The following is a 72,089-nucleotide window of genomic DNA, read 5'->3' as shown; positions in this document are numbered from 1 at the left end:
CTTGTACGACCTCTTTTAACTTATGCAGCGCCAGTGTGGGGGACAGCAAATAAGACACACATGCATCGCCTACACGTTCTCCAGAACAAGTTCCTGCGTACTGCAACAAATGCCCCCTGGTTTGTAAGAAATCAACAACTGCATCAAGAATTGGGAATTCTTCCACTAGAACAGTACATCCATTCAATGTCAAAATCTTTCTTCAACAAACTTCCTGGTGTTCCTGGAGCTGTGACATATAACATTGGAGCAAGATCTTGTCAGCCATCTCGACTTAAAAGGAAACTCCCTCAAGACATCCTTCTTAGTGATACTGACGACTCCCCATAAATTTAACATAGAAAATCATCATATTTTTGTTCACATAATTCACAAAAATGTTTAATTAATTAATTTAAATTAATTAGAGGAGCCTTTAGAGCCAACCTCAGCATGATATTCTGCATGTTATATTCCATCATTTAACAGTGGTCTGTATAGCAAGTTTGCTGGTCGACCAATATTAAACATTAAAAAAACAACATTGAGTCTAGTTGGAAACCGCTGATATTATCAATTATGAGAATAATTTATGCTTGACCTACATCATCATTTTCCCCGACATTTTTAACGGCCCCAATAATGGTGCCACCTATTGAGAACTAGCGGAACTCTTTCAATATTAGTCAATATTTTATATCTTTGATTCTGACTTATCCCGTGGTTGGAAAGTTCTCTTACACGATCATAAAATCGTAAGTCGAATATCTTTGAACGTCAGACTACAAATGTACGAGTATATAGGAACTTTATCTATAGTCTTATTTCCTTTTTTTAATATTTCAAGAAATTTCTACTTAGTTGTACGAAAATGTGTACGACTCAACGTTGAGCCGTACAATCATACAAAAATAGTCGCATTTGACTCCATAAATATCCTTCCCAATGTTCAATACTCGAGCTGCCATCTGTGATATATTCGTAACACTTAATAGAGATACTGCACGACTAGTGTTTCAAGGGTATACCTTCGGTGGCGCTTTTCATCGAGAAGCGTACTTATTCAACTTATTTACATCGTTTAAATTAAAAAAGAACAATGCCTGAAATATCTGAGGAAAATGGGAAAAGTGTAAAACATTCATACATTTTTTTATCTTCCTTTCTGATTTTCAGTTTATATACAGTAATAACATGGATTGCACGGGCGAAAGGATATAAATATTTAATTTCCTCCGTGATGCTACTTTCATCGGAAATAAACGTGTTGTTTCCTTTAATTTAAGTTATTTTATACACGCTTCTAAAAATTGGTTATATCGTGTGTATAGAATCTTTGGATAAGAGTTATCAGTAGGCCGTGGATTATTAATAAGATTCTGCTTCTATTGAACGTTACGATAATGATAATTAAGGTGGTGATGAATCATGCATTATATGTAAATTTGCAATACAGCATTTGCCTTTCTGGCTGAGAGAAACCATGAGAAATCCTAGTCAGATTGCCACGGAGTTTGAACCTGGGATCTCCCGAATGCGAGTCTAATGCTACCGTACTTAAAAATTACAATAAAACATCCACCACAATGTCAACATAAATATGCGGATTGATTAATCAGGATCATCATCCTTCACAAATTAGGCCTCTGTAGACCTGTTTCGGCCCCATCTAGCAGTCTTCTTAAAGGTCTTCCTGGTCGACGATGTCCTCTAGGTTTACTCGTATATTGCATCATAATTTTTGGGATTCTTGAATTTTCCATTCTTCTTACATGATCTAGTCAATTGAATTTGTATCTGCTGATTTTTTCTTCTACTGACTCTACTTCTAATTGTTCTAAAATTTCTTCATTCCTTTTTCGGTCTAAAAGAGTATATCCTGCTGTCCTCCTGAAAAATTTCATTTCCGTTGCTTTGATTCTGTCCATGTCTTTTTTCTTTAATGTCGAAATCTCGCTTCCGTATAAAAGGGAGGGTAATGCTAGTGTATTATATATTTTTGTTCTTGTAGACTTTTGTACTAATTTAGCTTTTAATGTATTGTTTATTATTCCTAGAATTTGTGTAAATTTGGTAATTTTCTTGTTCACATCTTTTTCATTTTGATAAGATATTTCACAACCCAGATAATTGAAATTTTGCACTTGTTCGAGGCATTGGTTATTGTGTATTATCTTACTTCTGACTGGGTCTTGTCCTAAAAATGCCATTACTTTTGATTTTTGTGCTGAAATTTCCATCTCAAAATCTTTTAATATTTTATTTAATGTATACAATCCTCTTTGTATATTATCCTCTGAATTGGAAATTATGACTTGATCATCGGCATAGAGTAAGATATTTAATGTTAGAGTACTGGTTATTTTGATTCCTGATGTGTAGATTTGGTTCCATTTTAAAATAATTTCATTTATATAAATATGATTTATATAAATATATATAATTTCATTTATTTAAATTAATCAGGATAATAATAATATATGTTATAAGTAGGGAGCGGATTTTTATGTGCTAAAAATTTAAATATATTTATTTTTTATGTGCTAAAAAGTACGAAAATATTTGGTAAAAACAAAAAAAAATATTTGTTTTAAATATGAAAAAATACCTTACTTAGCTTGGAAAAAAAAAGTTACTAGGTTCTCACCAACCACACTTGAGTGCTAGTAGATAGTCGAGAATTGCAGTAAACAACAAAGGTCATTTCCAAATTCTCCATCACAAATGCATGCCGATTATCTCTGAACAACGACTTATACTGTGAAAACGATCTTCCCACATCACAGGACGTCAGACGTGCATATTTAAAGAGAGGAATGTCACAAATACATACACCGTCAATTTCACCTACAGGCACACCCTCCAATACTTGAGCAACTTTACACATTTTTTTATATATCCACTGTTTTTCCCAAACACGTTCTGGAATTTGTCCCTTAGTAATTGTGCTTCTGAACCTGGTAGCGAGTCTAGTTTAATTTCCACGGCACGTACCTCTCTGTTTCAGACAACAGGTTTTTGGATGTTTCGAGTTTTTTTTATGGTGTCACACAAAAAGCTTAGATTTGCTAATAGGAAAGCCAAATCGTTTTTTAAACAACCATCTTTCAGTATATCTTGAAAGATATCGATTGACGAAGCCTGATAACAGGGAATCACAACAAGATATATTGCCTTACTTGATGGACATGAGCGAGAGGCGAGAGATTTGTTTAAATTAAAATGTTCATACCCGAGCTCTTATCTGTTGTGTTCCACAAACGAAGCGTGGAATGAAATCATCTCCAGCAACAATAAACATTCCTAATTATATGTTGCAAGATCTCTCCTCCTTGTCCATGTTAATTTATTCTGTAATAATAACACTGATATGCTGCCTAGCAGTTCTCAGAACTTAAGGTGATACTATTACAAAACTGGATCATGGATACACCACACAGCGCTTAGAAACACGAAGCAACCAAGAATTCTTAAAAACATAATGTACTTCTGAGTGACATAATTGATTTAGTTTTAAAATGTTTAAAAGTTCTTGTAAAAAATTATTTAAGTAAAAAAACTCCTAGATTTATGTGTTTATAATAGATTTCCTGAAAATATGTATTTACATAATTTTTTGTGAAAATATGTGTTTTTATGTGAAATAAAATTCGGGTTTTAAACTTGAAACTTCATGTTCGGAATTTTTAACTTTGTTAATTGTGTTTTATCACACGCAAAAATAATATTTAATTACATAAGAATCCGCTCCTTAGTTATAAGCCCAATGCTATGTTTTTCTTTTTTGTATTTTTTGCTTGTTTCAGCTGTTTATAGTCCTTATTGCCGGCCTATTTTAAAGCTGTATAATGCCTGAACTTACGGTCTTTCGATGTTACACTCCGTGGCCAAAGCCCTCTGCATTGTCAACACAAATGTTCTTGCATTTGATGTCCGTCTGTCAGAAAATCTTTCTTAGTGTAAACGAGCAGCTGCACGGCATTTTGACCAATTTCGCCATAAATTAATAACATGTATAAATAGTGGCTATTATAAAACTAAGGCATCTTGTACAATTAAATTACTTACAACTACACTTGCAGTGACTATTCTGCTTCCAGCTGAATGTAAACTTGACGTCGGCAAGGTTAGTACTGAACTACCTGGACAAGCGAAGCGTAACGGACAGATTGTGAGATTAGAGGCGGTGTTGCCAGCTTTCGCAGCTACGGACGTATTTAACTTTTCAATATTCTTCACGCTATTATTCGAAATGTGTACTTGTTTTTATGGAGGTAATACTGTAACACTTTCACAAATTGCGTACTTTATCAATTCTGGCATGAAATCAAAACGTATTTTAAATTTTTCAATGAAATCCAGAGTCAAAAAATTTGTACGTATAAAAATTTCGTATTTTTTTTCTCTAAAACTATTCTCGAACCAATAAAATTTTGTTCGACTTTTTTATTTGTTATACTTATAGGAATCGTATCCTAGAAGGTATATAATACTTACCCTTCAATCCTGTATTAGTACATTATGCAACGAGCCTATAATGGTAGTAATATTAAGACACGAGTATGTTTATGAAACGAGCGCAAGCGAGTTTCATAATTTCCATACGAGCGTCTTAATTACCATTATAGGCAAGTTTCATACGACTTTTTATGCTCGACCATATTTCTAACTTGAAATTATTCAGAAGTATTCATGTTATTCTTATCTGATTGGGGAGCGGAACTGACCTTGTGCAATATCTCGTAAATTGTGAGATGTGCGCAGACGCGAAAGTATTGATTTTTTCCTAGAAACAAATGTCATAGACCTTGATATAATCTAGAAAGTAAAATAAACATTAACCTTGATACAACCTGGAAATTGATTTAGACGTTGAAAAACGAGATGACAAATTGAATTTATTTGAATATTATTTACAATTAACGCTAATTATTATAGTAACAGAACATAACCTTCTGCTACAGTATTGGATTTCCAGCCTCCGTGACGTTTCGCTAGTTGTCTTTCGATTGCATATCCGAGAGTAATCGATACTTGCGCTTTCATATTGCTACAATTTTGTTTTCTGATTGGTGGAACACCTGAACTTTAATGAATAGGTGTACTTTAATGAGGTCCATTAAAGGGCTGCTACCAGTGTATAATTACTACATCTCGGCATGGTCGAGCATAAACTCGTTTATTATGTACATGAAAATTCGTTTATTATGTACGTGAAAACTCGTTTATTATGTACGTGAAAACCCGTTTATTATGTACGTGAAAACTCGTTTATTATATACGTGAAAACTCGTTTATTATGTACCTGTGAGCAACATCTTTCTACATTATGGGTCCGACCTTTGTCTCTTCATGAGTACAGGATCAAAAACCACATAGGGCTCTCACCCTCCGAATTATCCGGATTTTTACTTATCCGGATTTTACAGATCTATGAATCTTCTAGAATCCATCACCACTGCCATCTGCCAATCTATGGACAAACCGAGAGAAACACACATCTTGACGGACTATAGATTCAGCGTCGCACAAACACAGCTGGTATCCTATTTTTCTAGATGGAAAATTGTAGAGAGTGTTGATAGAATGGCAAGGAAAAACGGGAGAACCTGGAAAGAAATTTTTACACAATTGGCTCTGTCTACCACAAATACAACTTCGGCATCACCAAGATTTGAACTCGGGTCAGCGCTCTAACTGAGCTGCCGAAACGGCTAATAGTTATAAAATTCTACTCTTTATTGGTTTACCACGAGTTGAAAGTCGTCTTAAAAAAAAAAAAAGCTTTGCCTCTTGTTTTAAAAGTTTCTTTCAATATTTTCTTGGCGGAAATAATATTTTGTCATGCACATTAAGGCCATGGATCTGTGAAATTTCTAACTTCTACATTTTTACACCAATTAATCTGAAACTTTTAGCACATCTTTCTGACAATGTGAACATGCAATAAACAAATTTTCACATTGATATTCCAAATAGTTTACTTAAACTAATTTTTGTTGCTTTTCCTTTTAATACTGGATTATAATTATCCCAATTTTCAAAGTTTATATCATTTTTCTTTAAATTTATTTTTAATTTATTACTGATAGATGTACGTAAAATATGACACATGCTTTTCATATTTTTCCCATTACTTTTTGACAATAAAAGTATTTACCTTTTAGTTGTTAATTTTTCAATTTTTTAAAACTTATCACATCCTCAACACATGGTAATTGGAATACTTTCAGTACCAGATGAAAACACATGTGTCAGTTTACTTCACATGCTTTTATGGACTTCTGTGCAAAATTTCACTGGGATTGGAGGAAAGCTGCATTCATTAGAGCAAAATGTTACAAAATGTTGAAAATTGGAAAATCCAGAAAACGAGTATCAAAGTACAGCATGTATATGATATATACTATCGATATTCTTCCTTCCTAAACAGGTCTACCCTACACATTTTTATCTTATATAACAGCGGGAATTATGAATTGAATGAAAAGTAATATTAGTTAGAATGTAGAACGAAGTCTGTCAGAATGACAGCTGAGTGTCAGTTTAAAGGGCTGCAGCTCCACACATGCGCTGGTCCTTTTAAATTCGTCCTGAGAAGCTTTAAGTTTTCATAGGGCCAAAATAAGCACAGATTTAGAAAACTGAAACATTATTTTATTTTTTAGAGTTAAAAACAAGATTTCCATTTTTTAAATGGTTTTTCCGTTTTTTTTTCACAGATCTATAGCCTTATATATTTCTGTAGCTACTTTTTTTACAATTAGAAAAATAAAATAAAGTAAAAAATACAATATTTAAATTTTATGAAGCGGTATTAGTGTCAAAATTGTTATATGTAACGAAACATTGGCAATGACAAGGATAAAAATAGGATTGAGGTGAATGATGTTTTCAAGAGGAGTTGCAGGATAGAGGAAAACTGAAAAAAAGATATCAGGGAAGAATTTGAAATATATAATTTGAATGCCAAAATAAAATAAAATGAATATCCCATATTCAAAAAATGAAACCAGACAGGTTGTAATTTTTATTTTTAATTATAAACCAGTAGGTAGAAGAGATATTGGTCGATCCAGAAAAGCTGGCATGAACAAGATACATTATGTAGATTGCTACAGACAGTGATATCTAATGCATGAAAGATGATGATGATGATGATGATGACAAAAGCAATCTTCGATAAAAAAAGAATAAGATAACAATCTTTATCTTCATTACACGCCTATACAATATTTTCCAACTAAAACAAAAAGCCTCATCTTTAGATGTATCATAATCTAACCAGCATATTTTATTAGCCAGGAATAAAGAAACTTACGACCTTTGTTGTTGGCGAGCACTAGAGAATGTGGTGAACTTCGGTTAAGGTTTATTTTTCTCCTTAAATTTTTTTATATTTTTTAGTGTTATTACATATTGTTACAAAGCGCCGTATGATTGACGGCAGAGCGTGTCTATCACTAATGTAAAGGAACAATATGCTAGGTCAAGTCATTAAAAGAAGTTTCGCACTATATCCAATATTTCAATTGTAGCTAAGCAACGAACTGCTATAATAGAACTGCACACGAGCACCATCTTTGCTCCTTCGGTTGTACTAATTTTATAAATCGTCGTCATAATCGAAAGAAAATAAATTATTATTATTATTATTATTATTATTATTATTATTATTATTATTATTATTATTATTATCTTACGACGAACAAGAATTCCGTACATGATTGAAGTGGCAAGAACGCCATTCACTTGATTACAGTAGACATTCTAATAAAAACAACCGATCGAGTGTCATGCTAGTATGCGCGGTCGGTCGCTGAATACTACACGTTGAAGTCTGTCTTATGTCCAATCACCTGATTAGTGAACCCAGTAGGTTACAAGCTATCAGATGTTAGTTTTTATCCCCTATTTAAATGTAACACGTCTAATATTTTGTAACAGCGTTATATTCACAGTATCACAAGACAAAAGTAAATACAGTAAAGAAACCAAAGAAGGAATTTCTAGATAAGGTTTCACAAAAATGATTAATTCTAAAACCAAATTGTGATTTTTCCATTAATTCTTTTATTTTTGGAATAACTTCAGAATGAATTTTGTTTGCTCTGTCCTTGATATTACGTGATATGGACGTGGATGCGGAATGATAGAATCTGCTTCCACCTTACCATATGTAACTCCAATGTCAATCATTGCCTGCAATTAATCATATCTTACGAGTATTATACACTACTGTAAAACATTTTAAGTAAAGTGAACCTGTAGACTTGGTTTGTTGTTATCAAATACTGTGACTGTGATAGATTTCGTCTGCTTTTGAAGAAATTTGGGACGCATCACAAAATCTCTCTTCTTATTATGCACTCACATATTTACCAAGCTCCAGTAAACATTTTCATTACTGATACATTTGACAGGAATGATGATGAATAACATTATTGATAATATATAAAGCATTATTTCGTTTAACGAATTGTGTTATTTAAAGATTATGCTTCCTTATTTAAATGTTCAAATACTTCCTGCTTTTCGTGCTATCCGAAATAAAAACGAAATGATAACTTTCTTAGCTAGGTTGTTTTGACTGTCAGGCATTAAAAGATGATATCAGTGTAGTGCAACAACTTCGAACGCTCACGACCGAACGAATAAACACTTCAACCGATCGGTTATAAGCAAAGCTCGGAACTTGGGGACTTGTGGCTTTGCACGTGGCTAAGCGACCGGACTTCAATGTCAACAAACTCCCGCTTCCAGCTCGGAGGTACTGTCAGGTCTGCTACAAAAGTGGTTTCTGGCTCCGACAACATACTGATAATATTATGATAGGTTGAAACACGTAATTTCATAGCATATATATAATAAAAATAAACATGAAAAATATATCAAATTTACACGTAATTTCATAGCATATATAATAAAAATAAACATGAAAAATATATCAAATTTACACGTAATTTCATAGCATATATAATAAAAATAAACATGAAAAATATATCAAATTTACACGTAATTTCATAGCATATATAATAAAAATAAACATGAAAAATATATCAAATTTACACGTAATTTCATAGCATATATAATAAAAATAAACATGAAAAATATATCAAATTTACACGTAATTTCATAGCATATATATAATAAAAATAAACATGAAAAATATATCAAATTTACACGTAATTTCATAGCATATATAATAAAAATAAACATGAAAAATATATCAAATTTACACGTAATTTCATAGCATATATAATAAAAATAAACATGAAAAATATATCAAATTTACACGTAATTTCATAGCATATATAATAAAAATAAACATGAAAAATATATCAAATTTACACGTAATTTCATAGCATATATAATAAAAATAAATATGAAAAATATATCAAATTTACACGTAATTTCATAGCATATATAATAAAAATAAACATGAAAAATATATCAAATTTACACGTAATTTCATAGCATATATAATAAAAATAAACATGAAAAATATATCAAATTTACACGTAATTTCATAGCATATATATAATAAAAATAAACATGAAAAATATATCAAATTTACACGTAATTTCATAGCATATATAATAAAAATAAACATGAAAAATATATCAAATTTACACGTAATTTCATAGCATATATAATAAAAATAAACACGAAAAATATATCAAATTTACTGTTCTGCTGTGTACATTTTATTACAGTATATGACTATCTACATTCGAAGATTTTTCGATATTAGACTTACAATACTGAACTTTTTCACTGTTACTGTTTTCTGTTCGATTTTCAGCAGTTGCTAGCTGATCTCGTATCTGAGAAAGATAAGTATATCCTAAATTTCTCTCGAAAATAGTTTTCAATTAGTGTGTCACTACTAGGGCAAGCCCCTCTACGTCTCGATCCATGGCTATGAACAGATTTTTCTCCAATTTGAGGGACTGCAATGCCTTTCAATGAATTCCGTTTCCATCCTCTAGTTTGTGTGTGGCACAACTTACAAAATATAAACTCTCCATTCGAAAAAAAAAAATAATGTATCTCCTCCGAATTCTCCACGAAATTCTGTATCTTAAATTTAAAACAAATGTATTTTCAAACTTCTATAATACCCATTCGAAATAACACGTATTTTTTATTTCCTCAAACGCACCGTTTACCTATAATTCTCTGAATGTCACTGGCTTCGACATGACACAGTTTCTTCGTCCGTTTTCCTGTCATTAGTTGTGGCCACTTTTTTAGTACACACGACTGTCCCTGAGCACCTGCAGCGTGAGCTTTGTGTACGTGGTACCTGTAACCTTACTCATGCACACGACACAAGTCCCAAAGTTCCGAGCTTTGGTTATAAGTACTCGACTCCATGTGCTGGAGCGAATCTTTATCCGACTGCTTTCACAACCGAAGGCTGATACGTGAGCTTCGGTCGGTTGTTTTCATGAGAATGCAGAGGTCTAGATTACAGAAATGTCACAGCAAAGTATAAATAATGTCTATAAGGCTTAAGTTTGCATTTTATAATCTACTATGTATAGTTTTTTTTAAAGAATAGGCTTGTAATACTACACAATACTAGTACACAGCAATAGTTTTATTACTACCGAAAATAAACTGTAATCAACAATTTGAATGTCTATGTCGTTTTAAAAGTGCACGTAACACAAATGTTTCTTCTGGAGAAATAGAAATTATTTAGTTGATTCTTTCTTTCTTTCATTCTTTTCTCTACACTTTCTGTTTTTGTTCATGTAGCAAGAAAAATATAGAGTGGAAATAACCTTGCACTTTGAAAGAGACGATAGGGTACAAGTAAATGAATAGAAAAACCTATATCACATTTTGTGAGTAAATGCACAGTTAATCAGAAAATTAAGTTTTAAGTTTCAGCAGTACGGCAACATCGTCGCTAAACACTCTACTCATATACAGATGTACTTGTATGAGGTCAACAAACTCGGTGAGTCTCCGTACGTAAGCTGCCAAGACGTCACGCGTTCCCTTCGTGCAATGGTTTGAATTTACGGTTTTTTTTCTAATTAAATTTACACGAAAACCGTGGACGCTATTGAAATACACCAGAGGGATAAATTATTCTTTATTAAATTTCTTAACAATATGGACAAAAATCACGATCCTACTCGTAATAGTTATCGAATAAGAGATTGTTAAACGTTTGGAAAAAACATTTTTTCTGAAAAAAAAAACTATGAACTTTCCACCAATATGATATTACACTTTTTTGTTACATAGCTACAACATAAGCTATTCGCTCTGGAAATCTGCAAGGCTATTTCACTTCCACCCTGTGTTTGCCTCGTGCATAGATGTGCCACCGTGGTGTCGACGTTAGTGATTGAAATTGTTAGGAAATATTAAACTGTTCAGTTACATTATGTAATCATATAGATAACATTGTTCACATATTTTTAAATTATAATTTATAGGTTATAGCATCCAATCGTGATCGCCTATTTAAATCTGATAATTCCGTAACTTAAATGTGTTTAAACTAACTTGTTTAATATTATACATTTATAATTCACTTTCCGCTTGATATGACTTAGAAAAACATAGAAAAGCCCGTTCAAATACTAGACTATGAAATTTGTCATTTTTTCCCATTGCATAAAATGCAGGATTCTTTCGCTCAGATGAAAGTTTCAAATACTTTCTATGGCCTCGCCTAAGAGATATACCTGTCTTCGGGCAGATCACCGACATCGTCATCTATGGTTCGTTTATAATCTTTGAAATTCCTTCCGAAACAAACATTGTCAAAAAATTGTATTAAAGTCTTTTACTTTAGGTGAGATCAGAGGCTCTATATTACCAATTAAAATTAAATTATCATCTTTAAATACCTTCATCAACCTCTGGTATGTACATCTACTATCAGACAGTACATCTCACTTGACGATATGTGTCAGAGGAAGAACAATATTGTTTGTATACATCTGAAGTCTGATTAATGTAATATGTAGCTAATCAGCGATGTATACAATGGAGGGAGAAAGGAACTGGCCACTCTATCCCATTACCTCCTGGCTTAGTTGCTTCATAAGTGATGCAATGTTAGTATCCGTTAGTATCACTTGTGAGGTTCAGACTTATCTTCGGACAGTTGACTAAACAACAACAACAAATACCTTCATCTCAGAAAGTATTATAGATATATCTATGAAAATTTTACTGCTTATTCTTTATTAACTTAAAATTGCTTAACTTTTGCTCAGAAAATGTACTCTGTGAAAATGATAAGTTTTCATTTTCTTTTTAACCAAATCTTTTTTAATAAAAATTAAATTACTTCAAAATTCCTGCACAGTGAAGTTTTCATCCCAATACCTGCCTTAGTTTCTGAGCAAAATGTACGTAAGTTGTGAATTTGTAACTTCCGAGAAAATGAGGGACAAAGTAAACATTAGAAAATCTTACATGTTCAAAACCACCGACTACTAAACTTGCTTTGAAAGTTCACAACAAAGTGAGTTTCCATTACAGTCTTCAACAATGCCTCCAGCTTATGAAACAAACATTTAGCTGCAAAGCACGCCAAATCACAACCTTTTTCACCAAATAGAGTGCATACAGTTTATCTTTCGACGCTCGCATGTTTGCAGCTCCGCTCTGCACTGCCGCGTCCGCTCTACATGCGCAAGCATGGAAAGATAAAATGTATGCGCTATAGTTTCAGAGATACTTATATTTATGCAATTGTGCTGGTTGTGAAACAAAAGTAGTTTTACACATAAAATGTACTGTGCTCCAACCACGAGAAAGTCTCCGCCGGATGAGACGAAGGGGGGTAATGCTGTGAATGAATGTTGATGTCATAAGATGTCATAAGGTCACACACGTGGCTACTCTTATCTCTATTGGCTAGCTCTCACAGCACAAACCATAACATTGATACAGACATATTGATACTACCCTAGTTACAAAATTAGATCACAGTTAATCTCCTGGTCTTTTAATCTCTTCATACAGGAAATAACATATGCAGGAGAGCGCATGATTTTTAAACTGGCGTTATAACGGTAATATTATTTATCTACTTCGTTCCAATAGATGAGCCAATAGTAAGCACATTCCTTTCACGGTTGAACTCCTGGTTGGAGAACAGTACCGGCATTATGTAATTAAAATCACTTGAAATTATAACTTCGGAATATGTATTATATGACTTTCTTGTGCTAGAAGTTGTGTAATAAAAATTTACATGAAATTATAATTTTTCGATGAATTATGTAAGTACCAAATTACGCAGAAAATTTCAAATTTGGAACAAAAAATCAAATTTTGACACTTTTTTTTTATCAAAATTGACCTCTGATCTCACCTTGGTGGAAAAATTATTTGCCTCTATATGAAAATAATTATTGAGTCTTTTGTAAGTGATATGTCTTCAGTTTTTACTTCGATATTCAACTGTCAGTTTGTTGATAGACTCGACTTCGTCACTGAAGTTAAACGCAGTGTTTTGTAAAAAATTTCTGCTTGTTCTGTTCGCCACTGAACGAGAAGCTCGCGGTATGATATTCTGTTTATTGCAGCCATAAAAGAAAACGCATTTATGTATTGCTGTCCATAAAGCGTCTTTCCTACGTTGCCATAGCAACTGACGAGTTTTTTGCCGCATGCGCTGTAACTCTTCGTCCAACTGTTGAGCTTGCATTTCCATAGCAACCACTGCTTGAGTCACATTGGCGATGAGGTCCAGCAGTCCTCCATGGATCCTGTTGCCGGAAGAGGACTGTTGGTCGTCGCTGCCGGATGTATGACGTCTCAGCAGTAGTGTCGCGTGGTGACTGCTCGTCATCAGCTCGTGTGTCACCAGGCAGACGGTGGCCGTCGCTATCAGCACGCAAGTCGTGAATATGATCTTCGAGATCAGATTGGCACGACTGGCACTCAGCATTGTTGCTAGCGCCCCGTCATTATCGATAGCTGGTCATTGCTAACCTGAAAACACATTAACATGTTCTATTTCATTTATTTTAAGACTATAATAAAAATTCATCGAAAGTATCACCAATTAACTAGACTTGCTGAATAGGGTTCCCAGACGTCCCTTAAAGGGAGTTGGTCGTTATCACATGCAAAATAATGGTAAAAATAGCCTATCTTCAAGGAGTCAGAGCTCTTTTAATCTTTTTAATGATATTTGTGTACACATTAAGCTTTAAAGAAAAAATAATGGTTACTCTAGAGTAAATATTTACCCTTAAAACAATTTTTGAATTTAAACATTTTCTTTTTTATAAATTGAGTACATGCCTGAGATCAGATGCACTCTTATCACTTATTATAGCACACATTGAATTGAAATTTTAATCACTTGCTGTTAATAGATACTAAAACACATCCTACTAAAATTATTAATATATCTGCAATAATATGGTCATAGGGCTTATACCAATCTTCATTGTCTTTTTCTTTTTTTTTTAATTTATTGACGGTGATGATTGGTATAAGCCCAATATCCATAATATTCCAGATATATTAATAATTTTAGTAGGATATGCTTTAGTATCTATTAACAGTAAGTGGCTAAAATGTGTGCTATGATAAAGTGAACAGAGTGTACCTAATCACAGGCATGGAGTGAATTTATAAAATAAAAATGCTTAAATTCAAAAATTAATTTAAGGGTAAATATTTACACTAGAGTAGCCTTCCTTTTTTAATTTTAAAGCTTAATATGTATACACACAACACTAAAAAATGAATGAGCTCTGATAAATAGTATTATATATATGACTGCTTGAAAGATAGGCTAGTTTTACCATTAGTTTGCTTGCGATAACGACCAATTCCCCTTAAAATACGGGATCGTCCCGTTTTTCGCTAGCGCGTCCCGTTGTTCCGAGAAAAGTCTTCGGGACAGCTTTCCGTCCTGTATTTTAGAGTTTTAAACTGAGAAAAAATGGAAAATTTACAATGTCTATTCTACATTACAAATTACAAACATCGCCCTTCATCATTGCATTGTAGATGGACTATTATGAAACAATTATTATGAGTTATTGACAGAGACCGGAACTTTGGCAGAATGTGTTAAATCTATCTTCATTTTGAAAGTAAATCTGTACGAATTATACCTTTGTGATTGAAACGTCACAGTTTTATATTAACCTTTTCTGCCTTTTTTTAAATATAAATGCCTAATTTACAAAATAAATGCTTTTTTTGCCTTTATTTGATTATTTATCTATTATTTTTAATTTATTATTAAAAATTGCCCACAGGTATATTTTAATTTATTTCCATAACCGCTACATTGAAAGTGACTTCACCGAATGTATATTATTGTCTTTCAGTCAGTGCATATTCTCTTTGCAACAATGAGTGCTGCCGTGCAGTTTATAAAGCGTCGTAAAATAACCAGTTTAAAAAGAGGCGTTTTATTCGTAATTTTTAGCTATTTTTAGGTCATCAACAGGCTTCGAGACTTTGGACCCGATACAATAAGTTTACTGTGCATGCACTATAGGTTGTTGACTCGCTGCAGGTAGATAGAGATATGTTGAGGTAACAACGTTGCTATTTAGAGTAGAGTACGGTAGTATGGGGAAACACACATATGTACATTCTGAAAGTAAATATGCATTACACAATGACAACGTCAAAAGAATATGAAAAGCATTTATTCTCTTTCTTTTATAAGCATTTGTGTTTAATTATACACAGTGATAATGGTGGAAATAAGCATGTAGCAATTTTAATTTTTTTCATTTATCCTATTGGTCATCTTTAAGAAGTGCAGTTACAGTACCTAATTGCAATGTACTACAAGATACATTTTCAGTGTCTCAAACGTAAATCTTTTTCGGCTATCTGCCAAAGTTTGTACTGTAGAAAGCTGCGCTCTACGTCGCATGATGTAATAGGAACAAAACAAAAAAACCTAACATCATTGCAGTCTCTAAGACACAGTCCTTTATTCTCGGGTGATTCTATGCCCACTAATTTGCTGTTTATGTTACACAATGTTCCATATCCATTATTTTTAGATAAAATTGGTTTCCACTTCTGTTTTACACGTTCAGTAACCGATGTACTTGGTGTCTCATTAATTCTCTGTGTTATTTTCTAAATTAATTTGAGGGCTTCCGGCATCTCTTGCTCTGACTTTTCTAACCGTGTAATACTGTAGTTCCAGACACAGTTTGAAAATAGGTTTGTATGAAAACCAAATTATTCGTCAGAACCTTCAAATCCAGAGCGTTTTTCTTTGCGTATTTGTTGGTATTCATTCTACAGTACCTCCACCCACTGTACGCTTTACCACTATACTCAGTACGCCGTTATGAGGATTTCCCACTGAACTACTCTATCGGGTCCGAAGTCTCGAAGCGTGGTCATCAACATCTGCCCCCTAGTGATAAGTATTTTAAATTTACAATGCGAAACACATGGAACGAACTTACAACACATCAGTTCAATTTTAAAATTGGCCAATCGTGCAAAGTAATTGTCGTGTCAGTGGAGCCCCGCAGTACAGGAAGTGGCTTGTCGTTCATCTCATTGAACCCAGACTGGCACTGCTCCAGCCAGCGGTGTTGACTTGTCTCCCACAGAATCACATGAGGGAACTGCAATAACGAATCTGGGCAATGTATCGAAATGACTGCGATTTTGTATGGAAATGCATTAGCCGCGGAATAGCGTGCTTGTTTTAAAATCGGCAAGACTGAAATTTGACCGTCTAGTTTGGCTATTTTCATTGAAATGTTCGTGGTTGTCCTCAGTTACAAGAAAAATTCTAGGATAATAGTTAAATGCATGTCACGACCGCATCCTTTCTAATTATATCGTGTTTCCATGAAAATTAAGTACCATAATTCAATAAACATATAAATAAAATTGCACGTAGCACTTAGCCCTAAAATATCATACAACAAAATTTTCATTTGTTCAGAATCATAAAACCAATAGACCAAAGGCGATTAAATTTTATGAAGAGGCTCCGTAATAGTTCCCCCTATTAGTTGAAACAGGTCGGAGTTCGTTGGCCTAATGTGATATTATTCATTAGAGATTTAGGAGCAACTCGGCTAATTCCGCAGTACGGGTAATTCCGCAGTAGTACACATATGATTTTACTGCGGCTTTACAATAGCGAGAACGTAAGTTTTGAGAGGTTGTCAACAGGAGGCATGTCCTCTGCAGTGCTATAGAGAAAAAAAATCAACGATATTGGTCGACACCTTTGTCAGCAATACAGTGAAACATGGAAAGTTAGCTGTTTTGCGTGTTTTGTTGCACAACTATGAAGAAAGTGAGCATTGTTACATATAAATTGTTCATTTTATGTTACTTTCATAATGTATTTCATAATTATTTACTGCTGCAAATTAGCCAAGTCCTATTGCGGATTTATCCGCACTGTTGCAGAATTGTCCGAGTTGTACTTTTTCAACTGTAATGTATGTACATCTAAATATATCTGCATTTTAATAGGTCTCTTTATTTCATTTGGTAATGAAAGGTTTCGTCCATGTCTACATACCTTGATAATATTTTTCAATGAACATTTTGATAAAAAATATGATAGATTTACTTCTTAATATTGCGGAATTAGCCGAGTCTCCCCTATATAACCACGTAAAGTAATTTAAGAATGGATATCAGGCAAGGGTAAACATGATCAAAGAATAGAATGGTGACTTGCTTACAGATTCTCATTTCATCCTGAACAGATGGAAAAACTATTTTCGAAAACTATTAAATGTACAGAGGCGAAATTACTTAATTTTTAAGGAAAGGAGTTCGGGTACTGAATACAGTAATGAAGCTGAGTTGCTGACAAGAAAGAATTCAAATATTCACTAATCCAAGACAATAATTGCATTTTCACTAATTTAGTAACCCTGTGTTTTATTAGTTATTTATGCAACGGTCATAGCTGTTGTACTCGGGAAAAGTGACACAAGTCAGTTTCCACAAGACTTTTTTTATCATTTATTGCCCACTTACGGAACATCTGTTCGCTTGGAAAAAAAAAATACATAGGTATTCCTCCCATTACAATAATTTATACAGAAAAAAATCAAATCGACATAAACCAGTGTGAGTTATCAATAAAGGTTTGTGAAAACTGACTTATGTCACTTTTCCCAAGCACTGCAGATATAATGATAACTATTTGAGACACGATATTATGAGAGTTACATACAACTGTTTTTCTACGACCTGTCGTAAGGTTAGACAAAAATTAATTAGTTCATTAAAAATTAAAATTAATGTTTATATACACTGCTTTATATTGACAATATGGAAGTATAAATGAATATGGTTTTAGACAGTGAGAAACAAAACAGTGATGTTTGAGACAATGGGAAACAAAAGAATTTAAGTGGTTCTTGTTTGCAGTTCCTATAGATACGAAAATAAATAAATGAAGTCACAGTTCCTTTTTGTAAGTTTTAACGTAAACCGAAATATAATAGTAATATGCGTTACAAGAGCGGTATGTTGAAGTTTTCATGTTCGAGGAAAAGTTTGAAAAAGCGAAGATCGTTTATTACATACCTGAAAGAGGAATTTCTAATTAGTTGCAATGAAATCTCCATCTTGGTTTCTGTTCAATGACGGCAAATTTTCAAAACAAAAATATCTATCTTCAACATTGTTGCTTTAAAATGTTTTCTGTGTTTACTATATTCCAGCAGGCCGTGATATACGTCTGTCTTTTTTTCCCCCCAGTCTATGATGAGTCTGGAATCTTGTTGATTTTTTCACGGCTTCCTTAATGTTACTTACATCACGAATGCAGTAACTTTAGTGGAGTTGTAGAGTTTACTTAATTTTTGCAAATATTTAAAAACAATAATTAACAGTGCAATTTAGGTGAAATTGCAGTGGTAAGTTTCCAATTTATAATTATTACTATGTTAAACGTCTCTAAAAATAATATGTTAAAAGCCTAAAGCAGTAAAATCAATATGTCACTTAAGCGGTAAGAAGAGGGAAATTGTTATGTGTGTTAGGTTGGGAATACTGAATGTAGAATTTTAGACTTTCCGCGGATTGGTTTTGTGTGGAAACCAAGCAAATACGCACGATCTCGCACAAAAATTATTGAATAATGTCTGATTCAAGCAATTTTTATGAAATGGAAATAGTGGAGGAAGCTGTAGAAGTGAGCAATTCTTTATCACCTGCAAAATCAAAGAACTTACATGAAAAGGCATAAGTTTGATTAAAGCTTTTAACATCTCGAAATAAATGGTATTTATGCAAATCTGGCTTTCAGGTAAAAGGACCGTGTGAAGTAGGCTCAGTCGGTAGAACATTCGTGCGCTAAGCGAAAGGTCCTGGGATCGATACCCACTCCTAGAACAATTTTTCCCTTGAAATTATCGAATGGTATTTATTAAAATAAAATGTATCGAAATGGCTGTAATTTCGATGCAGATGATCATTGCATAATAACTTCATTTCAGTATGGTCGAAAAAAAAAAAAGTTCATTTTCTACACACGTATCCACACAAACACATTCAACTATTATACATTTCGTGTAGCTTACCTGCACACAAGAACTACGTTTTGATTAGGGGTTATTTAACGAGCTTCGTCACCAAATTGGGAAGAGAACTTCACAAGTCAACGACTGAACATTTGACTAAAAGTGATCATGGATGATACCGGAAATGAAAAAGTACATACCTGTGCAATTGTGTGTCATCTGTGTGTGACTTCCATCACGTGCTGTACTCACTACACTGGTCCATACAGCATCCCGCTCAATGGTTGACCTTGGAGGCGCATGCGTGGAGGCAAAGATCAATACTGTCACACCTACCCATTCATGATCCATGAAATATTGATCTAAGCCAGGGCTGTGATCCTCACCCGTCTTTAATTTATTGTTATTACTTGTTAAAATCAACCAACATTATTAATGGTGTTTGCATTATAATGAGGAATAAATCATATATGCAATGATCCATCTTCACAAGTGGCACTCTTCAAATTAAGGGCTGACATACAAACGGACAAATTTAACTCTACGTAATTTAACATGGTCAAAATGTCTTATATTCTGTTGTGTTCAAGAAGCAATCTACACTAATAACGACCATGCATTATAATTACTGCATTTATGAACAAAATTCTTATATAGTACGCTCAAAACAGATGTTGAAGGGCGGTTTATCTTGGGTTAGTGTAATCCTGTTTCCTCTTTAATTTTATCAACACTCGCCACTTGCCCCTTATTTCATCTGTCATCAGTAGAGACCGGATTTTTAGGTTTTTAAAATGACAATTTTAAGTTTTTAGAATAGGTGAAATAGGTTTTTTTAGGTTTTATGTCCAACTATGAAAGGAGTCGCAAAAACTGCCCATCGTTAAAAATATCGGTATGTCATAGTTGCGCCCCGCGGTCAATTGGAAGGCCTAGGCATGGCACAGTTGCGCCCCGAAGAAATCAGGTAGCAGAAAGGACATGGCATAGTTGCGCCCCGAAGAAATCAGATAGCAGAATGGACATGGCATAGTTGCGCCCCGAATAAATCAGGTAGCAGAAAGGACATGGCATAGTTGTGCCCCGAAAAAATCAGGTAGCAGAAAGGACATGGCATAGTTGCGCCCCGGAGAAATCAGGTAGCAGAAAGGACATGGCATAGTTGCGCCCCGGAGAAATCAGGTAGCAGAAAGGACATGGCATAGTTGCGTCCCGAAGAAATCAGGTAGCAGAAAGGACATGGCATAGTTGTGCTCCAATGGGTATAGTACACACAAAAGTGATTGTCATAAAATAAATAAATTACTTAAAAATATTATAGTGTTATCTCCATTGAAATCAGGTAGCATAATGGAAAGGGCATAGTACACACGGAAGTGACTATCATAAAATAAATAAATTACTGAAAATATTATAGTGGTATCGGTGTACAAACAAAAAATGCAGTTCATTTATTGTGTGTGATAGACAAGTGTTATTTTAAATAGCAAAATTGATCATAACCACGCTGCGGACTTACACATTGATAGACAAAGCGTATTGAACAGTGTTAAAAGAAAAGCTACGGAAGACATTTCTGAGAGACCCATGAAATTCATTTGAATATGTCAGTTAATAAAGTACTGCCAACTTTCAACTTCATGGTGTTCATTTTTATGGTAGGCTATCGATAATCACTGCATAAACAGTAGAAAAACGGTTAATAAAGTACTGCCAACTTCATGGTGTTCATTTTAACGGTATCGATAATGAATATTAAATAGAATAAGAAATCAATATGGTTGGTTGATTACGGGGCTCGAGTTCCTGTAATGTCCTTTTCTCTACCTATTTCGTCCGGGCGCAACTATGCCATGCCCCCTTTCTCTACCTGATGGGAACGGGCGCAACTATGCCCACAAAACATGGACCCTTTTTTATCTGCTGCATTTTACCTGACCGTGGGGCGCAACCATGCAGTTATTCTTAAAAAATAAACTATATTTATTAACGCAACATGGACCGCGTTCTGACCTTTTCAAGAACCAAACTATTTATCAAAATTTATAAGATTCGAAATTTTTCTCCTTCTCCTTTAACATTATTTGTAGTTTGAATAAATTATTGTAACAATTAACATTTTATCTAATATAATTTGCCTCGATATAACTACATAAATTTTCATTTTCAACAGATAAATGTACAGTACACACACAACTTTTCAAATTTGTTCAAACTTGACCAAGAATTATTTTAAAAAGTATTGATTTTATTTTTACATTTATTCATATTCTAGTAGCCATGTATTATATATATATATATATATATATATATATATATATATATATCTACTCTGACGTTGTCTATGGCTGTAAATCGCTAAATGACATTAAATTCATCTATCTATCTATCTATCTATCTATCTATCTATCTATCTATCTATCTATCTATCTATCTATCTATCTATCTATCTATCTATCTATATATCTATCTATCTATCTATCTGTCTGTCTGTCTGTCTGTCTGTCTGTCTGTCTGTCTGTCTGTCTGTCTGTCTGTCTGTCTGTCTGTCTGTCTGTCTGTCTGTCTGTCTATCTGTCTGTCTATCTATCTATCTATCTATCTATCTATCTATCTATCTATCTATCTATCTATCTATCTATCTATCTATCTATCTATCTATCTATCTATCTATCTATCTATCTATCTATCTATCTATCTATCTATCTATCTATCTATCTATCTATCTATCTATCTATCTATCTATCTATCTATCTATCTATCTATCTATCTATCTATCTATCTATCTAACAAACAAAACAACATTATTTACTGGTACTGTTCCTGGTTGCAATATATGACCAAATTCTTTTCAAAATTCTCGACTAAGAAGTTTATTCTGTTGTCTCTCAAAATACATTTGAAAGACGAAAAGGTTCTTTTGATAGCACATGACCTAATAGGTGCAAATTTCATCGGTGTCACTGCAGCAGGTACCCATGATAACTGATAATTGAAGCTTTCCCTCTGGAGAATGAAGCACACATTTTTTTTCAAACCCACGCTTCCTCTGCAATAATTTCTTCAGTCCTGGTACTTGTTTCTGTAGAAGCGAGTCAATGATACCAGTTGCATTTTTCAGTTGTAGCGACGAAGATTCCAAGTACAGTACTCAATATATTTTGGAAGGTCACTGTAACGTGCCTTGAGGAAAGCAAGGGAGCCATTTAAATTTAAGTTATGGTTTATTTAACGACACTCGCAACTGCAGAGGTTATATCAGCGTCGCCGGTGTGCCGGAACTTTGTCCCGCAGGAGTTCTTTTACATGGCAGTAAATCTATTGGCATGAGCCTGTCGCATTTAAACACACTTAGAGTGTTAGTTGGGAGACCGGAGGGTAAAAGACCTTTGGGGAGGCCGAGACGTATATGGGAGGATAATATTGAAATGGATTTGAGGGAGGTGGGATATGATGATAGAGACTGGATTAATCTTGCACAGGATAGGGACCGATGGAGGGCGGCAATGAACCTCCGGGTTCCTTAAAAGCCATAAGTAAGTAAGCAAGCAAGTAGAGTAAGTATGCGATATAATTCTCCGTGACGTCTCCAGTGGATACTCTCAAGGTATTCTCAAATTCGTAAACCAATCGGCAATAGCATAAGATCCACTGAGTCAATCAGTAATAATAATAATAATAATAATAATAATAATAATATTGTTTATTGCCAGAAAAATACAATACAAAGAAATAGTAAATTAACAAAATTCTAGCACTCCCCTGAAAGAGAGTGTTCAGGGGTGAAAGTCATTTTCCCTCGTAGTCATAGTTCGACGAATATTTATTTTCTCAAGTCGTTTCCAGTCTAGCTGTCAGCTATTTTGCCTAAGTTGCTTCCTTAAGATACGTTTTCGTCTCCAAAGGCACTGCTATCGCATCCCAAATATGTATTAGTTTTACAAAGCGAACGTAGGCTATTTCTCTTGTTCCTTCAAAATATGACAATTCGGACTCAAAACGTATTTTTATTCCTTGACAGAGATACTGTTAATATTCTAGAGTCGTCACTCCTACTAGATCATCTTGTGGCATCATAAGGTTACACTCCCCAGCATCCTTTGTGTTAGAAAATTCTATTATTTATTTATTTACTTATTTATTTATTTATTTATGTATTTATTTACCTACTTATTTACTTATTTATTTATTTAGTTATTCATTCATTCATTCAATTATTTATTTATTTATTTAATTATTTACTTATTTATTTATTTATCTATTTCTTCACTTACTTATTTAGTTATTCATTCATTCATTCATTCAATTATTAATTCATTTATTTACTTATGTATTTATTTATTTACTTATTTATTTACTTACTTATCTATTTATTTATTTATTACTTACTTACTCATTTATTTATTTATTTATGTATTTATTTATTTATTTATGAATTTATTTATATATTTATGTATTTATTTATTTATTTATTTACTTACTTACTTATTTATTTGTTTATTTATTTATTTACTTATTTGTTTATTCAGTTATTCATTCAAATTATTTATTTATTTATTTATTTACTTATTTATTTTTATTTAATTATTTACTTATTTATTTATTTACTTACTTATGTATTTATTTACTTATTTATTTATTTACTTACTTATGTATTTATTTACTTACTTACTTATATATTTATTTATTTATTTATTTATTTATTTATTTATCTATCTATTTCTTTACTTACTTATTTAGTTATTCATTCATTCATTCAATTATTAATTCATTTATTTACTTATGTATTTATTTATTTACTTATTTATTTACTTACTTATCTATTTATTTATTTATTACTTACTTACTCATTTAGTTATTTATTTATTTATTTATTTATGTATTTATTTATTTATTTATGAATTTATTTATATATTTATGTATTTATTTATTTATTTACTTACTTACTTATTTATTTGTTTATTTATTTATTTACTTATTTGTTTATTCAGTTATTCATTCAAATTATTTATTTATTTATTTATTTACTTATTTATTTTTATTTAATTATTTACTTATTTATTTATTTACTTATGTATTTATTTATGTATTTATTTACTTATTTATTTATTTACTTACTTATGTATTTATTTATGTATTTATTTACTTACTTACTTATATATTTATTTATTTATTTATTTATTTATTTATTTATTTATTTATTTATTTATTTATTTATTTATTTATTCTGGTGTAGCCTTCTCTTCCATACCACCAGAAATACAAATACAAATAGAATTAAAAAGAAGGGGAATAATATTCGTAAAGGTTCGTGTGGAGTCGCTCTCAGTATTAACGGAAACGATTATCTTTTAGCACATTTCACTACCCAATAGAAAGAATTTTTGCACCGATATGAATTTCTTCGCGTCATTCTCATTCCAATCTTATAGCGACATTCCCAACGTGATATAAATTGACTTTCAATCGTTTCCATTGTTAGGAACATATTTTACTTCTGAAAAAACTTTAATGTTCATGACAACTCCACATATTGCCAATATGCGTTGTAGATGTTAACGATCTTCTTCTGATGCTCCCGAAGTCTTAGCAAATAAGAAAGATGCAATGGCATATATTTTCGGTCACTCCTAACATACCAAGACAACTGCGAATAATATAAAATTATACGCGTAAGTGTTGAAGTTTTAATAACAATTATTTCTTCAGTAATGTACGTAGGCAGAAAATTAATATGTCGAATGTCCATGTGCACAATTCTGAGCGCAAATATTTTTCATTATTATCAATGAGCCTTAACCACAATCAAACCACTTTCAAGCATCAGACATAGCCTGATTGTACACTTAGTCACTTGACGCCTTCGCAATTCCTCTCTTCACAATGTATGCTTCTAAGGCCCAATTGTATAAAACTCCCTGACTAAAGATCAACTTTGATCGAAGATCGAAAAGTAAACAGAGTTCAGACACTTCTTCTATTGTATAAAACTTTTCTGCGATCAAATTACCTTGGTTCAAATGCAATCTAAGTTCACGTGAAAAGGATTTGGCAACATCGCATAAACAGGTGAAATACGTGATGCGCGGACCACGTTATACAGGTTTGTTCAGTGTTGCCAATCTAGCGATTTTAACTCTTTTTCAACAACAATTTCTTTTAACTTTTATATTGCTTAAATAGGGATTTAGTGACCTTTTTAGCACCCCATAGTGACAAAATTTAATCTTTCTTTGTTGATAATGAGAAATCTAGCGACTTTACAACTACTTTTCCGCGACTTTCCGTATTACGCTCTATTGGAGACACTGTTTTTTTTTTGCAATGTAAATAATGGCGGACAATAAGAAGAAGTTTGACTGTTCTCCAAGTTGTTATCATGTTATGGTGTTTGATACTGCTAAACATAATAAAGCTTTATAAAACGACAATTTTCGTTTAGTAATACAGTTAATTGAACATTTATGAATGTACCTATCATATCCATTAATAATTAATGGTTGTTATAGACATAATATAATTATAGGTTATGTTATTTGATACTGCTGAACACGATACAGCCTTATAAAATATAAGAATGTTTGTGTATTAAGGCAAGAAATTGAAATAAATATATATAAATGTACCTAACATATCTATTAATATTAATAATAATGGATATTTTAGTTGCACAATCTGTCACTCGTATATTTCAAACAGAAAAGAAATAACTGAACTTGGATCATCTAACTTAATCGGAGAAATTTCTTCAGTCAAAGTTGACTTTAGTTTGAGACAAATTAATCTCAGATTAGACTTTATACAACACAAAATTCCAAGTTCAGCTGAAACAAGGATCGATTTAACCTCTGATCTAAGATTAAATGATTTATACAATCGGGCCTAAGTTTTTCAGTTCTCCAACACCACTAGGACTACGCAAGAAATGGTTCAGCGCTCAGGTTTGGCCGAGTCAAGTACCGGCTTCACCGGTTCGTACTGGTCCTTCTTGTCTTTAGGCAGCATCCAATGAATGACGGGACTCAAGAGATCGGGATGCATCTTACTAGGGTCGTTGGCACCTGTGAGGAAGCTCACCGGAAGTCCCACAACAATGACGGTGAAACATCCCACCACGATGAGATACAAGTAAGAAAGACGGAAGAGCACAAAGGGCTCTTCAATCTCCAGGTCATTTTCAACACTGAAAGTTAATAAAGATATACATTTGCATGCATTTAAGTATAAGGATACAGTACATCAGGTAGGTACAGACCTGTCTTCGGACAGTTGACTAAACAACAACAGTGTCAACTAATACTTACTTACTTATGGCTTTTAAGGAACCCGGAGGTTCATTGCCGCCCTCACATAAGCCCGCCATTGGTCCCTATCCTCAGCAAGATTAATCCAGTCTCTATCATCATATCCCACCTCCCTCAAATCCATTTTAATATTATCTTCCCATCTATATCTCGGCCTCCCAAAGGTCTTTTTTCCCTCCGGCCTCCCAACTAACACTCTATATGCATTTCTAGATTCGCCCATACGTGCTACATGCCCTGCCCATCTCAAACGTCTGGATTTAATGTTCCTAATTATGACAATGTCAACTACAAAATGAAATCTAGCTTGAAAAACTTTTTCGATTAGCTAATTTTACAATTTAATGAGAATAAAGAAGAAGAGTTATTCACTCTTGTTATAGCACGAGTGATCGAGGGCGGTAGAAAATATTTCATTTAATCGGAGGAGAAATATGATAGTTCTCGTCGCCACATTTTAAATAGCTACAGTCAGTTATTTAATACCTCCCCTAAGCGATAAAATATACAATCGATCTTCTTCTCTTTGGAATACCGTCAAATATGTGCTAAAATCTGCAACAAAATTACATTCTATACTCATTGTTACGTCGTTTGGACAATGGACAAGCCGAGAGAAGTAGATTTCGTAAAATGATTCAGCTCTTCAAGTTATTGACATTAAGCGGCAAATTAACATAAGGTTACGTTAATTCCAAAACCTCGTAACTGGCTCGGATGTCGATTTTCACTTTTTGTGCGTTTTTGATAGTATGTCCACAGATAAAGAAGTTAATAATAGCCCAATATTAGCGCTAATATCGCAGTTTAGTATATACAGTCACGAAGCTCAATACGTAGGAAATATGCATCCATAGATAGTTGCTAACCACTAGGATTGCTACTATCGCCTCATCACAGACAATGCGAAATAGTATCTGCACAATCTATTGTTCCTAGTACCTTCACCAACTCATGCTTCGTGACTGTATATTAGACTGTGCTAATATTTTAAATTAAACTTCCCTGTTTTGTCAGTAGATGGCTTTGTGGGTATAGCCTACTTTCAAAAACGCGCAAAAAATGAAAATCGACATCCGAGCGAATTACGAGGTTTTGGAATTAAGGTAACGATAAGGATTTAATTTCTTCCAGTTATACCCAAAAACAAAACACATAGGCTACGTAAAGGAGAAGTTTAATAAGAAAACTTGACAAGATGTAAAATTTTGTTTTTAGAGAAGTGCAGCATAGCTAATATTGCCTAATGTTAATAAAGTGTGGAATAGTACTTGTAGCTTTATAAATTTTAAGTATTCCATAGATATTATGACAATCAAAATAAAAAATGAAGCTGTGCTAGCTTGCAGGTAGTTTTTCTCGATGCCTTCAAATGAACAACAGTATTCAGCGACATGATACTCGTGCGCGTTTTGAGAGAGGAATAACAGATTTCCTTAACAAAATGTTCCCTGGTAAATGGATTGGAAAAGAGGACACTTTGAACGACCGGCTAGGTCACCTGACCTCAATGCTTTGAGTTTCTTGCTCTGGGACCACATGAAGTCCAGGTTGTAGTAGGATGGACCAAAAAATGCCGAAGAACTGAAGAAAGGGATTAGAGATAAGATGCAACAGAGAAATTTTGTGACTGTAGGGAAGACAATCGAGAGGTTTCATAATAGGCTGGAACGTTGGTTGTCTGTGATTGGTTCTTTTTTCGAGAATCTTATATAAAGATTGTAAAGGATGCTTCTGTTTAATATTTTCCAATTTTATTAGTGATTGTCAGGCAAATACTTCAAAATGTGTGTGTAAAACTCAAAACTTTTTTTTCGGCCTATAATTAAGATAACCTGAAAAATATTTATTTGCATACTTAAAATGTAATGCAGATTACAAATATGTTGTTGTTTTCTAATGCCAGGCGTTTGACAATAAAGTCATTTGACCTCTTGCACTCCAATATTTTTCAAAGATATTACCATGGCCAGCCACTGAAGCACAGATTTTGAGGTGTTCCGAATCCATTTCTTGGTTTGAGTTGCACAATGGGCAGTGAGGGGACTGATTTATTCCAATTCTATGCAGGTAATTTTTACAAATATGTAAAAATTAATCTATTACGTCATTTGTTGCCTCTGAGCACGATACTCTTTCTGGGAGTGCTAGAGTGATTTTTATATTAAAAAATATCTAACTTATTTTTGTTCTAGCAATAAATTATTATTATTATTATTATTATTATTATTATTATTATTATTATTATTATTATTATTATTATTTAAAATATATTTTTGTCACACCTGTAGACCTGTATTACATAATATCACTTAATTTATTTCCAATAACTTTAGCATACAACATTTTTGTGATAAAACTGAAAAAAATAAAGCTATAAAAATGAGCCACCGGCGTGGCTCAGTCGGTTATGGCGCTTGCCTGCCGATCTGAAGTTGCGTTTGGGCGCGGGTTCGATCCCCCCTTGGGCTGATTACCTGGTGGGGTTTTTTCCGAGGTTTTCCCCAACCAAAATGTGAATGCAAGGTAATCTATGGCGAATCCTCGGCCTCATCTCGCCAAATATCATCTCGCTATCACCAATCCCATCAACGCTAAATAACCTAATAGTTGGTACAGCGTCGTTAAATAACCAACTAAAATAAAAATAAAAGATAAAAATGATATTTCATACTTGCTTTGCACTCTGTACAATGATGACCAAACTTACCTGTTAATTGGCATGGAAAGACTGAGTGCCTCAGTCAGATTAACCATTGTTGTAGTGGCAGCACTGTACAGTACTGAATCTGTCGTGTTAAAGTCTTTGCAGCCCTCTGTGGACATGGGTTTGTAGGGAAATTTGATGGCGCCTCGGCTAATGGATTTCTGAGTGCCAATCACGAGCCATCCAACCACCAAAAGACTCGACATTCCACCAACTAAAGCTCCCTAAAACAGAAGATAGGATAGCAATGTATTTATAGGGCTATCGGCATCACGGTGCTTTTCTATGCGGATGACGTGAATATGTTAGGAGAAAATCCACAAACGATTAGTGAAAACACGGGAATTTTACTGGAAGCAAGTAAAGCGATAGGTTTGGAAGTAAATCCCGAAAACAGAAAATATATGATTATGTCTCGTCACGAGAATATAGTACGAAATGAAAATATAAAAATTTGAAATTTATCTTTTGAAGAGGTGGAGAAGTTCAAATATCTTGGAGCAACAGTAACAAATATAAATGATACTCGGTAGGAAATTAAACATAGAATAAATATGGGAAATGCCTGTTATTATTCGGTTGAGAAACTTTTATCATCCAGTCTGCTGTCAAAAAAGCTGAAAGTTTGAATTTATAAAACAGTTATATTACCGGTTGTTTTGTATGGATGTGAAACTTGGACTCTCACTTTGAGAGAGGAACATAGGTTGAGGGTGTTTGAGAATAAGGTGCTTAGGAAAATATTTGGGGCTAAGAGGGATGAAGTTACAGGAGAATGGAGAAAGTTACACAACACAGAACTGCACGAATTGTATTCTTCACCTAACATAATTAGGAACATTAAATCCAGACGTTTGAGATGGGCAGGGCATGTAGCACGTATGGGCGAATCCAGAAATTCATATAGAGTGTTAGTTGGGAGGCCGGAGAGAAAAAGACCTTTAGGGAGGCCGAGACGTAGATGGGAAGATAATATTAAAATGGATTTAAGGGAGGTGGGATATGATGATATAGAATGGATTAATCTTGCTCAGGATAGGGACCAATGGCGGGCTTATGTGAGGGCGGCAATGAACCTCCGGGTTCCTTGAAAGCCAGTAAGTAAGTAAGTTAGTATCGACAGCATGGTTTTTTGTACTCTTTGATTACAGATACTTTGGAATGGCATGGAATGGAATTTAACTGAGGGGGACACGGATGGCCCAGCACTGCGACCTATTGACATCTATTGCGTTAACCCTCGATATGGAATGATTTGCATGCCACAGATCCCCTACGCGCACCGGTCCCTACAGCCGACAGAATCCATATTCCATTTCTGCTTCGGCAAGTTTCCCCAAAGCCCCCTGGCGGTCCGAGGCGAAACTCCTCCCACGAGTAGGTCCGCCTCGGGTGCCATTGCAGAAGCCATCCAACATCATTGAACTACATTCCACGGAGGCTGGTCGAGAGAGTCAGCAGTTTCGGGAGGCCGCCTGTAGAGTGATCTGAAAAACCAGAAACGGGATGAAGAGGAAAGGATGATGGGGGAGGAAAGGAAGTAGCGAAGATGAGTGGGGTTCCAATCGCCTGTTAATGTTACTGATATTCATCCATAGGAGTGAGGGAAAAACCCCGAAAAACCTTACTCAGGCAACTCGTCCTAATCGGGAATCGAACCCGGAACCGCTGAATTCGGAGTTACACTCGCTAACCCCTCAGCCACAACGGTGGATATACAGATAACATACATGGAGGAATGAAGATAAATAGCCTACTTGAAATCAAATGTATTACTTGAAAACAAGTACCTACCTTCGTGTTAGCCCAAGGAAAAAACATTCCCAGTGAGAAGAGTCCCAGCATGGCTCCGTTTGTAATTCCGCTCAAAGTTACACTGGCCTGCAAAAGAACGCAGTGTCTCAATTTCATTAGTCTGATTCGAACCTAATATGTGGGGTTCAGAAGCAAAGGGGTGCAAGTGCGTTAAACTTAGTTTTGAGAAAACGTACTTCAAAGTTAAGAAGTTATGAGAAATTCCACATAAAGTCTAAGTTTATTTTATTTTCTATCATGGTTAAAGAAGATATCAAAATGTTTTTGAGTCCATGTAAGACAATCTGAAGCATAAAGAAATCATGTTAATAATAATCAACAAATTACTTCGAATTATGATATGAACTTATGGTTATTTATAACAATCTAATTTTAGTAAAACACAATAACGGAAACAATCTGGAATTAGAAAGTTTTTGCGTTTTTACTGTTCATCATAATCTGATTCCACTATTCGATCTTTATTTTCCCCATTTTTGTCTCCTTCATCAAAGTCCAGGGGTGCCATTTCCTTGTGTGGAAGAGATTGATAGAAGGGATGATGCATAGGTGAAATAAATGAAAGTAAATCTATGAGATTTCTATATTTTGCGATTATGATCTTCAGTGGATCTTTGTAAAACTTTAGGTGAACTTTACGAAGAATTCTACCACGCTGCCCACGATTTTTGAGGTCAAGTGCACGAAATCCCATGTCTTCATTGAGTGTTGTCTTGTAGGAGAACTCATATAGCGAATTCTTCTCGAAATGAAACCAAACCGTCTGGCGAATTTCTTTCACCAATTCCTTGATGTATTTGTTCATTTCTTTATTAGAGAAAAGTCTTTCTTTGTCATTTTTACAACCGAAAATCGCTTGCTTGCCTTACAAATCATTTCAATCCAGTCACTGGGGACAAAAATGTATGGTGTCCAATGTCAGCCACTGAGATACAAGTGCACTTGTACATAAACATTATGTCAGCCACTGAGATACAAGTGCACTTGTACATAAACACTTCCCTTGTTGTTGGTAACTTAAGTTTTCTTGACACCAGCAGAGATCAGCACTGGTTCGATATTTATTTATTCCTGAACATACAACAGGCATTCGACACAGTGTGACATGACGGTCTTCTTTACAAACTATAGAAAATTTCAATTCCTGATGCATACATACATTTTATTGCAGACTACCGGAAAAACAGATCATTCAGAGTGCGATAAGGTAATTGCCTTTCCAGTTCAAGACAAATTGAAGCAGGAGTTGCTCAAGGCTCTGTTCTGAGTCCAATTCTCTACGCTACATATGTTCATGACATTCCCAAGCACACCAACTGCCGACACGCCTTATATGCGGATGATACAGTCCTTTATACAAAACTTCACATCAAATGTACTTTACAACAGATGCAAGAAGCCTTGGACTTACTCACCCAATGGTCTACAAGATGGCGACTAAAAATTAACGGTGAAGAAAGTACAGCAGTGGTTTTTACAAGGAGATTTCCACGATTATTACAACCGCTCTCTGTTCAGAATCAACACATCCCCCTCAAAACAACGGTCAGATATCTTGGTCTAGTACTGGATAGTCGTTTGACATACAGACAACATATACGGTTAATACGAATCAGAGCTTTGCAAAGATTCTTAGCATTATATCCAATACTTAAAAGCTTCATTCCCCTCAAAACCAAACTATTGCTGTACACACCACTTATACGATCATACATGTCCTACGCGTCAGAAATTTGGGCTCAAACCCATCCCCGCCACATCAAGAAACTCGATGCCATCCAAAGAGCTGTGTGCAGAACCATCACAGGAGCTGATTTTTACATTACTAACGCACAACTGTACAGTGACCTGGAAACTGAGAGGATAAAAAGAAAGGAGGGAGTACTTCAAGCAAAATATGCTTGAAATCGGTGTGACGGATATGACGTCAAACTATACCTTTTACGCCCCATAATCCACCGCGAAATACCGCCAACTGCCAAATATTAAATTGCTACTACCGGTTTTGGTCATACGTAAACGAATTAGAATAGATCTGGAGGTAACAAGACTACTATCAGATTATTATATCAATGTATGTTTCACTATTTTTTTTTATCCAATGCCACCAGGTTGTCTTTTCGACAGTATGTTTCACTATATATTTATTAAAAGTGTTATGGTTGTGAAATGGACTGAATACTTCATTTCCGCATTATTTCTGTTATCACGAAGGATGTTGGCATTCCTTCATATGTTAAAGCATAGGGGGACACATCAACGGACATATTCTACAGTTGAGCCGAACAGAATATTAGCGTATTTATAAAAAAAAATAACTCCTGCTGAATTTGACTACACTTTTGAAATATTCACAACACGAAACAATTTGTAATCGTAATAATATGAACAAAACAGCTGATAAACACACCGGGAAAAGAGATGAACTATGGGTAATTTGACGGCCATACTAGTACACCTTTTTGGTTCCACCGTTTCAAGCTTATGGCCCGGGGTTGCCTGGAAATTATTTATTCAGTGACTTACGTAAAAATTATCTTCAGAAACTACAAACACATCCTAATCCACCTATTAAACCATAATTACACATAGCATTCAGTGAACAATCAAATAATGTTAACTTTCCTGCAAAAATCATTGACTCTGAAAGTTTACCTACATGTCCAGCTTACCAGTCTCCGTTTCTGATGGAGAAGATGGTCACACTTCATTTACGTACTCATGTTATAAGCAATATTCTTGTTAAGGGAAGGGTCCACGTGACCTGGAACTTGTAATATGTGTCTTTATTGATACCACCAAAAATAAATCTATACTAATAATAAATCTGTAGCCGAAATTTTTCTGGTAATTTTCGATTTTCCAAAAATAATTGGTCCTAACATATATAATTAACCACCCTGAAACCGAAAATCGCTTTTTTGAAATTTTTGTTTGTATGTCTGTCTGTCTCTGTCTGTCTGTAAGTTTGTTACCTTTTCACACGATAATGGCTGAACGGATTTCGATGAAAATTGGAATATAAATTAAGTTCGTTGTAACTTAGATTTTAGGCTATATGGCATTCAAAATACATTATTTAAAAGGGGGGTTTAAAGGGGGCCTCAATTAAATAAATCGAAATATCTTGCTTATTATTGATTTTTGTGAAAACTGTTACATAACAAAAGTTTCTTTAAAAATAATTTGCGATAAGTTTTATTCCTTGAAAAATTTTGATAGAACTGATATTTAATGAGATAAATGAGTTTTAAAATTAAAATAACTGCCATCTAAGGCCGTGTAATGAATTAAAAAACAAATGACTTCGTCTATAAGGGGCCTTGGACAGCAACAATCGAAAGTTATGAAAGATAGCCTACAGAGAATGTTTGTGTGTTTGTATGAAGTAATATCGGAAGTTAAATTAACCGATTTGTATAATTAATTATTATATCATCATTGGAAAGTGTAGTTCCTCTAGATGGACATAATGCTATAATGTTATTACAGTAACTTCTGGTTGCATGTAATAAAAATTAAGAAACAGGTTAAAGGAATTGTCATTGCACCAAATGAGTGTCTCTGGACCAAAATGATCGCATTTTAATTATTTGGATGCAATTTAAATTAAGTAACATATTAAACGATTTATCCTTCTATCAAACACGAATGTTCCCTGGATAAAACGTCCTATTTTAATTATGTAATTACTTTATATTTATTTCTAAGGGTGCAGCGGAGCGCACGGGTACGGCTAGTAAATAAATAAAATAAATCCCTTTACTAGAACATTTTCAGACGCTTTAATTAACCCAAAGGTGCACTTAAATCATTTTTCACAAATTTGTCACTTGTACCCCTTTGCTTCTGACCCCCTCATATGTAAATTTATTGCTTCTCTTGGTTTTATACGAAGCTGGCAATGGACTAATCTATATTTTAGCAGTGTGTGGCGACGTTTATGTTAATGCTTTCAGTACAGCCTCTAGTAACTGTACCTGTATAACGTTTCCCATTCTCTCAATCATGAAGACGAGAAAGATGCAGATGAAGCCGACAATGCACACGGTAAGTTTCATGATGACATTGACGCAAGCCTCGCTTTTTTTGTCGGTCGGAATCCAGCGCGACAGGAAGTCCTCGTATATCGTGCCGGAGAGCGTGTTCAGACCTGTGGACATAGAGCTGAGACACAACGCTCATTTCAGATTAGGCTTACTCTCAAAATAAAAGTGTCTAGTATCTACGCCAGCGGTGGCAAAAATGTAATCGTGCGCCGAGCCACTGTGTAATCTGCAACGTGCATAGCACCTATAGAGGGAGGCGGACACCCGAAGGGGAAGTGAAGCAACTGTCTGACTTATTAACCCTTTGAAGCATAGTGGTTATTCAGAAGAACCACCGTTTTCTTTCTTTCTAAATTTTATGGCACAGATATTCCACCAAAGAACCACCTCTTGAGTATACCTAGAGGTTCCATCTGTGTTTTGAAATTGTGTGCAGAGTTAAAATGTTGAAAAAAATTGACTGAAACTTTGGTATGATCCATGATATGAAAAACATAAACAATTAATTTGTGCTTCAAAGGTTAAAGAATTTTCATTTTCCTTACGTCAAGCACTTAAATATAATTTTATACAGTACAAGGCTACAAACTAATGTTTAGTACGTGTAACGAAGAAAGAAATGAACAATAAATGAACAATATCACAACCTATAGTCCCGTCGCTCTAATTTCCGGCAGCCAATCATGTTGCAAGTCGGCTACATTTAAACGTGTGCGTCTTGTGATTCGCTGATGAAGATGTAAAGCATTTTCTAAGGCTGGATAAATACTTAATATATAATCGCCCGCCATTTTAGCTCTTTCGTTGGCGTTCGCAGAAAGCACACGAAGACGTTATTTTCCGCTGAATTATTTGCTGAATTACAGTGCGTTTGATTTATTATCATAGGAGCTACGACATGATAATGTTTAACGGTGTGGCAAATAGATCCCTCGTCTGGTAGCTCGGCAACGAAAGAACAAAAATGGCAAACGATACTACCTACCTAGACTTTATAGAGCCTTGACTTCCTAAGACGTAAGCAAAGAGGAGGAGTCACGCCGGAAATAACAGCGTCGCGACTATAAAATTAATTGTCTTCAGAATGTCTCTGCGACAAAGTTTCAAAATCAGGAATTATGTCACTTACTGCCAGTCGTAGTTGATCACGAAGGTATTTGTCTGTCAGTCGTGATCTAAATTTGGTTTTTACTATTTTAATTGTTGAAAATAATTTTTCACAGACATAAGTTGTAGCGAAGATGGCTTCAAGAGAACAGGGGAAAGAACGAAGCTTCGGATATTTATTTTCTGGCGAAGATTTGAAAGTTCAACATTTGTCAAGTCCTTACATCTAGCTTTCATTTGACATCACATAGTAAATCAGTGAGTTCAAATTGAGGAGCTAAACGCATTATTCGTACATCTGCTGAAAAAGGGTCGACGTACAGAGATGATGGTGATGATGATGATGATGATGATGATGATGATGATGATGATGATAACAACCTTTTACTGTTTCATCAGTAACATGTAGTATAATGCCGTTTTATGTTATACAGCCGTTTTCCTGGTAATACTTGTGAACAAATCATACATTTAATATTCTCATCATATTGACAGCAAAAAAATGCGTCCTCCCATCCTACTTGGAACTTTCGTACATTGTTTCGAGAGAGGCATAATATGCCACTCGCAGGTCAGAGACAAATACAAATGGAACGGAGTTTGACTCCAGTGAGTAAGAGGGTGGGGGTTGGCGGAGGTTACAAGCAAGCGAAATGCACAGCTATCACTGCGAGCCCACAATGACTCGCGAGTCATGTTCTCGCCACGGCTGATTCTACGCATACAAGAAATTGAAATAATATTACCATATCTTTTTCATAGGGTATTTTTAACTGGTCAAAATGTGTTTCGAACAAACTGGTCAAGGTGACAACATATTCAGCGACAAAGCGAAATAATTGAATACTAATCTAATTCAATAAAAATCATACAAGGTACAGATAAATTGCACATTTATTGATGCAACAATCTATGTATTACCGAATGTAATACAGAAACAAGTCATGTAACAGAATAACTGTAGCTAGTCGGCGATGTATGCAATGGAGAGGGAAGGAACTGGCCACTCTACCCCATTATCTTATGCTTAGTTGCCTCATTAAGTGGTGCCTGTTGGTATCACTTGTGAGGTTCTCACCTGTCTTCGGACAGTTCACTAAACAACAACAACATACCTTAATGCTGCGCAGAAGACACCTGCGACAAAGAGACCCGGAAGACCTGGTATGTGAGAAGCGACGTCCATCACGTAGTATGGTAACAGCTGATCTGCACGGTTGATAGTCTGTTTGGACAACAAAGAAAAACACAGGTATAAGATAATAATAAGACTGAGTAAAAGGATAGTCTTGCTTGAGGATCGTGTTCAAGGAAATTTCTCTAATTAGCTCTAACTAATAACTAACGTAAGTATAATAATAATAATAATAATAATAATAATAATAATAATAATAATAATAATAATAATACTTACTTTTCTGAAGTATCTTAGCAAAGTGCATGGAAATTATCTTCAGTACTACTAAATCTGCATGGTTTGCATGATGATGATGATGATGATGATGATGATGATGATGATGATGATGATGATGTACACATTTTCTTGTAGTTGTATTACATTTCTTGTCATATGGAAGAGAAGGCCTGATGGCCTTAATAAATAGAAATCAATCTGGATCTTTATGTCGCTGCTCAGTAAAATTACAAACTCTTCTTGATCTTGGAAAGACTGAAGAAAGAATATTTATTTATTTATTTATTTATTTATTTATTTATTTATTTATTTATTTATTTATTTATTTATTTATTTATTTACTTATTTATTTATTTCATTCATTCATTCATTCATGCATTCATTCATTTATTTATTTATTTATTTATTTAGTTAATTATTCATTTATTTACTCATTTAGTTATTTATTCATTTATTTATTTATTTAGTTAATTATTCATTTATTTACTCATTTAGTTATTTATTCATTTATTTACTCATTTAGTTAATTATTCATTTATTTACTCATTTAGTTATTTATTCATTTATTTACTAATTTAGTTAATTATTCATTCATTTACTCATTTAGTTAATTATTCATTTATTTACTCATTTAGTTAATTATTCATTTATTTACTCATTTAGTTAATTATTCATTTATTTACTTATTTAGTTAATTATTCATTTATTTACTCATTTAGTTTTTTTATTTATTTATTTACTCATTTAGTTATTTATTTACTCACTTAGTTCTTTATTTATTTATTTACTCATTTAGTTATTTATTTACTCATTTATTTATTTATTTACTCATTTAGTTATTTATTTATTTATTTATCTGTTTATTTATTTATTCATTTATTTATTCATTTATTTACTCATTTACTTGTGTATTTATTTATTCATTTATGTATTTATTTATTTATTTATTCATTCATTCATTTATGTATTTATTTATTCATTGATTTATTTATTTATTCATTTATGTATTTATTTATTCATTCATTTATGTATTTATTTATTCATTGATTGATTGATTTATTTATTTATTTATTTATTCATTCATTCATTTATTCATTCATTCACTCATTCACTCATTCATTCATTCACTCACTTACTCACTCACTTATTTACTCATTTATTTATTTATTTATTTATTTATTTATTTATTTATTTATTTATTTATTTATTTATTTATTTATTTATTTCGTCATTGTAATCTGATAGGGAGATACAGAATGTCTTGATTGAGCTGTAACCTGACATATATATAGAGTGTCCCGACAAGAACGCCGGGTTTAATAATATAAATAAATTCAACAAAACAGATACAGTTCCACGAACTCAACAAGGCATTTTTATTTATTGGATTGGCGACACTATTATCTGTTCTGTTACTGTTTCTTTGGATTTATTCACACTATTAAATCCGGCATTCATGTTGGGATACTCTTTGTAATGAGTTGGATAAGGACATTACCTTGGTGGTGAGCGGGTCGCAATCGTGGTATTGTGCATGGATAAGCAGACCTGTTAGGCAGCTTACGGATTTACACCAACAGATTCCAACGCAGAAGATCAACAGAGCCCTGCAGTGCCAAAGTAAGTCCTTATTAAATTCCATTTTGTAAAAGGCCTTCCCACTACAGATATACTATTGCATCTCATTTTTTACTTACTTACAGGCCCAATTAACATATGGATATTCGTTTAAAACTACTACAAAATGAACGAAGTAAAATTTATAGCCCAAGGTTATAATACATGTAGACCTATACACGGTGAACCATAAGTAATGTCATTAATTTCAGGGGGTTATTCTTTGAGATATTTCAAACAAAAAAGTACATTATGCAACGAGCCTATAATGGTAGTAATTAAGACGCGAGTATGTTTATGAAACGAGTTTCATAATTTTCATACGAGCGTCTTAATTACTACCATTATAGTCAAGTTTCATACGACTTTTTATGCTCGACCATATTTCTAACTTGAAATTATTGAGAAGTATTCATGTTATTATCTGACTGAGAAGCGGAACTGACCTTGTGCAATAGCTCGTAAATTGTGAGATGTGCGCAGACGCGAAAGTATTGATTTTTTCCGAGGAACAAATGTCCACATTGACCTTGATATAATCTAGAGAGTAAAATAAACATTAACCTTGATATAACCTTGAAATTGGTTTAGACATTGAAAAACGAGATGACAAATTTAATTTATTTGAATATTATTTACAATTGACGCTAATTATTATAGTAACAGAACACAACCTTCTGCGACAGTATTGGATTTCCAGCCTCCGTGACGTTTCGCTAGTTGTCTTTCGATTGCATATCCGAGAATAATCGATACTTGCGCTTTCATATTGCTACAATGGTGTTTTCTGATTAGTGGAACACCTGAACTTTAATGAATAGGTGTACTTTAATGAGGTCCATTAAAGGGCTGCTACCAGGTGTATAATTACTACATTTCGGCATGGTTGAGCACAAAAATTTGAATACAATTTTGCTCGTTTTTGCTTCCTTTTCGAGAGAAAAAATTGTTTTATATGCAACATTTAATGGCGTGTTTTGGGAAAGCCATTGATTTAATTCCAAATATGCTCAGTCAATTTAAGAAAGCAGTGTATTATGACAATAAGTGATTGAAAGAGATTGTAGTTTTGTCCTTTAAATGTGTAGAAATTTTATCCCAACAAATGTAACTTTTAAAAATTCCGGCACACCGGCGACGCTGATATAACCTCGGCAGTTGCGAACGTCGTTAAATAAAACATAACATTTTTTACTAACTTACCATCTCGCGTGAGAGAGATTAGGAAGTGCCAAGAATCGCTGCATCATGCCCTGATTCACCCCACAGTGAGTCAACCACGTGAAAGTCATTCCAATGGTCACAGTCCAGAATGTGTTCCTAACAAAAGGATTTGGATCCATACTGGAACAATAATGAAACACCAATGGATTGTCTTTATTAATGTTTTATATTATAACGTACACAAAATCTCTAGCATCCAATGAAATTCACTTTCTCATAATAATAATAATAATAATAATAATAATAATAATAATAATAATAATAATAATAATATAATACTAATGTCTTATTATACCTGTACTCTTTTTAATTAATTTACTAGAGTGGAGATTTGTAAGAACACAGGAATTAATGTAGATAAGACATAAGCGTGAAAACCATTTCTGACGACTTCCGATTGTTGCTCTGAGCGCCACTCTTGGGGCAAATACCTTACTATAATAATACCGGACAGCTGTATACTAGTAGCATTGGCGTGAGTGCGAAATATCGCGGACCTAACATCTAGCGGAGGGGGGTGGAATTACGTCCACATATACAAATATTAACATAGCGGGATTCGGACTATTGTTTAAAACGTGAGTTACTAATGTGGAATAATATATGAAACACTTAAGAAATGTTGAATAGTATTTAATCTAAAATTATGACCTTATATCAGAGCTGCATATTATGAGAATATTGCATACTTCATATTACTTTCTGTAATTATTAATTGTTACATATTTTTTCTTTGCTTTAGTGAGACAAAATTAGTTCTGACATTAGGAGTGAATTTACAATAATGCTTTATATACCCATTGCTGACAACTGCAAAAATAAAAATGGTAATATTCTGATGCTTGTAATAATTATTAGTAAAGGCATGTAGACAACAATAAAACTTAAAATTTCCAATATATTTTAACTTCTATTCATTTATTAGGCCTAAATAAAAAAGCTAATTTGTATTGTTCTATCAACACAGAGACAAAGGCATTAGGCCTAATAACGAATTTTGTTGACTCACGTTTTATGAACTGTCGGAAATCGAAAGTACGATTTGGAGCAATTTGTAATGCTGCAATTGTCACAATTATAAACAGCACACATACACCCTGACATTTTAACACAGCACTAATTAATAAAACTATTAACTAGCCCAGCAACAATATACATTGCAGTTGATTACAGCTTATTTCGCGAGTATCTCCACACCGGCAGGTAGGTAGCAGCACCAGCGTCGTTCGCTCGCAAAACTGCTATACTAAAAGCCAGGTTATGACCCGACTAAACCGGAAGCAACGTTCTGTTGGTCTCTTTCTGAGCTCTGTTGCCACAGAGAGCGAGATTCAAAGCGTGTTCAGCGTTTGTCACCGATATGTTTAAAATAACTACTGTGTATAGTTCTCGATAACACTATCTACAATATTAGTAATTAAAATTACTGTTTTTAAGAAAGCACGAGCTAATGACGCTGGTACGAAATGCGACTCGTAATGCACGTGGTACTGCAAATGAACTGGCTACACTGTCTCCGTGATTCCGTTGCCAGATTTTCGTTAGCAGACGACATTTTCATGCGAGGTCCAATGAAAAGCTCCGTTCTCGTTCTCTCCTCCATCCCCCACACTCAACGTGTCATCACTGCACAGGCTACCCCTCTAACCCGCACTTTCCTCTCGCCCATCCAACTACTTCCTGTTTCGTCGGTTCATAACCTGGCTTTTAGTATAGCTGTACGGTATTATTATAGTAAGGTATTTGCTTGGGGTCGTGGCTGAACGCGAAAACATCCATGGAGTAAAATGTGTATTCAGACATTAACCTATACTAGAATGTAATTTATTTACACTGATGTATAATTAATGAATCACCCACAAACATTTTCTATATGCTATTTATTTATATTGATATATAATTAATGTGTCACCTACCTACTTCTTTGAAGACAAAACAACTTTCTATAATCTATTTTATTACAACATTTTCACAATCGCCGCCGAATAATAACAAATAACACCTATCGACAAATACGAATAATATCAAATGAATGACACCTATCGACAAATAACAAACGGCGATCATACATGAAAATATTAGTGTCCAAAAACCACTGCGTGCTGGATCGCATCTTATAGCTGCGTAAACTGCCTGCCCAATCAACGATTATGCGCGAACAGCCACTAGGTGGCAGGTAATGACATTTGCATATACTGATAATGTTAATAGCGGTGGGCACTGCCTGCCACCTAGCGGTAAAATAACTTTGATTGAGCAAGCAGTATAACAGCCATAGGATGTGATCCAGCAGGCAGTGCCAAAAACAAACTATTTATTTAAATTAAAATTATTAATAATAATATATTTTTTATTAAGATTAGCCAAAAAATAGTATGCAATACATGTGTTATGTGCATAACAGACTAACTTTTCCACGATTCTATTATAATGCACTTACCGCGCTTACATCGCAATATACTATATCAAATTTATCATTCTCCTTGCATTATTTCTTGTTTCAATCTAGGCTTACTTGAATCAACGAATACTTTGCGCTTTCTGTGACGTACTTAAAAAATTCTATCCTGTCGCCTTCCAGATTCCTTTGCCACATAACATCCAATCCTCCGACTGCAATGATTCCGAGAATCACCACAACTACTGAGGAACCCATCATTATGATTTGTTGCAACGTGTCTGTCCATACGACAGCCTTAAGACCGCCCTGTAAATACAAGAAAATAATTTTAACATGTCATTCTTAATACAGTATAATCACAGTCTAGCATATACAGTCACGAAGCTCAATACGTAGTAAATATGCATCCATAGATAGTTGCTAACCACTAGGATCGCTAATATCGCCTCATTACAGACAATGCGAAATAATACCGGCACCCTCACAACTCAAGCTTCGTGACTGTATATACTAGACTGTGGTATAATGCTGAAATCACAAATTCATACAATTTTACGCTCACCAGTGTAGTGTAGAAGATACATATAGCACACACAACTGGAGTAATCATATGAAGATCGACCCCAGACACTGAAAATAAAACAACGAACTGTAAAAGCGCATTTTTTTTATAAATGGATCAAGTTCTATTTACAGTTAATACTTATTTTAATAGAAGATTTACCTCTACTCTGGGTACAAGACACTACGTCATGTTCCTTACCTTGACTAAAGGCCAGAGCAGGTACATAGAGCACTACTGGTGTGTGGAGAACCTAGAAGAAGTAAAAGATATTATGCATAGCTGGAGTATGGAATAAATTCTTGTTCCATTTTTTCCTCACACAGTCCGTTGAAATCAGACTTTATGAGTTAATAACAATGTGGTGCTGCTTATGCTTCGTACTACTAATCGTCAATTATGGTCTTTGAAACAAAATAATAATAATAATAATAATAATAATAATAATAATAATAATAATAATAATAATATTAATAATAATAACAATAATAATAATAATACTTACTTACTTACTTACTTACTTACTTACTTACTTACTTACTTACTTACTTACTTACTTACTTACTTACTTACTGGCTTTTAAGGAACCCGGAGGTTCATTGCCGCCCTCACATAAGCCCGCCAGCGGTCCCTATCCTGAGCAAGATTAATCCATTCTCTATCATCATATCCCACCTCCCTCAAATCCATTTTAATATTATCTTCCCATCTACGTCTCGGCCTCCCTAAAGGTCTTTTTCCTTCCGGGCTCCCAACTAACACTCTATATGCATTTTTGGATTCGCCCATACGTGTTACATGCCCTGCCCATCTCGAACGTCCGGATTTAATGTTCCTAATTATGTCAGGTGAAGAATACAATGCGTGCAGTTCTGTGTTGTGTAACTTTCTCCATTCTCCTGTAACGTCATCCCTCTTATCCCCAAATATCTTCCTAAGCACCTTATTCTCAAACACCCTTAACCTATGTTCCTCTCTCAAAGTGAAAGTCCAAGTTTCACAACCATACAGAAGAAGCGGTAATATAACTGTTTTATAAATTCTAACTTTCAGATTTTTCGACAGCAGACTGGATGATAAAAGTTTCTCAACCGAATAATAACAGGCATTTCCCATATTTATTCTGTGTTTAATTTCCTCCCGAGTACCGTATCATTTATATTTGTTACTGTTGCTCCAAGATATTTGAACTTCTCCACCTTTTCAAAAGATAAATTTCCAATTTTTATATTTCCATTTCGTACAAAATTCTCGTCACGAGACATAATCATATACTTTGTCTTTTCGGGATTTACTTCCAAACCTATCTCTTTACTTGCTTCCAGTAAAATTCCCGTGTTTTCCCTAATCGTTTGTGGAAATAATAATAATAATAATAATAATAATAATAATAATAATAATAATAATACTTTATTGCTAGAACAAAAATACATATTGTTTTTATATAATAATCACTCTAGCACCCCCAGAAAGAGTAAGTTACATACTTGTGCTCGGGGGCATTCCACATAATTTTAAATTAAATAGCAGAATAAAAAGTAAAAAAAGAAAAAAACACAGATGTCACAATAATTATAACTTTAAATTTGTTTCTCTAAACAGTAATTTTTAATTGATTTTGTAAAATAAGGAGCATTAGCAAATTGTATATTTGATAATTTAGCTTTTATCTTGTTACGGAGCGTTGGACCGAAGTTGCTACTGTGATTATAAGCTACAGTTGTGTTACATTTAGGTTCTGTCAAGCATATGTTGTCTGATCTTTTAGTTTTATATTTATGTGAATACAAATTAAATATATTACAGTTTTATGCACGAAATTCAGTACGACATTGTGATAAATTTGATGGATATCAAATACTTTAAATTCAGAATACAACAGTTCTGAAGGATAATCAAGAGGTTTATTAAGACATATTTGTATTATTCTTTTCTGTAGCAGTATTACTGGCATGAGGGAGGTACTATAAGCGCTACCTCATCCTATAATGCCGTATTGTAATATAGCTTGTACTAATGCGAGGTAAATCAGTCGTAAAGTATGGACAGTCAAATAATTTCGTAGGACAACAAAATAGTGAATAATTTTTCTTAATTTATTGCACAGAAAACGAACATGTTTATCTCAACGTAAATGTTGGTCGATTATTATTCCGAGATACTTAATTTGAGGATATTCATTTAGAATAGGACAGCTGTATGAATTTTTAAATACAAGAGCGAATCAAATTTCATAACAACAGATGTTAACGAAAACGGTACAACCGTAGTTTTCGAATGATTTAAGACAAGTAGGTTAGAACCAAACTAATTTTTAATCAATGTGATTATTTTTAATACAGTGCAGGACAGTAGAGGGGAAAAAATGAGATTTTTTATGGAGTCAAGTGGATATGATACCTTAATATTAAAACAAATTTCAATTTTATTTATATGATTAGAGCGGATGATTTTACACAATAAGAAAAAATGCGAAATGCCTGAAAATTACATGTAGGTCTACGTATACGCGTACGTTTCTCGTTATTAGTTTATCTGCTTTTATTGGTTTTGAAGTCCTCAAAAATATAAAATAAAATATTAATACGAAATATGAACGTAAAACCTTTATGCAGGGTAGCTACAATAATAACGAAACTTTTCTATGATATCTCTGTATATTATTTAGTTTTTGTAATGATTCTATTTTTCTGTCATAAGATTAGGATATTTTTCGAGAATAATTTGAGGTTATATTGTCCACAGCGTTCAAGAGATTAAAGTGAATTAATTCTTTACAGTTTTTTGTAATCATAAAACGTAAATAACAACAATTTTTCCAAGCGGTCTTGAAATCTATTTAGAAACCAACCGATGTAAAGTATTTTACTAAAAGATTAATAATAATTATTGAGAATTTAAAAAAGTTTTATTCCTTCATTTAACGATCAGTTCAGGTGTCACAGAAACTCAATAGAATGCAAGGTAAAAGTTTTAAAGTACTACCTGAGGATTGTGCATGGAGATCAGTCTCTTATCAGAGCAGTCTGTTAAGGCAGCAACTCGAGAGAAGAGACCAAGTAACCTGGGCAGGTAGGTTACGCAGAGGGTTTAAGAAAATAGGCATGAGATGTATAATCGGGGAAGGTTGCAGGAATAAGCGAAATGTCTGGTGGAAAGTCAAGAAGCGCCTAAAAGATATAGACAGGCAAACAACAGAAGGAGAATATAGGGATAAGGTTGCTCTGGAGATCCAATCGATGATCAAAACAAATTGGGGAACCGAGTTATAACTCTATGGAGGAAGCAGAGAGGACAGGCTGGGCCTAGCCTGGTTTCGTCTAGAAGCTTGGAGAGCACTTAAAATTGTCAACAAAGAGGGAACGAAAATATGTCCTCTTTGCGGTAGAGATGAGACATCCCATCACATTTTGTCGGAGTGTGAAACCACGAAACGATACCTGCCAGAATCCTTCATCACATCTAGCAGGGGGCATCTGGCAATAGACATTTTAACTCTTAACCTCTGGCACCATATTCTTTGAGAGGGTGGGGAAATTTATGGCAAAAGTTCGACAGCTGAGGGTGGAACTAGCCGTGGGAGAGGGGGCCGAGAAAATAAGGGAAAGAGTTATTTATTGATGTTGCAATTGGTAGTACTGACACTGAATGCAAATAAGGTACATTAGAGATAATGTCCTTTTGTACTTATTGTCTGTTTGTTACTATTTGTTTTTATTGCTTATTTTTTGTCTTATATTAATATTTATTATTTGGACTGTTTATTGAAATTGGCACATCTAAATAATGTGAGAAGCTTTCTTACCTGATACAATGTGAACATAAATGAGGCAACCATTCGCACAGCGCTGTTGAAGCGAAGCTGCAGATACTGAAAGAAAGAACACATACAGATTGTAATACAAATCAACAAAATGTGTGGCACAGAAATGCAGTAACGGTAAGATTATGGCTGGTATTACACTATCAGATTCTATGATAAAGATCTTTTATAAAATATATGACAGTATAATGGGTTTTCTTTGATAAAAGATATTTCATAAAATGTAAGTGCATCTTGTTATACTTTATAAAAGATATGTCTAGCTTGAAACCAATATGTTGAAACGTAAATAGTGTTGGATTTTTACTACCACCAATATGCTCATATGAGAATATGAAGCAAACTAACGTTATGAAACACAAAATAAGTACTACAAAAACAGAAATAAAAGACGATAATTGTACACAAAAATATCAGAGACTGTAACTGCTGTACAGAAAGGATGCATAATTCTGGACAAACTGAAAATCATCTACATTCTCAAACAATTTATGTAACCTTTCAAGTTCTCGCATTGTATCTCTTTTTTAGTAAGATTTGATGCATAATTTTCGTGTCACGTCTTGCACTCCATGATTTAACCCAAAGACGTTTCCTTTTCTGTTTCTTTTTCAGCAATATGTAGGCCTATATTGTAATTTTTGAACTAATTACAGGTAAACATGTATAATATTGATCATTATTCATTTTTGCAGATCTGTGATCAAAAAGGGATTTTATTTTATTCAACTATGAATGGAGGGTGATGATTCTTGTTCCTTAATATTAGGTTATCTTTGATCAAATATTTCGTATAATGTAATATACTCAAAAATCCTATCGTTTATCACAGATCTTTGATAAAATACGTACCTTATTTTACTAAGGACGGTTGTCACAATTATTACGAGGTTTTCACTATAGACAAAAACCGAAATTAAATTGATTGTGGACTACCGCCTTATGAACACGAAGAAAACTGTTAACCATAAAGATGGTTGCCCATGTTATCTAGGCGGCTGTCCATGAAAATAATACTATTGTGAATTCTGAAGTCGGAAGTCCACATTCGCCATTAGTGTCCCAACAATCACATTGACTTTCGACCTTGTACAGTAGTGGCAAAAATAACCTGACCGACGGAATAATCAAAGTCCCCGAAATGAGCCACTGTGCATGCCACGCCCGCATTCATAAGATAGCGAGTAATCTATTGAAATTGTTGTAGTTTCGACTGCTGACGTAGCCCATTTCGAAAGCCATTAGAAAATAAGCTGGTAAAATATCGCTGCAATCGAAAAGTATTGGGAATAAATTTGAATAAGGAACAAAAAAAGTTTCCTTCCCACGCAGGATTCGAACCACGAAAGTCTCAGTTACCAGTCTATCACGCTCTGGAGTGAACAAGGCTCTGAAATCAGCTACAAGGGTCGATCCGGTTTTTTTTTATTGCCACTAATGTACACCGGCGTTCAAAGATACACAAATAATCGATCACTATCGATTAGTAGTGGGGTCAGGTATCTTTGAACACCAGTGTACAAACAGATTGTCATAAATTATTGGGAGTTGTGATCTGATAGAGAAGCATTTTCTTATTAAGAATTATTAAGAATCCGAAAATAGCAAAAATGGAGACCTGCCCTTGGTGAAATAAGATAAGGAAATATTTTATCACATTCTTTGCCAATTTTTTTTTTTTTTTTTTATAAGTTCCAGGTCTCTTATGGACCCAATTCTTTGCCAAAGAATTTCGATAGTGTAATACCAGCCTTACTTCGTAGGTGGAGGTGAGCTGCAGCTTGTAGAACACGGGCATGTACGCGACGGCGACCACGGCGCAGACTATGCACGCCGACAGACACATGAGCCAGTATTGCGTGCCGAACGTGTACATTTCGGACGGCGCCCCGAGCAGAGTGGTGCCCGAAATGTGGCTGGCCGTGAGAGACATCGCGATCGGGAAGATGCTCATGTTCCTGTTACCCAGGAGGTACTCGTCCTTGGTCCGCTGACGAGACCCGAAACAACCGAAGTACAAGCCGATTATCGTGGAGATGAGCAACATGGAGCAGAACATGCTGTAGTCCAGCCAGCCGAACAGGAGGGTTGCAGCGTTGACGACTGTGCTGTTATCCACCGGGCCCTGTACAATACACACAAAGACAAGCGAATGCAAAGAATTTTCCAACATAAACTATTACTATCATTTCACCTCATTTATCCCAGTAAGCGTTGGTCAAAGCTGCAGTCTAGAGACCAGAGAAAATTAATAATTTCAATCACCTAACTTATGTAGAGATATGCTCGAATGCTTGGTGAGACTTTTTGTTACAACACACTTCAATAAAATCATTACTGGTAATATTTTATTTTTCCAATTTATAGATACCTATTCTTCACTTCAGAAGAAATATCTTTATTTTATTCCTAGATAATTTAAGGAGGCAATTAAATGAAATATTAGTTGGTCAAAGTTGCAATATTTGTTGATTAATAGAAGAAATTAATAGTTTCAATCACCTAAAGATATGCTCGTATGCCCGGTGAGACTTTTTATTACAACACACTATAATAAAAACATTACCGGGAAAATTTTACTTTTCCAAATTGTAGATACCTATTCTTCACTTCAGAAGAAATATCTTCAGTTCATTCCTATAATTTAAGAAGCCTGCAATAAACGAGGTTTCGTTATTTCCAAGAAAGGCATCTTCTGTGTACTTAATAAGATTGGTAAAACTCGAATAGAATTAATTTGTATCATCTCGTGGGTTGCGGCGACTTTTGAAGGGGGGGGGGGATTTTGCTTGCTTTTTCCACTCTGGAATTAATCCCATCCGAGCTTTGCCAGTCTTACTAGGTAATCTACACACAAAATGCCTTTCTTGGAAATAACGAAACCACGTTTTTTGCAGACTCCTGTGATTTTCATGTACCTCTACTTGGCATCGAAAAGGATTGTTATGTACCCCTCCCAGAAAGGCTCAATTTTCTTGGGCATTACTACTGTGATACACCGTGTATTCTGATTATGAAATCACCTCTCGCCGCAATTCAGCTGTCGGTGTGATTCCTAACGCACATGACGTCATTCAAATTCGTTATGAGAGATCGGAAAAAAAAACCTGTAGAGTGTTAGTTGGAAGGTCAGAGGGAAAAGATCTTTCGGTAGGCCGAGATGTAGATGGGAACATAATATAAGGATGTATTTGAGGGAGGTGAGATATGATGGTAGAGAATGGATTAATCTTGCTCAGAATAGGGACCGATGGCGGGCTTTTGTGAGGGCGGCAATGAACCTCCGGGTTCCTAAAAGCCATTTGTAAGTAAGTTGTATTAAAATATGTAGCCTATATGTACGTATATTCTAATTAAAGGACCTTGCCGATTGAATATTGTACAATAAATGACTATGTGTAGACATCACGTAGATATTCCGGTGCCGGAATGAATTTTTCTCCATTAATAAAAAAAAATGATATTGAAAGATGATGTTGAATTAGAAGAATTATTATTATTATGACTGGCTGTCAAAATTAAGAAATACCACATACTATATAGGTTAATAAGTCATCAATAAAAGTGATTGTACTCACTTCGTAGTCCACAATATCTTCGTTCTTGAAGGCCATAATGAATAATTTCTGAAACACAACAAATAGTTTTCCTTCAAGTCTTTCCCAGCCTTTTTTTTATAATTAGGCCTACAACGTAAACATTAAGACGTTCTTAAATAATACATTTATTAACCTAGGGCAAGAGGAGGGCAGAAAATAGGAAGATTGGAAAATACTGGGTTTGCAGTGAAATACCTGCCCATGGGCAGAACAATTATGTATGTATGTAACCTAGAGCATGTTTCAAACATAATTAAGGTTCAGTCAGGGTTGTAGTCATGTCAGTGTGCCTCCCCGGTACTTTTTCCTGCAACCTGGTAGCGCCTTGCTCTTTTATATGTATTTTTTTAATGAGATAAATGAGTTTTAAAATTAAAATAACTGCCATCTAAGGCGGTGTATTGAAATAAAAAACAAATGACGTCGTCTATAAGGGACCTTGGACACAACAATCGAAAGCTATAAAACATAGCCTACAGAGAATGTTTCTGTGTTTGTATGAAGTAATATCGGAAGCTAAATTAACCGATTTGTATAATTAATTATTATTTCATCATTGGAAAGTGTAGTTTCTCTGGATGGACATAATGCTATAATGTTATTACAGTAACTTGTGAGTGAATTGAGGACAGGTAAGATTAAAAGAGCTTCTTATGCACAGAAAACTTGATAGGTTATTCTGTATATTCATTTCCTGTATTTCTTAAAATAATGTTTATGAACATATTCATTTTTATCTCAGAGAATTAACGAACAACGAGAGCGTATTGATTTAGTACGCAGTAATACAGTAGTACGTTAGCTTAGCAATCCATTATTTTATAATTCAAATTTTAACTATGCATAATTGAATCGTGTTAAAATACATAAAATATATATGCAATAAATGCAATGCAAAAAAATTGGGTAATGACCCAAGCAGATTGTGTTGCGCTGTTGTAAAAGTTGTGCCTCCTGAGATTCAAGAGCTCCCACAACAAATTAAAAACTTTCTAATTCGTTATCAACACACTTTTTACATAATAAAATATAAACTTTATAATAAATCTGTAGCCAAAATTTTTCTGTTTTTTTTTTTTTTCGCTTTTCCAAAAATAATTGGTAATAACAATTAAGAAACATGTTAAAGGAATTGTCATTGCACCAAATGAGTGGTCTCTGGATCAAAATGATCGCATTTTAATATTTTAAATACAATTTAAATTAAGTAACATATTAAAAGATTTATCATTCTATCAAACACGAATGTTCCCTGGATCAAATTTTAATTATGTAATTACTTTATATTTATTTCTAACGGGTGCAGCGGAGCGGACGGGTACGGCTAGTATATTATAAATCTAGAAATTTGAGAATGGGCAATAAAATTATTGCCAATACAGCAACTTAACTTTAAGTTCTATTATCTCAAAACTACGTCTTATGAACTTGATCCACTTTAGCTCTGAACGCCTCAATTGTTGAGTGTGCACGTATTTTTTAATGTGGTTTTCTATATGCGATGAATCAATCTTCTTAAGGTATCCAGCGAAGTAAAAGTTTCATTCATGGTGTGATTAGTGATCGAAAATGGAAATGAACGCAGCAAACAATGTGCTCATTGAAATGTGTTATATAGTGTCAGTGAAATTTACTCTGAAGTGTCAGTGAAATGTGTGTCATAGTGCCAGTGCAGTGAGTGAGATGAGAGTGAAGTGAAAGATTATCAGTACCAATGTAAAACTTATGTAGGGCTTATACATATATAGGTTGTAATGGAAAATTAGGTTCACTTATTAATTAGGTTAGTTTACGTATTATTATTAATTGTAATCGAACAGGTTATTTGAGAAATCCCTCATGTTCATTTTTTTTTTTTTTTTCAAAATTGAGATATTGATTATATGATATCTTTAGGGGTCAATACATCGTTTTATGGAGAAATTCCTCAAGTTTAGTCATTCTTGTAGCATATAGATCCTGTTGAAAAATGCATATATTTGGGAAACCCCTGAAGTACAGGACATGAGGGTTTTCTCAATTACATCACTTTCTGTGATTTTGGAATAGCTTTCAAAATGTTACAAAATTTAATATTTGTATGTTGGTAATGTGAAAAAGTATCGGGAGGAAATTAAACACAGACGTCTTACTAATAAACCGTGTATAGTTTTTATACGAGACTTATGCAGAGTTGAGACAGAAAACTTTACTAATAAACCGTGAATAAGCTATGGACGTATAAACAGGCTGTAACTATACAATGGGAATTGCTTTGCAGTAGTTATATACACGAAACCCCTTGTTTAAGCGTTGTATATAGAGAAAAAATGGCCGCCCCTCTAACAGCTGTTCGTATCGACTGTCATTTTATTATGATGGTTGCCTAGTAACCAAAGAAGAAAAAACCAAAGAGCGCAGAATAATTAGAATAATATTGCTGTAGCTTGTACTCTTTGAACTAAATATAGTATGGTAATCGATTAGAGCCAGTTGTACTATCGATACTTAACACGCCACACTAGAGCGCTCTACCGGATGCAATAGAGAACCTCAGATATTTTATTATCTTTCGTAACGAAGTAATGACGAAACTATGACGTAGCTGTGTAACAGTTGTACTGTTATACGCGACGTAAGTAGTGATTATTAATAAGGAATTTACACACGACGTATAAATGAGCTGCTCATTGTATAAGTATAAGACAGTTAAACGTCTGTATATAGAGTTTTTATTAGTAAGACCGAGAATAAATATGGGAAATGTCTCTTATTATTCGGTTGAGAAGCTTTTATCATCCAGTATGCTTTCAAAAAACCTGAAAGTTAGAATTTATTACAATAATTATTATTGTGTATTTTGTAATTATTGTATATTAATTGTATTGTGTATTATTTTTATTGTGTCTAATTAAGTTACCACTGCCACCACCGGGTGTTTGCCCACTTGCAGCGCGCGCGCGCACACACACACACACACACACACACACATCACACACACAACGGTTTTATTACAGTATGTGCTGCTTAAATCACTCTGAATAAGCCTATAGTAATAATGTTTATTTTATTACAAATCGACGTTATTAATATTATTATGTTATTTACCTTGAAATAGTTGTTTAAATTGAAGTTCACGGACAGCCAAAACACATTGATCGGAAATGCAATTGCACGACGACGATTAGTTATAAACTGGCGTCTATAAATTCCTACCACGCTTTTATAGTAATGATTGTAACAAGTTACGTTCACAGAGAGAGTAATCTATATGTATACTCAATAAATCATGTAAAGCCGTACTTAGATTAAAATGTCTTCTTGGTGAAATGAATGTCGACTCTTTATGTTACGTAAAAATGCTGTGGTGATACGCAAAGCATGTGTCCAGGACTGCAAGTAAAGTGAAAAATGTCATTATTAAGAAAATGATGGCATCGGTGGCATTTTATTGCATAATGCACACATGGTAATTGGTGCAGTGAATAGCTTTTCTTCACAAAATTCCATATTACAGCCTTCCGTGTCGTACGAAGGAAGTCAGAGAGTAAGGTTCCTGTAGTAAAATAGTGAAAGGAAAACTACTAGTGTTATGATGTAATCACTGCCTGCTGGATCACATCCTATGGCTGCTTATACTGCCTGCCCAATCAATGGTTATGCGCGAACAATCACTAGGTGGCAGGTAATGACATTGCATATACTGATAATGTTAATAGCGCTGGGCACTGCCTGCCACCTAGCGGCAAAATAACTTTGATTGAGCAGGCAGTTTACGCACCTATAGGATGCGATCCAGCAGGCAGTGGATGTAATATTGAAATTGATTACCAAACAGCTATTAAAAAGTTACTCTTTTCTGTCATTTTTACGAATTTAAAAGAAAGTTAAGAACAATATTGAAACCTTTATAATTCGACGAATTCTCAGTGGCTGATGAGACTGAAACCAGAACGATGGAAGAGTGCAAGAAGTACAGAGAAGCAATTAGACATTATGGATTTTTCCATTGACTCTTAAAGTGAATTCCAGCTCACGGTCGATTCCTTTTAAATCAAGTCCTATCTGCCAGGTTGTAATCATCACATCATTTCGCCGAAACTAAATAACTCTCCATCGTTGTAAATGCAGATAAATTTCAATTCACTTCAATTTATCTTTACTAATAATAAATCTGTAGCCGAAATGTTTCTGGTAATTTTCAATTTTCCAAAAATAATTGGTCCTAACATATATAATTAACCACCTTGAAACCGAAAATCACTTTTTTGAAATTTTTGTTTGTATGTCTGTCTGTATGTATGTTTGTTACCTTTTCACGCGAGAATGGCTGAACGGATTTCGATGAAAATTGGAATATAAATTAAGTTCGTTGTAACTTAGATTATAGGCTATATGGCATTCAAAATACATTATTTGAAAGGGGGTTATAAGGGTGCCTGAATTAAATAAATCGAAATATCTCGCTTATTATTGATTTTTATGAAAAATGTTACATAACAAACATTTCTTTGAAAATCATTTCCGATAAGTTTTATTCTTTGAAAAATTTTGATAGGACTGATATTTAATGAGATACATGAGTTTTAAAATTAAAATAACTGCCATCTAAGGCCGTGTAATGAATTAAAAAACAAATTACTTCGTCTATAAGGGGCCTTGGACAGCAACAATCGAAAGCTATGAAAGATAGCCTACAGACAGTGTTTCTGCGTTTCTATGAAGTAATATCGGAAGCTAAATTAACCGATTTGTATAATTAATTATTAATTCACCATTGGAAAGTGTAGTTTCTCTAGATGGACATAATGCTATAATGTTATCACAGTAACTTCTGAGTGAATCGAGGACAGGTAAGATTAAAATAGATTCTTATGCACAGAAAACTTGATAGGCTATTCTGTATATTCGTTTCCTGTATTTCCTAAACTAATTTTTATGACCAAATGAGTGGTCTCTGGATCAAAATGATCGCATTTTAATTTTTTTAATACAATTTAAGTAACATAATAAACGATTTATCCTTCTATCAAACACGAATGTTCCCTGGATCAAATGTCCTATTTTAATTATATAATTACTTTATATTTATTTCTAACGGGTGCAGCGGAGCGCACGGGTACGGTTAGTTATTAATAAAACACAGGGACATCATTTTATTTTTACTAACATTTCTAATATTAACCTGGCTATACCTTTGGATTAACGGTTGAGAACCGGAAACACCGTTTGCTACCCCCTTCCACGATTGGAGTTCGATGATACTGGCGTAAAATACAAGTAAATCACTTTGCTAGGTATAGGAGGGAAGAAAAATACGTAGTTCACATTTTTAAATTTAAAACTGTTTTAGTTAAATAGATGAGGGTATTACTTTATCAATTTGTTATAAATTCTAGAGTCGATATTACTACTATGATTGAAAGCAGTGCTCGTTAAACATTTGGGTTCAAACAAACGTATTGTATTCATGCCTTGGTTTTGTGTTTGTGGCTATATGATCTCAAATTTGTTTAATGTTTTGTATAACATTTAGCAATACATTAATAAAATTTGATGTACTTTCAAGACTTTGAATTCTTTAAACAATTTTTCGCTAGGATAATCAATAGGATTTTAAACAAAATTGAACTATTATTCCCTGTAATAAATCTAGTGAAATGAGGTTGGTTTTATAAGAACTACCCTATCCTAATATTTCATATTTCTCTGTCTACATACTGAAATAAAGCAAGGTAAACTGTACAGTAAACTGTACATATTGGTAAGGCATTCTGCAATTGTGATTCCTAAATATTTAACTCCGGAAGATTAATTTATAATTGGACAATTATGCGGCAAAACAAACGACACTGAAATTATTGCTCATCTGCTGTTCACGTTTCCCTAACAACGAAGTATTTATTTATTGTCTGGAAACTTTTTGTGTTTGTACTGTATTATCATAACATCTGTATTTATTCACTCATTAATACAATTTAAAATGTTACTCGTAACTGAAAGCATCAAACAAACATTTCTATTCTATACAACTTACATACTTACAAATGGCTTTTAAGGAACCCGAAGATTCATTGCCGCCCTCACATAAGCCCGCCATCGGTCCCTATCCTGTGCAAGATTAATCCAGTCTCTATCATCACACCCCACCTCCCTCAAATACATTTTAATATTATCCTCCCATCTACGTCTCGGTCTCCCTAAAGGTCTTTTTCCCTCCGGTCTCCCAACTAACACTCTATATGCATTTCTGGATTCGCCCATACGTGCTACATGCCCTGCCCATCTCAAACGTCTGGATTTTAAGTTCCTAATTATGTTAGGCGAAGAATACAATGCGTGCAGTTCTGTGTTGTGTAACTTTCTCCATTCTCCTGTAATTTCATCCCGCTTAGCCCCAAATATTTTCCTAAGCACCTTATTCTCAAACACCCTTAACCTATGTTCCTCTCTCAGAGTGAGAGTCCAAGTTTCACAACCATACAGAAGAACCGGTAATATAACTGTTTTATAAATTCTAACTTTCAGATTTTTGGACAGCAGACTGGATGATAAGAGCTTCTCAACCGAATAATAACACGCATTTCCCATATTTATTCTGCGTTTAATTTCCTCCCGAGTGTCATTTATATTTGTTACTGTTGCTCCAAGATATTTGAATTTTTCCACACTTCGAAGGATAAATCTCCAATTTTTATATTTCCATTTCGTAAAATATTCTAGTCACGAGACATAATCATATACTTAGTCTTTTCGGGATTTACTTCCAAACCGATCGCTTTACTTTCTTCAAGTAAAATTTCCGTGTTTTCCCTAACCGTTTGTGTACTTTCTCCTAACATATTCACGTCATCCGCGTAGACAAGAAGCTGATGTAACCCGTTCAATTCCAAACCCTGCCTGTTATCCTGAACTTTTCTAATGACATATTCTAGAGCGAAGTTAAAAAGTAAAGGTTTCTAAGAAAATACAGTTTATTATAGACGAGATGTCGCTGAGTCAATGATTCAATTGAATTAGTTCTTGATTCAATTCTTTTGAATTGAATTAAAATAATTTTAAGGCTTTTTCCTGCACGTCTCCCCTTCTTCTGTTTTCTCTTCAATTTCTCTCTCCTAGATGTCCCTACCTCTTATTGTACCACTTCTCTCCTATACATGTTTCTACTTTTATTTTACTACTACATCTATTCTGTCACGTAATTCAACATATCTCAAACTATACTACTATATCATGCAAATCCAATTTTACTTACCTTGGCGGTTTGGATGGGATTCGTTCCTGGGACCTCTGGCACCATCAGGGGCGGACGCAGGATTTTTTTTTTTTCGGGGAGGGATTTGAGGAGATAGTAAAAATAGCGTAATGAGAAATAAGTTTATATACTGACAATATGTTTCCGAGTCACAAACATTTACAAGTTGGCCTGAGTAGTGTAGTCGGTATAGCCTTCTGTGCTCGAAGTTGCGGGTTCTACCCCAACCCAGCTCGATGGCATTTAAGTGTGTTTAAATGCGACAGGCCTCATATCAGTCGATTTACTGGCATGTAAAAGAAGTCCTGAGGGGAAAAAATTCCGGCACACCGGCGACATTGATATAACCTCGGCAATTGCGAGCGTTGTTGACCAAACTATAATTTTTTTAATTTTAACATTTACAATGACTGCAATACAAAAACAATGGCAGAATGACATTTACAGAAGAAGGCGACGAGGCTTCTTAGACATTTCATCCAGTACTTCATGAGCTTTTACTTCTACATTTTTATGTATATACATCAAGGCCAGTGCATTTAATCTGTCTGCTCCCATCGTGCTCCTCAAGTAAGTCTTCAAATACCGCAATGTTGAGAACGACCGTTCTGGTGTTGCTGTAGTTACAGGCAACGTGCAGAAAAGTTTCAGCGCCTTGCGAGTGCGGGGAAAAATAATCTCATTGCACCTGTTCAAAGATTATATAAAATCAGTAGGTATTAGGTGAAGATTTTTCTGATCAAGGAAATTTCTTCTCCACATCTTGAATTCATTGAAGAAAGACTCTGGTGATGCATCAACATCATTGGGCCACTGATTTACTATAGCCTCAACAGCAGTTTCTAAATCTTCATCTGATGCTCGCATTATGTTTTAGGCAGCAAAGTTTGTACGGACTTTAGGATTCCCTTATGATTTAAAAACCTGTCCTTGAGCTGACTAATGAAATAGTCTAAGAAGAGAAGGAAAATTAAAAGCCTAAAATACTCTTCATGACTCTCTGTCTTGAAGTAAGAACGCTGTGTTTGTCTTCCTGCTGTTCTTGGAATTTAACATTTTAGCAAAGAGAATTTACGTGGAAAACTCTCTAATTCCTATGTACATTCACGAATTAAAATTAATATTATTTTTGTTTCTTTCGTATTTTTCTCAAAATTTCGGGAGGGGATATATCCCCTTAATCCCCCCCCTTGCATCCGCCCCTGGGCACCATAATACCTCGCCTTAACACGCTCGGATAAGCAGCTACATTGTGAAATAAAGTTTAAAATAGGTCTCTTATGTTTAGGGTAGGATTAAAGAAAATAAAAGAGATAAAGAAAATTTACGTAATCTAAATTATTCTTGACGTTTAAAAAAAACAATAATTTACTTGTTTATAGCAAAAAAAAAAAGCTGGAAAAATATGCATAAAGAGGACAACTTTGACGTACATTATCTATGACGTCACATTTCCAAAGCAACCTGATAAACAAGCATTGTTGGTTGAAGCGCCATTTTCAAGATACGACGTAACGACAGTACTAATAATTTATTGCATGAGCCATGGAAAGTAAAAATAATTGTAATTTGAGAAAACTTTTCAGTAATTTGAGCAGTGAAGAAGAAGAGATTGATTTCGCCATGTCGCATAAACTAATACCTGACAAAAGTGCAAAGAAATGTGTGAGTTGCAAATCAAGTGATAGTGTAAATTGGCAGAGAAGGGCAAAATACTCAAACTATTCATTCTGTTTGAAATGTAAAAAGTGTAAACAGGAAACGTCTATAACCCACAACACATGGTTCGAAAACATAAAAATAACTATACGTCAAAGCTTGGTTCTTATTTATATGTGGTTGCTTCAAACAACTCTTCAGATAGCTGCTTCAGAGGCAGAAGTTCACTTCAGCACTGCACTAGATTATTTCTGTTTCTGCAGAGAAATATGTTTGTTATAATTACACAAAATACCAAACCCATAGGAGGAGAAGGACACATCGTGGAATTAGATGAAACACATGTCTACACCAGAAAATATAAAAGGGGCAGACTTCTCAAAAACGAGAAATATAGCGTATGGGTTTTTGGAGGTATCGATAGAGAGACGAAAGAATCGTTTGTATTGAAAGTGGAAAAAAAAGAGATAAAAATACCTTGATACCCATAATTAAGTCATTCATCAAACCACATACTAAAATTATGACGGATGGTTGGAAGTCTTACAGTGATTTGAAAGATGAAGGATATATCCATGAAGTTGTGAATCACTCGATAGAATTTGTACGTGAAGATGATCGTTCTGTGCACACCCAAAAAGTGGAACGAATGTGGAAAACGCTGAAATCGATTTTAAAAAGAGAAGGCAGGGAAAGTGAAAATGATCATTTATACGTGTCTGAGTTCCTATATCGCGAACAACAGAAACTGAAAGGAATGACTACACCCAGTGAAATGTTTCCGCAGTTTCTACAGCATATTCACGACACATATCCAGGGTACGGAATAGAAGGATTAAAACCTAAAGTCTACATTCCTCAGCAATGAGTGATAGTGTCATACGAACAATGTTTTTTTTTTTTTTTAAGAAGTGTTCAATTATTAAAGAAAAACTTGGCGAACTATACAGTGTTACGTATTATAATAAGAACAATAATTGTAGGAAGTCTTCAGTTAACAGTGAATAGTATACCTAGTGAACTATACAGCGGTCACCAAGGAATCACTCATTTATATGAACTATTGGTAGTTTAATTCTGAGCGTGTTACCTAGCTTCGTATTACAATGAGAACAATGATTGTGAGAAGTGTTCAGTTAAAGAAGTGTTCAATTAGGTGAATGTTACTTGTGTCCCGCCCACTATAGAAGACATATGCCAGTTTTACACTAATCCTAAACATATTTAGTATAACTTGTTGCTTGCGAGCCATCCAAAACCCCGACCTCCACCCAATATCCCGCTTTTTTCATCATGTGCTATACGTCGGATCATCATCGGGGCTTGCAGCCCCGATACCCCGCTTTTTACATCATGTGCTACACGTCGGATCATCATCGGGGCTTGCAGCCCCGATACCCCGCTTTTTACATCATGTGCTACACGTCGGATCATCATCGGGACTTGCAGCCCCGATACCCCACTATTTACATCATGTGCTACACGTCGGATCATCATCGGGAATTGCAGCCCCGATACCCCGCTATTTACATCATGTGCTACACGTCGGATCATCATCGGGAATTGCAGCCCGATACCCCACTATTTACATCATGTGCTACACGTGGGATCATCATCGGGACTTGCAGCCCCGATACCCCACTATTTACATCATGTGCGTGTAATAAACAATAAGCAAATCATCTTTGATTACAGCTGTCACCAAAGAATATTTCACTAAAGTGAACTATTTAATTCTGAGCGTCACCTAGCAACAAGAATCGTTGCTTTAAGTGAGCTATTTAATTCTGAGCGAGTCACCTAGCAACAGGAGTCGTTCATTCAATTGAATCATTGACTCAGCGACATCTCGTCTATAATTACCTAGAAGGGATTCTGGTTACCTATAATATTTAATGTTAAAACTTCCGGAGGTAAAACATGGTCAATATGAATAAATTTCACTTAGTTCGTACTTCATATAAATAAATAATAATTTCTCACAAAGAAAGGGAGACATCTGCCTGACAGACCAGGTAACTATTCAGATCCAGATTACAAACTTACAAAAATTATTTTAATTATCATGAAAACTGTACTAATCTGGAAACTAATATTACTAACTATAAAAATTGCTATAGGCCTAACATTTTGATGCAATCACATTGATATGTAGAATACAAATATGAGTATTTAGTATAAGTACAGAGTCCTTAAGAATTTGTAGACAAATACTTTCTATATAATGCTTCAGTATACCTAGAGATTTCAAATAATTGTCAGTATATTTAAAATCACTCCGGGCTCCGAAAAGAAGAACCTTTACCTCCCATCCATGTATTAGAAAGGAAAGTTCCATTTGTACATACGTAAATGTCGTATTGCCACATTAAATAACTACCAGTAAAATTACTTTACGCATACGTACAAGGAAGTTTGTATAAAATTTAACTAAACAAAGAAGGCAGTATTGCACATTCATTACTATATTCGTAGGCGGTTGTAATTTAAAACAATCGTGCATTTTATCATTACCAATGTCAACAAAACATACGTTGCATAAGAATGTGTCCTAAAAAAGTGGAATTATTGCTATCCAAAGATAGAAACCAGTTCTTTCCAGACTCATTACGATATGCAGTCACGGCAACGCATTACACTCTCGCAATACAGAATTCATACAGTATAAGGGATATAGTAGGCTATTGTCACTTTCCTTTACGTCCACCCACATTATTCTCCACCTCTAATTTAGTCCATCTCTTCTAATGTTCACAACAATTTCATAGCTTCATTACATACAGCAGGAAGTCTGTCAATTTTATTTTTTGGTAAGCAATAAATTACAATTTGACAGCAGACTGGATGATAAAAGCACAGTATACTATATACAGTCGCGAAGCTCAATATGTAGTAAAAATGCAAACATGGGTAGTTGCCCACCACTAGGATCGCTACTATCGCCTCATCATCGCAGATCTCTCTCCTAGCAGCCGACAAAATATGTTACACTTTCGTTGTCGTGTTCTTTTGGAAAAATGAACACCTTCCTTCCATTATTTAAATATTAAATGCATAAAGTTAATTTATTATTTTAATTAAGTATATTAAATTCCACCATAAACTCGAAGATACCTGCAAGAAATAAGTTAATATAATTTTTGTTTGTGCAAAACGAACTGAAATTTACTATAATAGCTTCACTCATTCAAGATTATAGCGATAATTAACTATGAAACCAATAATTATTAATTTGCATTTCTCTTTACAACAATAATAATGGAAATATGAATTAATGGAGTAACTTACGTGTACCGGTACTTGTAGTGTAGGCTTACGTAGTTAACAAAGTGGGATGAGGTTAAGCAATAATAATCACACCAGAATTGGAAATAAAACGTGATCAATAAATTTTATTGTAACAGACTTTTTCTACGCCTCTAGTAAAGCAACAAATAAAAAATAACAACAAAATTAACAGCTATAATTAAAAACATATCCTTTGAAAAAAAAAGTAGGCCTAAGCAATAATAATCCCACCAGAATTGAAAATAAAACGTGATCAATAAATTTCATTAAAACAAACTTAATTTTTCTACGTCTTTAGTAAAATAACACATAAAAATAATAACAAAATTAATAGCTACAATTAAAAATATATCCTCTGAAAAAAAAAGCAGACCTAACCTTTATTTCTCTGGAAATTTAGCAGCCTAAGTGACATAACTTTAACCGGTATCTAATGTCCTTTCGGTTAGATTGAAACATTTCATTGTGAAATTTAAGGATATAATGTATTCTAACAGTCACAAAGAACTTCAAATTAACAGTTTTGTTTCTGCACAGAATTCTTGTCGAAACCCAGGAACCTTTCTGAATCTTTCGGAAAACGGAAAAAGGATAACTCTGGCCTCTTTCTCTTACTGTTGCTACAATTTATAGCACTACAAACGTCTCCTCCTTGTCCCATATTATTATTCCAATTATTATATTTTAGCCATTAACATTTTCATTATAACCAATAACGAACATTTCACAAGCATTAATGTGAAATACGCAACGAGCTAGCACTCGATAGAAATACGACACAGTCCAAAGTCGACCATGGACAATCTATTGTTTCTAGTTGCTAACCGCTTGGAGCGCTTTATCACGAGATTTCCAAAAAAAATACCTCAAGCTTCGCGACTGTATATAGTAGACTGTGATAAAAGCTTCTCAACCGAATAATAACACGCATTTCCCATATTTATTCTGTGTTTAATTTCCTCCCGAGTATCATTTATATTTGTTACTGTTGCTCCAAGGTATTTGAATTTTTCCACCTCTTCAAAAGATAAATTTCCAATTTTTATATTTCCATTTCGTACAATATTCTCGTCACGAGACATAATCATATACTTTGTCTTTTCGGGATTTACTTCCAAACCTATCTCTTTACTTGCTTCAAGTAAAATTCTCGTGTTTTCCCTAATCGTTTGTGGATTTTCTCCCAACATATTCACGTCATCCACATAGACAAGCAGCTGATGTAACCCGTTCAATTCCAAACCCTCTCTGTTATCCTGGACTTTCCTAATGGCGTACTCTAGAGCAAAGTTAAAAAGTAAAGGTGATAGTGCATCTCCTTGCTTTAGCCCACAGTGAATTGGAAATGCATCTGACAGAAACTGACCTAGGTATACGGACTCTGCTGTACGTTTCACTGAGACACGTTTTAATTAATCGAACTAGTTTCTTGGGAATGCCAAATTTAATAAGAATATCATATAAAACTTCTCTCTTAACCGAGTCATATGCCTTTTTGAAATCTATGAATAACTGATGCACTGTACCCTTATACTCCCATTTTTTCTCCATTATCTGTCGAATACAAAATATCTGATCAATAGTCGATCTATTACGCCTAGAACCACACTGATGATCCCCAGTAATTTCATTTACATATGGAGTTAATCTTCTCAAAAGAATATTGGACAAAATTTTGTACAACGTCAACAAAAGTGATATTCCTCGAAAGTTACTACATTAGTCTTGTCCCCCTTCTTAAAGATAGGTACGATTATGGACTCCTTCCATTGCTCTGGTACAACTTCCTTTTCCCAAATAGCAAGTATAGTAGAACCCCGATTATCCGTCACCCTATTAACCGATTGTTGGATTATCCGTGTCATACTCTCCTTTTTTGTTGCAGAAAAAATATTGAGTACTGCACAATACATTAGCACGTTTTTTTTTTTTTTTTTTTTTTTTTTTAAAGAGAGTGATATTACAAGCCTTTGCCCTTACACATTATGATCTACTGTTCGAGTGACCTGTTTAATTTATCTGCAAAACGTCTTCCAGAAGTGCCAAAAGAATGCATGTTGTGCTAAGTATCGAAGAGAAGTGCATATAATTGAGTGGTTTAGGAAAAGAGGAACTGTGGTTCATCTCACATCGGAACAGTGGCGGTGCGTCAATAAGAGCACAAGAGCACGTGAACGCCTTGTTTCCATTAATGCACGACTAGTTTTATTATTTGATACCGTATTGACGTAGTGGGGATGTATAATATCAGAATCGAGTATTTTAAACTTCCCGCATCTTGCATAAACTTCTTATGTAAACTTGGCAACATCCGTTCACGTACAAGCCGTGCTCTTTTCGAGTTGGTTACAGGAATTTCACGCATGCGCGGGAGAAAATTGTCTGTAGCTGGCCGCTTACGACTCGTCAAGAGCACAAAGCGTTAAGTGAACATGATGAGTATCTATCCTACAGATGTCAGGTCCATCGATGCCTATCGTTCACGTGCTATATCTCGAGGAGGAAATTTAGTAGCCTGTAGATGTCAGCATCTGACTGTAGGAACGTTTACTTACGTGTACAGTGCTGCTACGAGAGTGTAGTTTGTGAATTACTATACTTCAGTGTCGGCATAATAGCTTGGCTTTCAAACACGTGATGGCTGATTGTGGCGGTGGTATGAATTTAAGTATCTGTATGGCAGTGTATAATATTTACTGGCATGTATTTATAGTAATCTATGTGAATGGGATTACAGTACTGGTATAGGCTATAGTGTATCAGTGTGTTGTGAATCAAAATATATTACTGAACACACGCGTTTGTAAATAACGAGACCGTGGTATGTATTCATTTTTAACAAACGTAAACAATGAACTCTGTTCAAGTAATTTTGAACAGTAAAGAACTGGGTAAACTGGCTTACCAAGAAAAATTGTAAATAAAAAGACTGAGTTTCATTATTATTATTATTATTATTATTATTATTATTATTATTATTATTATTATTATTATATGTTGTTTTGAATTTATATACGTTTTTTTTCGATAGTGAAACATTGGAATCATGACATTTCATATTAGACTAAACGTATGATTTCAAATTCTCTTCGATTTTGGAACCACAAAATTGTGAACACACATAATATTTTATCACGAGCCGCCACTGCATCGGAATACGAGATTAGAGTTACAACTGTGCGGGATTTAATAAAAAAAACAAGGATAAAGTGTATAAATTACTTAAATCTATAACATGAGACCTATACTTTTCCTATCTTTCCACAGAAATCTATCATAGGAAGTTTCCTTGACCCTAGGAAACCCGTCATTGGCATTCATTTATTCATACATTCGTTTGTTTGTTCGTTCATTCATTCATTCATTCATTCATTCATAATTTTCTATCAGTGCAAACCCAGCATTTTCCAGTCTTTCCTATTTTCTGCCTTCCTCTTAGTCTCCGCATATGATCCATTTATCTTAATATCGTCTATTATTTGATATCTTCTTCTGCCCCGAAATCTTCTCCCATTCACCATTCCTTCCAGTGCGTCCTTCAGAAGGCAGTTTTCTTCTCAGTCAGTGACCCAGCCAATTCCTTTTTCTTTTCCTGATCAGTTTCAGCATTATTCTTTCTTCACGCACTCTTTCCAACAGAGCTGTTATACTTAAAACTTCTGATCCACTACGTAATATGTTAAAGCATATGACCACGGAGAAAATCACAAAACTGCATTATGCAACACTTAAAGTTTTCTATGGTACGGATTATCCGATTTTTTCGATTAACCATTCAGCCCACCCCCTTCATTACCACGGATAGTAGAGGTTCTACTGTACAAGCTTATAAATTTCGTTAGATAATTCGCTTCTACCCTCTTGTAATTAATTCTGCTGGAATTTGATCGATACCTGGAGACTTGTACTTTTCTTTAAAATATCGTAGCTACTTTATCTCTTTTTATGAAAAGATTTCTCCCTAGAAAGTACCACTGGTTTAGATTATATGAGTGTACCGTGGGATTTTAAATTACAACTTTACTCTGGTCACATATTGAAAAACTCTGGCCTACGGTGTGCGCTCGGAATATGCTCCTGACAACTAAAGTGCTATACGAAATACGAATGCAATCCATTTGTCCCATGTTTGATTGTTGCAGCTGGCAGTAACATCTTCTCTCATCAGATGGCTCTGTTGTACGGACGGTGCAATTAGTGAGTGTCGCTTCATAATGTGTTATGCCTTGCTCTCGTAACATCCATTGAGATAGCAAATATAGAGTCTGAATAAGGGAAACGAAATGATTGGAAGGCGGTGGCAGTATTTTAATGTCAGCTGATGTTCGTACAGTTTCAGTAATGGGAGTTGGTATAGTGGAAAGAAAACTTTGTGGGTTAGACTCACTTGTAGTAGATGAGTGTCTTACGAAAATGTGCTGAAAATAATCGACTCACTTTCCAGTATGTATTGTCTGCAGTGGCTGATACCAGTATTACTGATACCAAAGCCAGTGAATCCTGCCTTACTTCACACACATGTGATGTTCATGGTCTTGTACCTGATAGGATTCTTTCTGGAAAGAAAACCTTGTACTATTTGCAGTTTGGTGTTCCTTGCTGCAGTTTTCTTGATATGCTACAGTGGAGTTGGCAACTGTTTATTGTGGAGCAGCAATTGTGATACAGTGAGATGTGAAAATGGATGAGACTGTGACACCAAAATTACCACTTAGCACATAATATGTTCACCTACTTATTCAGTGGATTAATTATTTAACAGTACTAAGAATGATTCACAAATTAAAAAGAAAATAAAGTTAAAGCATTGATTGAGTCTGTCTAAATGTGTTTATATTTCTCATAAAATTTCAGTGTGTACCATACAATATTTTGTAGATGATGAATGTCTACATACATAGCTAATTCAAAGTTTCATTCTCCTCTAAGTCTGTGATGAATCAGAACATAGAAAAATGTTATTTATTACAAATTAAGTTCCTTCTTAATATGTAATTTATTATTTTGAAAGTATGTTCTTTTTAGATGTTAAATTAACGTACATACATATGTAAATACATATAACTTAGGAGATTTATAAGAAGACGTTCACAGCATGTGTATTTTATACCATCTTTGGCTAGTATAATTGTAAATATTGTGAAAAGTAGTGCTAATTTGCCTGCAAAGATAGTCTTGTTTAGATGTAGATACCACTGTAATATTATCAGTTATGACATTGTGACTTAAGATTACTATAGTCAAATTTAAAGCTTTCTGTTAAAACTTTACCTCTGGTGACTACTTTTAAAGTAACTGTATGACTCAGTCTGAAAATAAGCAGTCTTTGTGCTGTTTTTGTATTCACAAGTTATTCATACCTTTAATCTTGATTTGAGTTATTATTTTAGTTGTCAAATTTAATTGTAAATTGTTTCTTGAATGTACATCTATTTCCTGGTACTAAGCAATTTTAAAACAATATAAATATTTGCACTTTTATATCATGTGTGTTCTTGTTTCTCTATTTTGCAGTTAAAGTAGCTTAAGTTAAAAGTTATAAAAAGGTAAAATAAGCAACATATTTTAAAATTTTACTATTGATTTGTTCCAAATTATAGTGCCTATACTACTAGACTATTACATTATTGAACTTGGAGGAACTGATTTCTAGAATTACATGTGAGCAGTGATGTTACCCGAGTGTTTGAATAAAACGGAAATTTAACAATATCACATTATGTTTAAAAAAATAAAAATAGTAGATAGGCCTACTTATAAATCTTGAAATAAATGACATAGATTTCAAGGGCAGACACAGCTAAGTTACATAATCTTTCAATATGAATACGAGTGTATATAGAAAATATCTGTATTTATATTATGCTATTCAGACATCTTGCATACTTGACAAATAAAACATTCTAATAAGTTTAAGCATTGCAATAGGTCGTATGATACTTTCTATGATATGGATCACGAACTGCTATGTTAGGGACCGTCTACACCATACATCTGCAAAGAACTTCTTACAATTGTATTGGAAAACTACAATATTCTTTGAAAAGGAAATAAAACAAATGAGACAAGAAACGTCATTGAAATAAATTGTGTAATCTTATGTCAAATATGGCATTCCAATGCTGTCACGAAATTTTATCACTCGTATTCATGTTATTTTATAATTAAATGTACAATTTTATTGTTCAGTTGTCACGTAATCTATAGATCACTATTTTCTAGACAGCTCATTAAGGGCAGTTGATTTTATGTTAAAATTAGTAGTGTTTCTGGATTGTCATGTTCTGGCAAGTCTATGCCATTGACCATGCCAAAGAATAGAAAATAATAATTTTAATTCTTAAGTACCGGTCTTATAATAATAAGACGATATTTTCTGTTGGCCATATATATTTTTTTTTTTAATGAAGTCTTTAAATTCTTATGTACGAATGTGATTCAGCAGACAGGGTTTCAAAATAATTTGTAAATCAAGGTGTTGTGCAAGTAATAAGTTTCTCTAAATTGAGGTAGCTACATTTAACAACTACTTCATATTATTTAAGAAATAATAAAAAAAGTTCTATATGAAGAAATAATAAAGAAGTATAAGATGTGTATGAAGTGTAATGATTTCATATGTTCTTTCGAACCGTACATACATAATACCCAGTGAAAAGTGAACATGGAAAATCCAGTAACTTAATGCTACAAGGGTAATGGCTTAAATTTTACATCAGAATCGACTTTAATTAAATTATTGTGCTGATTAATTGTACTGATATTAGCTTATATTATAATTACTTATCGAAGCTATGATATGATAGCCAATAAAAAAAAAGGGATGTACATTACATTGTGGCCAAGCTTTGTACAATATCACAGGCGCAGTAATACAGTTCAAATAAATTGTAGTTTCAAATAGCTTTAGCTTATTACAGTGGAAAATATGCTTTTCAACATATTGTCAGCCTTTTTACAAATTAAACCAAACCCTTTAACACTATTAAATATAGAGTATAATCTAAATTTAACACAAGAAATATTGAAATCAGAAGTAAACACTGAAATAATGAAACAATTGTCTTTAGAGACAATTAATATTAGGTACCCTCCATAAAATTGGCTTCATTTATACACTGATGGATCCTTGATCTCCAGGGAACAAGGTGCAGGTGCAGGTGTTACGTGCTGTCTCTTCTCACTTTATAGATCTCTTGGATATGGAACAACAAGTTTTGATGGAGAAATCATTGCAATAAGTGAAAGTCTCAGGAATCTTCTCTGCCACATCAATAAATTTAAAAATGCAGTTATATTGTCAGACTCCAAAGCAGCTATTCTATCAATAGTCTCTAAACACACACCTTCATCTCAAACAGCAGAAATAACTAAAATGCTCTCTCAATTAATATCACTCAATAAAAGAATTGTATTCCAATGGATACCATCCCATTGTGGAATCCTGGGAAACGAGAATGCGGATGCTTTAGCAAAGAAGGGCAGCACTGCTACTCACAGACCCGTTACTAAATCTACGTATTACTCTGTGAAAAGATTTATTAAGTATATGATTATGTCTCGTGACCAGAATATTCTACGAAATGGAACTATAAAAATTGGAATTTTATCCTTCGAAGAGGTGGAAAAATTAAAATATCTTGGAGCAACAGTAACAAATAGTTATGATACTCGGGAAGAAATTAAACGCAGAATAAATATGGGAAATGCCTGTTATTATTCAGTTCAGATGACAAACATCTAGTCCGCTGTCAAAAAAATCCGAAAGTTAGAATTTATAAAACAGTTATATTACCGGTTGTTCTGTATGGTTGTGAAACTTGTATTCTCACTTTGAGAGAGGAACAGAGATTAAGGGTGTTTGAGCATAAGGTTCTTAGGAAAATATCTGGGGCTAAGAGGGAGTTACAGGAGAATCGAGAAAGTTACACAACACAGAACTGCACGCATTGTATTCTTCACCTGACATAATGAGGAACATTAAATGCAGACGTTTAAGCAGGCAGGGCAAATAGTACGTATGGGTGAATCAAGAAATGCATATAGTGTGTTAGTTGGGATGCCGGAGGGAAAAAGACCTTTAGGGAGGCCGAGACGTAGATGGGAGGATAATATTAAAATGGATTTGAGGGAGGTGGAATATGATAATAGGGACTGCATTAATCTTGCTCAGGATAGGGACCTGTGGTGGGCTTATGTGAGGTCGGCAGTGACCCTCCAGGTTCCTTAAAAGCCATAAGTAAGCATGGCTACACTTATCCCAATTGGGATATGTAAACACTCAAGACATTCGTTATTGGGGTTTGGAAATATCTCATCAGTTACATGATAGCATGATAATGTATAACATTACACAAGCAAAGGTGGGGCTGATGTTCAACAATTTATTGAAGATTGCGTATGAGCAGAATAAATCCGAACATTTGTTGTAATTTAAGATAAGATTTTCGTCCTATTATGGTGGGTGAATGCCAGGAAACTGCAGTGCTAGAAAGTGAAATCCTGAATAATAGCATTCATGTGCCAGTCTTTGTTACATACAAAACGAATAATGTAAAACCTCGTTAAGATTCTTCTACTTAAATGGTGTGTTGTATAAAACAATACATATTGTAATTTCTTGACATTCAGAAGAAACTGTATTGTTTCTGTACAAGAGCGCTACCAAAGGTGGGCTTGATTTATTTACATACTTGGCTTCTGTTTGAGTTGTATGTACAAACAACAAAAGAAAAATTGAGAGGAGACGTCAATTTGTAACCAAAAATCCACTACTTCGTCTTAATCTTCTAGCCTAATACACAATGTCATGTGGCATCC

The 72,089-nt window shown here is 34.1% G+C and overlaps 1 protein-coding gene across 1 annotated transcript; it reads right to left on the bottom strand.

Moving 5' to 3' along the window:
• Positions 1-24,549: 24,549 nt before the first annotated feature.
• LOC138706374 (sodium-coupled monocarboxylate transporter 1-like) lies at positions 24,550-54,267 on the bottom strand. Its single transcript, XM_069835577.1, has 14 exons — positions 54,176-54,267; positions 51,068-51,115; positions 49,246-49,614; positions 47,472-47,537; positions 43,868-43,919; positions 43,667-43,734; positions 43,256-43,410; positions 40,683-40,823; positions 39,361-39,469; positions 37,564-37,673; positions 35,273-35,459; positions 31,272-31,358; positions 29,481-29,701; positions 24,550-26,649 (listed from the first exon to the last, which is right to left on the bottom strand). Exons 2-14 carry the CDS (start codon positions 51,101-51,103, stop codon positions 26,397-26,399), a joined length of 1,854 nt encoding a protein of 617 aa, XP_069691678.1. The 5' UTR covers positions 51,104-51,115; positions 54,176-54,267; the 3' UTR covers positions 24,550-26,396.
• Positions 54,268-72,089: the final 17,822 nt, after the last annotated feature.

Source organism: Periplaneta americana, chromosome 1 (genome assembly GCF_040183065.1).
Source record: "Periplaneta americana isolate PAMFEO1 chromosome 1, P.americana_PAMFEO1_priV1, whole genome shotgun sequence".
Lineage (NCBI taxonomy): Eukaryota > Metazoa > Arthropoda > Insecta > Blattodea > Blattidae > Periplaneta > Periplaneta americana.
This window is presented reverse-complemented; position numbering and strand designations above follow the sequence as displayed.

Excerpts from the sequence above, each read along its gene's own strand:
- LOC138706374 (XM_069835577.1), bottom strand. The coding sequence starts at position 51,103 with ATGGCCTTCAAGAACGAAGATATTGTGGACTACGAA. Across the intron at positions 43,411-43,666 it reads GTATCTTCTACACTACACTG|GGCGGTCTTAAGGCTGTCGT; the intron begins GTGAGCGTAAAA and ends TTGTATTTACAG. Across the intron at positions 35,460-37,563 it reads GTCTTCTGCGCAGCATTAAG|CTCTATGTCCACAGGTCTGA; the intron begins GTATGTTGTTGT and ends GTTGTGTCTCAG.